The sequence below is a fragment of the Triticum aestivum genome, chromosome 2A, assembly GCF_018294505.1.
Source record: "Triticum aestivum cultivar Chinese Spring chromosome 2A, IWGSC CS RefSeq v2.1, whole genome shotgun sequence".
In the NCBI taxonomy this organism is placed as follows: Eukaryota; Viridiplantae; Streptophyta; class Magnoliopsida; order Poales; family Poaceae; genus Triticum; species Triticum aestivum.
In genome coordinates, this window is record NC_057797.1 from 438,610,301 (window position 1) to 438,682,221 (window position 71,921).

At 44.2% G+C, this 71,921-nt stretch overlaps 3 protein-coding genes across 4 annotated transcripts; 2 read left to right on the top strand and 1 right to left on the bottom strand.

Moving 5' to 3' along the window:
• Window positions 1–8,318: 8,318 nt before the first annotated feature.
• Window positions 8,319–28,245, top strand: LOC123188926 (uncharacterized). Of its 2 annotated transcripts, XM_044601205.1 has the most exons (27): window positions 8,319–8,586; window positions 8,668–8,783; window positions 8,911–9,046; window positions 10,870–10,968; window positions 11,055–11,123; window positions 11,206–11,340; window positions 11,440–11,508; window positions 12,728–12,783; window positions 12,932–13,091; window positions 14,204–14,368; window positions 15,797–15,881; window positions 15,955–16,158; window positions 16,322–16,413; window positions 16,496–16,538; window positions 17,706–17,863; window positions 21,157–21,267; window positions 21,603–21,671; window positions 21,775–21,918; window positions 22,017–22,091; window positions 22,174–22,350; window positions 22,442–22,527; window positions 23,599–23,653; window positions 26,027–26,152; window positions 26,237–26,350; window positions 27,555–27,674; window positions 27,808–27,907; window positions 27,986–28,245. In XM_044601205.1, exons 1-26 carry the CDS (start codon window positions 8,431–8,433, stop codon window positions 27,871–27,873), a joined length of 2,886 nt encoding a protein of 961 aa, XP_044457140.1. In that variant the 5' UTR covers window positions 8,319–8,430; the 3' UTR covers window positions 27,874–27,907; window positions 27,986–28,245. The 2 variants fall into 2 exon arrangements, with proteins under 2 accessions (XP_044457140.1, XP_044457141.1); XM_044601206.1 differs by lacking the exons at window positions 8,319–8,586; window positions 8,668–8,783 and adding an exon at window positions 9,137–9,260 and having other exon boundaries at window positions 8,914–9,046.
• A 310-nt stretch (window positions 28,246–28,555) lies between these two features.
• Window positions 28,556–29,908, top strand: LOC123188927 (fasciclin-like arabinogalactan protein 3). The gene has a single exon (XM_044601207.1). The coding sequence runs from the start codon at window positions 28,748–28,750 to the stop codon at window positions 29,621–29,623; it is 876 nt and encodes a 291-aa protein (XP_044457142.1). The 5' UTR covers window positions 28,556–28,747; the 3' UTR covers window positions 29,624–29,908.
• A 31,224-nt stretch (window positions 29,909–61,132) lies between these two features.
• On the bottom strand, window positions 61,133–63,196 carry LOC123185381 (triacylglycerol lipase 2-like). The gene is made up of 9 exons (XM_044597266.1): window positions 63,041–63,196; window positions 62,829–62,948; window positions 62,590–62,730; window positions 62,360–62,473; window positions 62,114–62,260; window positions 61,987–62,027; window positions 61,807–61,886; window positions 61,625–61,720; window positions 61,133–61,458 (listed from the first exon to the last, which is right to left on the bottom strand). The coding sequence occupies exons 1-9, from the start codon at window positions 63,194–63,196 to the stop codon at window positions 61,133–61,135; spliced, it is 1,221 nt and encodes a 406-aa protein (XP_044453201.1).
• Window positions 63,197–71,921: the final 8,725 nt, after the last annotated feature.

The following is a 71,921-nucleotide window of genomic DNA, read 5'->3' on the forward strand; positions in this document are numbered from 1 at the left end:
AAGATTGGAGACCGTTCCTTATTGGAACATTATTTACTTGTTGGGATATCATTATATTGCCATGTTATCGTAATGCATCTATATACTTGGTAAAGGGTGGAAGGCTCGGCCTCTCGCCTAGTGTTTTGTTCCACTCTTGCCGCCCTAGTTTCCGTCATATCGGTGTTATGTTCCCGGATTTTGCGTTCCTTACGCGGTTGGGTTATAATGGGAACCCCTTGATAGTTCGCCTTGATTAAAGCTTTTCCAGCAATGCCCAACCTTGGTTTTACCATTTGCCACCTAGCCTCTTTTTCCCTTGGGTTTCCGGAGCCCGAGGGTCATCTTATTTTAAACCCCCCCGGGCCAGTGCTCCTCTGAGTGTTGGTCCAACCTAGAGCCCCTTGCAGCGCCACCTCGCGGAAACTCGAGGGCTGGTTTTAGTTGTACGGATTGCTTATCCGATTGTGCCCTGAGAACGAGATTTGTGCAGCTCCTATCGGGATTTGTCAGCACCTTCGGGCGATGTTGCTGGATTTGTTTTAACTGGTCGAAGTGTCTTGAAGAACCGGGATGCCGAGTCTGATCGGAACGTCTCTGGAGGAGGTCTATTCCTTCGTTGACCGTGAGAGCTTGTCATGGGCTAAGTTGGGACTCCCCTGCAGGGATTTGAACTTTCGAAAGCCGTGCCCGCGGTTATGGGCAGATGGGAATTTGTTAATGTATGGTTGTAGATAACTTGAACCTTAACTTAATTAAAATGAATCAACAGTGTGAGTTACCGTGATGGTCTCTTCTCGACGGAGTCCGGGAAGTGAACACGGTGTTGGAGTAATGCTTGTCGCAGGATGTCCTCTAGTTACTCGCTCGCGCTTTGCCTCCTCTTCTCGCTCTCTTTTGCGAACATGATAGCCACCATATATGCTAGTCGCTTGCTGCAGCTCCACATATTTGCCTTGCCTTACCTATTAAGCTTAAATAGTCTTGATCGCGAGGGTGCGAGATTGCTGAGTCCCTGTGGCTCACAGATTACTTCCAAACCAGATGCAGGGCCTGATGATTCCGCTCCAGATGACGCGCTTGAGCTCAAGTGGGAGTTCGACGAGGACTCACACCGATACTACGTGTCTTTCCCTGATGATCAGTAGTGGTGCCCAGTTGGGGTGATCGGGACCGTGTCGCATGTTGGGTTGTTCTTTTATTTTGGTGCCGTAGTCGGGCCATGAGTGTTTGAATGTTGTAATGTTATTTATGTACTTTGAATGACGTGGCGAGTGTAAGCCAACTATGTATCTCCCCTTTTATTATCTATATTATATGGGATGTTGTGAAGATTGCCTAACTTGCGACATTGCTTTCAATGCGGTTATGTCTCTAAGTCGTGCCTCGACACGTGGGAGCTATAGCCGCATCGAGGGCGTTACACCATGAGGGTGGGGGCGCGCCTACCCCCCTGGGCACGCCCTCCTACCACGTGGCCGTCTCGTGGCGTTCCAGACTTCAACTCCATGTCTTCTGGTTTGCTTTCGGTCCAAGAAAGATCATCGCGAAGGTTTCATTCCGTTTGGATTCCGTTTGGTATTCCTTTTCTGCGAAACTCTAAAATAGGGAAAAATAGAAACTGGCACTGGGCCTCCGGTTAATAGGTTAGTCCCAAAAATAATATAAAAGAGCATATTAAAGCCCATTAAACATCCAAAACAGATAATATAATAGCATGGAACAATCAGAAATTATAGATACATTGGAGACATATCATAATTTATTTTATTTGGCATTCGATCTATCAATATTTATAACTCTCTCACGTCCGTTTGTCAATTTCTGGCACCGTTACCCGAAAGGGATTGACACCCCTTTTACACTTCGGGTTGCGAGTATTTGTTATTTGTGTATAGGTGTTGTTTAAGTTGTGTTGTTTGGTTCTCCTACTAGTTCGATAACCTTGGTTTCATATCTGAGGGAAATACCTACCGCTATTGTGTTGCATGATCCCTTTCTCTTTGGGGAAATACCGACGTAGCTTCAAGCGACATCAGATGGCAATGCGAATAAAGGTATATTTGATATACATGTTATTGATGTGTACCATGCTAGTATTCGTACTAGCCCCTGGGTATTTGATACCGGTTCAGTTGCTAAGATTAGTAACTCGGAATAGGAGTTGCAGAATAAATAAAGACTAGTTAAGGGCGAGGTGACGATGTGTGTTGGAAATGATTCCAAGGTTGATACGATCACCATCGCACACTCCTTCTATCTTCGGGATTACTGTTGAACCTAAATAAATGTTATTTGGTGTTTGCATTGAGCATGAATATGATTTGATCATGTTTATTGCAATACGGTTATTCATTTAAGTCAGAGAATAATTGTTGTTCTGTTTACATGAATAAAACCTTCTATGGTCATACACCCAATGTAAATGGTTTATTGAATCTCGGTCGTAGTGATACACATATTCATAATATTGATGCCAAAAGATGCAAAGTTGATAATGATAGTGCAATATATTTGTGGCACTGCCGTTTAGGTCATATTGGTGTAAAGCGCATGAAGAAACTCCATGCAGATGGACTTTCGGAATCACTTGATTATGAATCATTTGATATTCGCGAGCCATGCCTCATGGGCAAGATGACTAAAACTCTGTTCTTTGGAACAATGGAGCGACCTAATGACTTATTGGAAATAATACATACCGATGTATGCGGTCTGATGAGTGTTGAAGCACGCGGCGGGTATCGTTATCTTCTGCCCTTCATAGATGATTTGAGTAGGTATGGGTATATCTACTTAATGGAACACAAGTCTGAAACATTTGAAAAGTTCAAAGAATTCTAGAGTGAAGTGAAGAACCATCGTAACAAGAAAATAAAGTTTCTACGATCTGATCACGGAGGCGAATATTTGAGTTACGAGTTTGGCATTCATTTAGAACAATGTGGAATTATTTCACAACTCATGCCATCTGGAACAACACAACATAATGCGGTGTCCGAACGTCGGAACCGTACTTTATTGGACATGGTGTGTTCTATGATGTCTCTTATCAATTTACCACTATCGTTTTGGGGTTATGCATTAGAGACAGTTGCATTCACGTTAAATAGGGCACCATCTAAATCCGTTGAGACGACACCGTATGAACTATGGTTTGGCAAGAAACCTAAGCAGTCGTTTCTTAAATTTTGGGGTTGCGACACTTATGTGAAAAGGCTTCAGCCTGATAAGCTCGAAACCAAATCGGAGAAGTGCATCTTCATAGGATACCCTAAGGAAACAATTGGGTACACCTTCTACCACAGATCCTAAGGCAAGATCTTTGTTGCCAAGAATGGAACATTTCTAGAGAAGGAGTTTCTCTTGAAAGAAGTGAGTGGGAGGAAAGTAGAACTAGATGAGATAATTGTACCTTCTCTCAATTTGGAAAGTAGCACATCAGAGAAATCCGTTCCCGTGATACCTACACCAACTAGAGAGGAAGTTAATGATGATGATCATGAAACTTCGGATCAAGTTACTACTGGACCTCATAGGTCGAACAGAGCATGTTTCGCACCAGAGTGGTACGGTAATCCTGTCCTAGAAGTCATGTTATTAGACCATGACGAACCTACAAACTATGGAGAAGCTATGATGAGCCCAGATTCCGATAAATGGCTTGAGGCCATGAAATCTGAGATAGGATCCATGCATGAGACCAAAGTGTGGACTTTGGTGGACTTTCCCGATGATCGACGAGCCATTGAGAATAAATGGATCTTCAAGAAGAAGACAAACGCTAATGGTAATGTCACCATCTACAAAGCTAGACTTGTCGCGAAAGGTTTCTGACAAGTTCAAGGGGTTGACTATGATGAGACCTTCTCACCCGTAGCGATGCTTAAGTCAGTCCAAATCATGTTAGCAATTGCCGCATTTTATAATTATGAAATTTGGCAAATGGACGTCAAAACTACATTCCTTAATGTATTTCTTAAAGAAGAGTTGTATATGACGCAACTAGAAGGTTTTGTCGATGCTAAAGGTGCTAACAAAGTGTGCAAGCTCCAGCGATCCATCTATGGACTGGTGCAAGCATCTCAAATTGGAATATACGCTTTGATGAGGTGAATCAAAGCATATGGTTTTATACAGACTTACGGTGAAACCTGTATTTACAAGAAAGTGAGTGGGAGCTCTGTAGCATTTATGATATTATATGTGGATGACATATCGTTGATCGGAAATGATATAAAATTTCTGGATAGCATAAAAGGGTACTTGAATACGAATTTTTCAATGAAAGACCTCGGTAAAGCTGCTTATATATCGGGCATCAAGATCTATAGAGATAGATCAAGACACTTGATAGGACTTTCACAAAGCACATACCTTGATAAAGTTTTAAAGAAGTTCAAAATGGATCAGTCAAAGAAAGGGTTCTTGCCTATGTTACAAGGTGTGAAGTTGAGTAAGACTCAAAACCCAACCACGGCAGAATATATAGAGAGAATGAAAGTCATTCCCTATGCCTCAGTCATAGGTTCTATAAAGTATGCCATGCTGTGTACCAGACCTATTGTGTGCCTTGCCATGGTTTCGGCAAGGGGGTATAATAGTGATCTAGGATTAGGTCACTCGACGCCGGTCAAAATTATCCTCAGGTACCTAAAGATGACTAAGGAAATGTTTCTCGATTATGGAGGTGATAAAGAGTTCATCTTAAAGAGTTACGTCGATGCAAGCTTTGACACCGATTCGGATAACTCTGAGTCTCGATCTAGATACACATTGAAAGTGGGAGCAATTAGGTAGAGTAGCTCCATGCAGAGCATTGTAGACATGGAAATTTCCAAAATACATACGCATCTGAATGTGACAGACCTGTTGACTAAACCTCTCTCACAAGCAAAACATGATCACACCTTAGTACTCTTTGGGTGTTAATCACATGGCGATGTGAACTAGATTGTTGACTCTAGTAAAGTCTTTGGGTGTTGGTCACATGGCGATGTGAACTATGGGTGTTAAATCACATGGTGATGTGAACTAGATTATTGACTCTACTACAAGTGGAAGACTGAAGGAAATATGCTCTAGAGCAATAATAAAGTTGTTATTTTATATTTATTCATGATAAAGGTTTATTATTCATGCTAGAATTGTATTGATCGGAAACCTTAATACATGTGTGAATACATAAACAAACACCGTGTCCCTAATGAGCCTCTACTAGACTAGCTCATTGATCAAAGATGGTTAAGGTTCCCTAACCATGTACATGAGTTGTCATTTGATAACAGGATCACATCATTAGGAGAATGATGTGATGGACAAGACCCATCCGTTAGCTTAGCATATTGATCGTTCAGTTTTATTGCTATTGCTTTCTTCATGTCAAATATATATTCCTTCGACTATGAGATTATGCAACTCCCAGATAACGGAGGAATGCCTTGTGTGCTATCAAATGTCACAACATAACTGGGTGATTATAAAGATGCTCTACAGGTATCTCTGAAGGTGTTTGTTGAGTTGGCATAGATCGAGATTAGGATTTGTCACTCCGAGTTTCGAAGAGGTATCTCTGGGCCCTCTCGGTGATACACATCATAATCTTGAAAGCAAACGACTAAGGATTTGGTCATGAGGTGATTTATTATGGAACGAGTAAAGAGACTTGCCGATAATAAAATTGAACTAGGTATGAAGATATCGACGATCGAATCTCGAGCAAGTAACATACCAATGGACAAAGGGAATTATGTATGTCGTCATAACGGTTTGACCGATAAAGATCTTCATAGAATATGTAGGAGCCAATATGGGCATCCATGTTTTGCTATTGTTTATTGACTGGAGAGGTGTCTCGGTCACGTCTACATAATTCTTGAACCCTAAGGGTCTGCATGCTTAACGTTCGATGACGATATAGTATTATATGAGTTATGTGATTTGGTGACCTAATGTTGTTCGGAGTCTCCGATGGGATCACAGACATGATGAGGAGTCTCGAAATGGTCGATAGGTAAAGATTGATATATAGGACTATATTATTCAGACACCGGAAGTGTTTTGGGGGGTACCGGATACTTATCGGGTCATCAGAAGGGGTTCCGGGCACCCCCGACAAAAGATATGGGTCTTATGGGCCAAGAGGGGAAACACACCAGCCACAAGGGGCTGGTGCGCCCCATATGAGCTGCCCTAAGAGGAGTAGGAAAGAGGGGAAGGGAAAGGAAAGAGAGGAATAGGATTCCCCTTCCTTCCCTCCCCCTTCTTTCCTCCCCCCTCCGACAAACATGGCAGGAGGGCGCGGCCAAGGGCAGGAGCCCAAGTAGGATTTGGACCTACTTGGGGCTCCCCTTGGCCTCTTCCCTCTCCCTCCCACCTATATATATGAGGAGGGGGCGCCTAGCACACCCCGGATCAATTTTTAGCCGTGTGCGGTGCCCCCCTCCACCGTTTACACCCCTGGTCATATTTTCATAGTGCTTAGGCAAAGCCCTGCGAAGATCACTTCACCACCACCGTCATCATGCCGTCGTGCTGACGGAACTCATCTACTACCTCGACGTCTTGCTGGATCAAGAAGGCGAGAAACGTCACCGAGCTGAACGTGTGCAGAATGCGGAAGTGTCGTGCGTTCGGTGCTTGATCGATTGAAGCACGAAGAAGTTTGACTACATCAACCGCGTTGTGAAACGCTTCCACTTACGGTCTACGACGGTACATAGACACACTCTCCCCCCTCGTTGCTATGCATCTTCATGGATAGATCATTGCGTGTGCGTAGATTTTTTTGTTTTCCATGCAACGATTCCCAACACTTGGTGCTGAATCTAGGCAACTACAGAGTGTTTTGTAGCAACTTATAAGAACAAAAACAAATAATAAGTAACTCTTTCATCAAGAAACTTAAAGAAAAAAGAGTATGCTGTCAGAAAATCATAAAAAAACACATAGGCGGTTACATGGTGGCGTTGGCACAAAAACGTCTTCCAAAAAGTGCTACTGGATGTAGAAAAAAAAGCAATATTGCTTTATTTAATTACAACTCCCAGAGAAAAGAAGAGGTCTCATTACCCCCTTCATCTGGGTGATGCCGTCTACATGGGCAACTATTTGTTCTATTTCCTTGCAGATGCGTGAGAAAAATTTGAGCAACTACTGTCATATACCTATACAGCTACCCATGTAGATCCAAGCAACTCCACGACACCGAAACGAAACCTCACCTCTACCCTCCTCATGAACCCCAGCCCCTGCCATATCCCCACCCCCCGAATTGAGCAACTATTGTCACATACATACATAACTGCCCCTGGACATACAAGCAACTCCACGACACCCACACCGCCAGGGATTTCGTCAAGACAAATTGCCGTAAACCACACCTCTACCCATCTCCGAACCCCAACCCCCGCCGCACACCCAATCTCAACTGCCAACCTCAACCCCCCGACCCCAACCCCAGGCGACACGATTGCCATGGCAACGCCATGCCCCGCGGATGCCATGGACAAGCCCCATGCTCGCTCCTCCTTGCGCGTGATGGAGACAACCCTATCGCACCGGCACATCACCTAAACCCTATGCCAAAAAGGAACAGGGACGGACCAGCACGAGGAGATGCCAGGATTACCTCCGCCAGTACCCGCCGCCGCGCCGCACCCACGGACGGCCTCCAGCGCCGACGAATCCTCGCCGAACCAACGATCGCAGCCCTGCGCAGGTCGTCGTCGTGGAGAGGAGCAAAGAATGGGAGGACAGTTTCAAATCGAAAATGGAAGAGGAAGGAGTTCGAGTATGGAGGAGGCGAGTGGGGCGTGCGGGCAGTTTCACCTAGGAATTTAGGACGCGGGGCCCACCACTACACCGCGTATCCGACCTCTCTCCTACCGCCACTTGTGTCTGGACGCTGCAGATCGCTCCGTTGCAATCGCGTGTGATGGACGGCTGAGACGCGTGCGCTCGCGAACGCCGAATCGTGCAACTGCACGATTGTGAATTTGGGTTTTATTTTAGCCATCTATTGGAGCACTAATGCACTATTTTAGGGCATCTATTAGAGTTGGAAGTTTTTGATGTCATATAAAAAGTTTTGGGTGTTGTAAAATTTACTCCAACTACGGCGCTGTTCGGGAGTCCACCGGCTCCGTGGAAATTAAGAATCTCTGGAGTACCGTTTCGCTGGCTCCGCACTTTTTAACTAGAACTCCGTCGACTCTGGGAGCGGCCTCGCGGAGCGGAGGGGCTCCGAACAGGCCCTACTTTTGGTGCCTTTTACTGGGCAGATGACTGTTTTTCTTTTAAAAGAAGCTCCAACACCCTTTCTCCCTCTCTCTCTCTCAACAAAAATAAAAAAGAAAACAAAAAACTCGAGCTCCTCTGAAAAAAGAACTCAAGGAGGGAGAAGCATTTTTCTCCCCCTTCTTTCCTTCGTCCGCACTCCACCTCGTCGCCATGGATGCAGACCTCCTGCAGCGCTGCCTCGAGGCCGGCGGCCGCGACTTCCTGCTCCACCATCCGTCGTCCCCTCCCTCCCCCACATCCGCCTCTGCCGCCGCCGCCGCCTCCTCCTCCTCTTCTTCCATCCTCCAGTCCCTCCCCCTCCATGTGGTAAACCCTCTCCCCCTTCGCCCCCCTCTCTGTTCTCCTCCATTACTCCCCCCTTAATCCCACCCGCTGCGTTTGATGCAGTCATTCGACCGCGGCTACTACCTCCTCGTGAAGGCGATCCAGGAGCTGCGGGAGCGCAAGGATGGCCTTGTCGTCACCGTCGGCATCGGCGGGCCTACCGGCTCCGGCAAGACCAGGTAGATTATAACCATATTCTCCCCCATCCCTGCGACCGTGTCGCGATGGCTGTTCGATACTATCTATTTCGTTTGGTAAGGAGCTGATTGGTTGTTCATTTGGGGCTGGTGGTGCCGTGCTGCGCAGCTTGGCGGAGAAGGTGGCATCGGTGCTGGGGTGCGTCGTGATTGTGTCCATGGAGAACTACCGCACGGGGGCAGGGGCTGACGAGGGGAGCGACATCGACTCCATCGACTTCGACGCCCTCGCGTGCAACCTCCAGGTCCGTGTCCGCTTCTCTCGGAGCCGTTCAACATGCGGATGGGATTGGATGCGTGCAGCTTGTTTGCTTTAATGACGGGTCAGAGTGCAGCCAGAATGGTGGGCGTGGATTCCCTGCTCGATCGTATTCTGAAGGCGCGTGTACTGGTTGTTGCTGTTGGAAGGAGAATACCAGCACTAGTACAATTTATGCCTTCATGGGTGGCTGCATACGGGTAAAGCGGAGTTGTTTCCAGAAAGAGGAGTGCCCAGTTTCTAGTGTTAGTGATACTTTCTGTTATAGTCCTCTATGCAAGCAAATAATAGAACAGAGTCCAAAGATGCATATGCTCCGTGAAATTTGGCCGAACCACCAACTTCCGTATTGTGATTATTATTTGAAATAGTAACCGTCCCATGCTAATGATCTTTTAGCCACCTCAGGAGTAAGGTCCAAGCCTAACTGTATGACTTATGATTCACATGTCCGACCTAACTGTATGACTTAGGATGCACATGCCCGAGAAGTCGACGGAAGATATGATCATGCCTAGTGGTTTTATACTATGTATGTAGTTGAATTAGAGAAGTTGCCATATAAATTTGGCAAGCAGAATATATGGGGGTAGCTAACATGGGAAAAGGGTTTATGCTTTAATTTGTATCTTTGTTGCACTATTGCTTTCCACCGCAACCCTCATACATCTGGATGCTGCAGAATATTTATACTCATACCAGCAGGGGTTATTAGAATGTTTGATTGTTTATGTATTTATTGTCTTGGCTCTGGAAGTAAGCACATGTTAGAAAAGAACCAAAATCTGTCTTAGGACTGTTTTCCGGCAAATGGTTCGGAGTGCTTCTTTCTGACTCTTGATTGTCTCTCGGAAGGGATCAGAATCATGTCAGCAGTGACCAAAATGCTACCAGAATATTAATAGAGGCAGAAAAAATATATTTGATGGAACTGGATAATGCTTGCTTTTATCAGATAAATATGTTAATAATCTATCTCATGAGAGCAAGCATGATCACCTGCATCAATTATTATTTCAATGTTGTGCCCCCTAGGTATGCGATTTGACAGATATTGTGAAATGAACTAGTAAAAGATATTAGCTTATGGCACGAAGACATGTATACATGAGCTACCTACCATCCTTAAGTTCCGTGCATATGTTCCTACTTGATTATGTAACTTGATCAACATGGCCACTGGCACAAAGCATATCTCACCTGTTGAGCATGCTCTTGGTATTGACTGGGCTTGGTCTTGTTCTTATGCATTTGTGTATGGGCTGCGTGATCTTGTTTTTCTTCTATACTTTTCATTTTGTGGTGTTTTACATACAAAATGTAGTGCATGATCTTTGTGGAGCACTCATTTGCATGATCAGAATATAGCTCAAATAATCCGGGGACCCAACAATCCAAATTTGCATTGGTTCTGATCCGCTTATTTGCAAATATATAATAAACCAAATTTCATTTCATCGGGTGAAATTTCAAAACATGCCTTTGTGAATGAGTTTGCAATTCTGATCTTAAAAGACCAATCTCTCTGGTGTACCATTACTTTTTAATTGAGCATCTAGCAGCCGATTGATTTGGTCTTGTTGGGCCATGCTTAACCAGCTGGAATACACAAATTGGAATTTCTGCTTTGTCCATGTTTCCAAAAGTAATTTGCTCTTTTTATCTACACTTGATGTTCTTATCAAATCAATATTCCGTTTGTAACCACTGTTAGGTAATGTTTAATATTCTTGCTTGCTTGCTATATTGACAATTTTCTGCTTATTTAGGTGTATGACAAGTATCCTTACAATCATGTTTGCTGAGCAGGAACTAGTGAAGGGCAAAGATACGTTGATGCCACTGGTTGATTTTCAAGAGAAGAAACGTACAGGATGGAGACAACTGAAGATTTCATCATCTGGAGTGGTGTGATATCTCAGACTACATGCTAGACATTATTGACAACCTTAGGATCAGATAATCTTGCTATATGATACAAGTTATCCTTGTAGGTGATTGTTGATGGTGCTTATGCTCTGCATTCAACACTAAGGTCACTGCTCGATATTCGTGTTGCTGTGGTAAAACATTGGTTTGAAATCTTTTTGTTACATGACAATAGCAATGGCCCAAGTTAATGTTTAATCTTTTACACAATTTCAGGTTGGTGGTGTTCATTTTAGCCTGCTTTCTAAAGTTCAGCATGATATTGGAGATTCTTGTTCATTGGACTATCTGATTGATAGCATATTTCCGCTGTTCAGAAAGCACATTGAGCCAGACCTGCATCATGCTCAAGTATAAATATAATTTCTGTAATTCTCTGTTTTTCCTTTAGTTTGTAGCTACCATTTATACATTCAGTCTGGACATAACCTATTTGAGTTGCTGGTGCAGATTAGAATTGATAATAGCTTTGTCTGCTCATTCCGTGAGCCGTACTACAAACTGAAATGCAAAAATGAGGTCAGCAATGGTTTACAGTTGATTAATAACATTTTGTGTATGCAGTTTTTTGTAATATAATGCAGCAGCTTTTGTTTACGCTATAGTTATGTAAACTACCTTTGATTGGAAGGTCTTAGGCTGAAAACCCCAAGCTGTTGAGCAAAGCCTGTTCTTTGCTAGTGGGTGTCAGAGCACCGAAATTGAAACATGGTGTTGCGCTGTTTACCTTAACGGCCCACCAGCATAGCTTGTCATCTTTGTTTACATTGACAATATTCCGTTCCTCTTCAGTTTCAAATGACTACTATGTGACGGTGCAAATCTACTTCTCTGTGGAATAGTAGATTGAGGTGTATAACATCATTGCTAGGACTTTAGTTGCTTATCGCTAGGTTTTTATGCAGTCTAGACTGCATGCAGTCAAAGCACTTTAACTTTGGCCATTAATGTCTTTATGAATGTTCCGATCAGATGTATGAAATTGTGAGTATAAGCCTTAAAAAATGCATGTAATAGTAAATTTATTGGGTTCTATAGATATATTTTAGTGGAAATTGCTGGTTAAATTTGTACTTTGGAGACCGTATCAGTTTTCGAATTGTCATTTATTTGCATTTTGATGTAGGATAGTATTATTTAATTAAAATGCTCATTGCCTGATTGGTCAAACATTGATATATTGTCCGATGATGGATACAACCATATATTTTCATCCAGTCAGCATTAATTGCAACCATACTACTTCATCGTACTCTTACCTGATGTCCTAAACTGCATGGAATAAATAAACCTTTCAAAACTTTGACCACCAATATAACCATCTTGATTTGTCACATGAAAATGGTAATATTATATTTGTCATCAGAAGTAGTAGTTTCATATTATTAGAACTAGTAATAATCAAGGATGTGTGTGGAGACTGTCATTGGTCCAAAATTACAAGAAAAGGAAATGGAGGTGTACATATTGACACGGAACCTACAATCAGAATGTGCAGTTACTGTTGCTTAGGCCCCGCTTGGATTGTCGGTTGCTTCCCAAATACCTCCGTAATTGATACAGACCTCCGGCCGTCGTTTTTATTCCAGACAGAAAACGCACTGTGGCCTGTAATTTACACCTGTAAATTAAATCTGGGTGTATAAACTTACACCGAATCCAAGCGGGGCCTTAATTGTTGTTATGCCTACTGTTTTCTTGTATTTTGATTCTTTAACTTTGCCTATTGTCTTTGTAGTTACCAGATGGCCAGAAATTCTATTCTTTTGATAAAAGTAAATCAGAAACTGAGAAGTGCGTATCCTTTCTTCCTTCCTTTCTGAATTCATATTTACATTCATCCAGAGTTATTCTGTTGATATCAAGTTCTCTGGTAGATTTATCATGCTTATGCCTATTCAACATTTCAGTTTGTGACAATTGTTTGCTTAAACTATTTCAGCTTTATTGAGATGTACCTTAGGCCACCTTTTGCTTCTGAAGAAATTAAAATTGATGATTGGATTAAAGTTACGCAATGTGGTATAAGATACTACCTGTCTCTCGGGGACCAGAGGATTGTTGACAAGTTCTTTATTATCCGTCCAAAAGCTGAGTTTGAGGTAATGATCTTATCATCCTAAACTTCTGAAATTGTTAAATCGTATAATAACAACATGATATCTTCATTGAATATTCAAATTAGCCCCAACTACCAGGAAGAAAATTGGCGTTGACTTAGTGAGACCATCCACACTGTGTGTGAGAGATAGAGGGCGTATGAGGGAGAGGCGCACGAAGGATTGTGGACGTAGGATTTTCCCCCCCCTTCGATCCGATCTGAAACATTGTGCAAAACAGGCTGATTCAAAGTAGGTCCCATTTTGTATGTTGACCAATTCACCGGAGATGGCCTAAGATCAAATACTATGTGTTTGGCTGTTTACCAATGTTTGGAAGAGGCCAGACGCAACTAGAGGTGTTTTGGCTATTGCATTATTGCATATTCACTTGCAGTTTCTTCTGCATGGCTTCCATCACTGATGAAAGCGGAAGAAAAAGAGAAGGATATTTGTTCTTCATTGATTTTATCCATTATAAATAACAAATACAACAGAGAAATGATATGTGTTAAAGTGGGTATTATTTGTTGCTGGTTTATACCATAAATGTTTTTGTGAACTGTTATGCTGTTGTGCATAAACAAAATCAAAGTTGACATGGCTATTGATTTGTAAGAATGTCTGGCATAAATCAATTGAATTATGTGCCACTTTGGTTCCATTTGTTTCTGATGGATGTCTTACCTCAGAACTTCAGATTTTTCCAGTGTATATGAAATATGTAGGATTAAATAATTTGTTTTCAGTATTATCTTGCAAGATTTTCTAGTAACAGGCAAATGGAATAGAACAATTTTTTCTTTAGAACACATTACCAGATATATAACTGGAAGCTCTAGCTTCAAGCCTTCAACTTCATTTATTTGGACAAAATTAAAAATAACCCAATAGTTAGGAATACTCCGTCTGTTCCTGAATAGATGCCGTTCCAGCATTCAAAAATTGTTCTTAGATACATGTCAGTGTATCATTTCGAGATAACTTCACACCAATTTTTGCTTGGCATACCCCTCCTTTTGGCTATCTCTAATGCTTAGTATGTACTAGAGTTACAGGAATTACAACTGGATTTGACTCTCTTATGTGTTTGCCAATTTTTGAATGTGTCTCAGGTTGGACGGACAACTCTTGGAGGATTGTTGGCCTTGGGATATAGTGTTGTTGTTAGCTTTAAACGTACGTCCAGAACTGTCAAGAGAGATCAGTTATTAATCGCAGCAGAGACTATTGATAGCCTGAACGAGTCCTTTTTGGTATTAAAAGGGCCAAGTAGGAAGGTATGAGCTCCTGCATACAGTTTTTTTTTACATTATACTTGTATGGAGCAACAATTACTTGGAAACCGTGATCACCCTTAACAACTAGTCTCTGTCATCTCTGGTACTTGCATGCCTATATCCTCATCCTGGTACTCTAAATAATTTTGAAAGTTCTTGTGCTAAAACTGGAACCTTGACTCCTGCAGTACATGCTTGTGGACACCCTAGAAAAGCCTGATGTTTGTTTGCTTCTGGCTTGTAACAATTTTGGTCCTTTAAATGATCAATGGATCCAATCTCCTCTTATCTGGAACATACTATATATTTATATGACTGAGTTGTATACTACATCCTCCTGCATCATCAATGATGCGGTGGATTCGTTCAGGGGAAACTATTACGACACCGCCCGATTTTCCTCCAGTGCAAGCCGAATTGAGTTCAGCTAAGGTGCACCCATCCTGAGTCCAGCTATACGTCCGGAGTAATCCTAGACCAAGTTGAATATGTCACTTGTATGTTTAGCAGTCGTATTAGGGCAGGGTTCGTATTAAGAATCCCTTCCTACGAATTTGAATCGCCATGGTTGGCTGATCTAAGCAAAAGATGGCGGCAGCAGCAGTAGAGTCAAGGATGAGTGGTGATCCTAGCGACGGGTATGTGTCATGCATCAGCAAGAGCTAGGAATGCTAAGCGAGTCCTCCAGAAATGTGCAAGGCAGAGGAGGCGACGGTCTGTTGGTGGTAGTAGATGGGGTCACAGAAGAGATCGATCGTGAGAGCGGCTAAAAAAATGATCTAAGAGGCCGAGGCCTTAATTGGCTCTCGTTACCATGTTAGAAGGAATAGCAACTTGTACTACCATGAGGCCCTAGGTTACATGTACAAGGTATTTGTACATCAAACCTTTTACAACAGGGTCATACATGTAACGTCACGAAATTGTAATTGTCCATGGAGCTGAAGTTCTACGATTCCCCCCCTTCTAGTTGAGCTATAAGGCTGTTTTGAACTTGTAGATGGCTGTAATTTCTAATTATGTTCTCAATTGATAAGCTTAGTGCTTTAACAGTGCTTTATTATTGCTTTTCTAGTGAAGGAAGGGTGCTTTTGAATTCTTAATTATTTGAATTTCCTTCAAGTCCTACATGTTAGAACCTTTAGGTGTCTTTCTAATTATGTTCTCAATTGATAAGATTAGTGCTTTAACAGTGCTTTATTATTGCTTTTCAAATGAAGGAAGGGTGCTTTTTAATTCTAAATTATTCAAATTTCCTTCAAGTTGCTTTATTATTGCTTTTAAAGTGAAGGTGGGGTGCTTTTGAATTCTAAATTATTCGAATTTCCTTCCAAGTCCTACATGTTAGAACCTTTAGGTGTCTTTTGATGTTCGTTATTATTGAACTTCAGATGCATTTGGAAAATGTTACTTACTTGCATAATTTAGATTGTTGCAGCAGAAGCTTCCAATCTAGGCATAAAGGGTCCGTGGATAACAAAGTCCTACCTGGAAATGATCCTGGAGAGCAAAGGTAGAAGTCTTGTTTAACTATTTTGTGTTTCCAGTCAAAGCTGTCTGCTAATATGTATCTTGTTTGTTTTTAGGAGTTCCACGAGTTAATACACCCCCACCAGTCTCCAGCACACTACTGACTGACAGTCAAGAAAAGAAAATTGCTGTGCCTAAACCAATTCGTGTTCTTACCGATAGAGTTGCAAATCTTGATGACTTTGTGCAACCATGGACTAGGTCTCCACCCAAAAAGTTTGACCAGGAACCTTCTCTGGGAAAATGGCAGTTTATTCCAGGTTTTCAACTTTTCACTTCAGACCAGAAATCTGTGATGCATTTTTCCACACGTTATCTATATGGAAAAGGAGAAGCCCGTCTTTCCGTTTCTTCTCGTTGGAGTACCAACTCCAGGGTTTTCCTCTGTACAATATCTCATGATTATCTCTAACGCGTTCTCAGATTCTTCTTCAAGAGGTAACATCCAGCTAGCACCCCTGCCAGATTCTTATGACTTAGATAGGGGTCTTCTTCTATCAGTTCAAGCAATTCAGGTAAGGTACCACACATATTTTTTCGGGCAGTAGTTTATGCATACGCAGATCTAAGAATGTTCCATTAATCGTTGTTTTTCAGGCAGTGTTGGAGACCAAAGGATTTCCTGTCATTGTTGGGATTGGTAATGGATGTCCCTTTTGGCCTTACCTTATCTAGCGGACTGATGTAGTATTTTAAGTAAAATTTATAGGCCAAGTATCTCCTTTAGGATTGTTGACAAGTACTTTACCCATACCACTTTGCTGGCACAACTCAAAATGTTAAGCCCTTTGCCTCAGATATTCTTGGTAGCAATTTCACATTTCCGTGTTCACTTTATGGTGTCACCATCACTCAAGTGTTTTTGAAACCTAAGTTACCCCCAAGTTTCACCTAATTCTAATTGAATCGATATCTTTTACACGTACTGTACTGCATGACTACTGCAATACGGGAAATTCTACTTATAGTTTTTAAGAAAACAACATGTGATAGTTATGCCATTTGCTTACAAGTCATGTCAACTGTGCTGGATTCCCGGCGCATTACAGTCCATGCCTGTACAGTTTTTCTTTTAGGAATAACTGGTGTTCAAGTGTCTCTTCTTGCTTGTGTTTTAATACCAGTACTGGCTGCTTGTACCTTTCTGGTAATCGAATAAACATATATGTGTACTGGAAAAACTGTCTGCTAAACAGAGGCAGCCTTTCTATTTACTAAATCTAACTACTATACCTGTCAAAAGATGAGTTAAAAGGAATTAGATAACAGTTAGAAGGTCAGAATTCACATCACAATTTGTAAATCGTACCAGTCAAAATAAATTCAATATGTATTTATTTGGTAATAACCAAATCAATCAAGGTGGAAAACAAATGCAAATTAATACTCCCTCCGTCCGAAAATACTTGTCCTCGAAATGGATGTATCTAGACTTATTTTAGTTATAGATACATCCATTTCATCCATTTCTAGGACAAGTAAGTCTAGATACATCCATTTCGAGGACAAGTATTCTCGGACGGAGGGAGTAATAATCTTAGTTTAGTGTAATTGAAAATAATAGCCTTAAAGAAAGTTACTCTTTATTTTAGCCTGTGGGACTGCACCGGTTTATGACTAGTTTATTACTCCCTCCGTCCCATAATATAAGAGGGTTTTTGACAATACCCTAGTGTAAAAAACGCTCATATATTATGGGACGGAGGGAGTAGAACTTTATAGCAAAGATCTATGTTTCTCTCCCTCTCATTGAAAGTTTCTTCTCTAGGTGTTTAAGTTGTCAATATTTACCTGCCCTTATTTGTAGGTGGTCCTAGTGGATCGGGAAAAACAAGTTTAGCTCAGAAGATGGCCAATATAATTGGTTGTGAAGTTATAAGCTTGGAAAGCTATTACAAGCCTGAGCAAGTGAGGGACTATAAATATGACGAGTATAGCTCATTGGATATTGCCTTGCTGACTAAGGTGATGCCATTTTCATTAATTAAATCCACAGATTTTTTGGGTGCGAATTGACAAAATTGACCCTCTATTGAAAGTTCCAGCCAAAAATGACCCTAGTCTGAAACTTTAACCAAATCTGACTCTTTTGCTCAGCGCCAGCCACCCTGGCTCTCAACCTCGCTAGGTCAGCACCATGCTTCTCGGTGCTGAGAAAAACCTAGCAATTTTTGCGAGCCAAACGATGATACGCATGTCAACGTCACGGTTGCCGGAGCTAAGCTTTGAGTGCTCAGCGCCATTCTCTTTGGCGCTGAACAGGTAGTGAGAGCAAGCATGCAGAGCAAAGCAAGTGAGCAACACAAAAAGGCATTTCCTACTATTTATCACTAGGCTGTGACTATTGTTGACTTGTTCCTGTCCCCCTAGTACTAGTACTACCATGCAGGCAGCAGCTTTACATATTTTGATGTACCTGCTGAAACGTGGCTCCCGATTCTGCTACCCTGAGTTAGCATTACCTTCTTTATTCGCCATGCTTTGCCCCGCACGATTGTTTCTGCTCGGGAGCTGCACTCCTGCCTTGAGTCAGTATTCTTTTTTAATTCGCCATGCATTTCTGCTGCATGATTTGCTCACTACCTGCGCAGCTCCAGTGTGAATGGTGACAGTGCCTCTGGCCTACAAAACGACTTTTGGATCACAAAAAAGCCAAGTTTTTCTCAATGGCAAGATGTATAGTGCTGACCTAGCCAAGACCATCATCGGAATGGTTGGTGCTGAGCAAGAGGGTTGGATTTGGTTAAAAGTTTTGGACTACGGTCACTTTTTACCGATATTTCCACAAGAGTCAATTTTGTCAAAAACACCACTTTTTGTGTATTGTCAAGTGAATTTCGAGTTCCTGTGCCAGAAGATATACGATTGCTTAATCTGAAATTTCTTAACATGCTTCCAAATTTCCGGCCATGCAAACTTAGTTGAAGAGCTGGGATTCCGTTAATTTGTCGTAATCAGCAGATTTACCAGATTTGTTGCCTACAAAACTGAACAGAGCTCGTGCCCAGCCGCACCATGACTGCTGCCCCAAACACAGGTCTGACTGCCTCAACTGGTGGTTCAAGTGGTCGCTCCTTTGGAATCATCTCTAGCTCTATCCCAGCCTGTTGCCCCTAATATAGCCTATGCCGCCTTTACACAGGCTGCCGTAGTTGTGATATCAAATCTGGTCGCCGCTCCCTTGGAACTTGTTCGTGCTGCCACCATGGGGCATCCACCCAGGGGTGGGCATTCACCATTCGGTTTAAACTGAAATTTAGTCAGGTTAATTTGGTCTATTCTAATATATTTTCAGCAAATTCCAACAGAAATAGCTGCCAAAATCAGAGACTCCGAAAACAGAAAGGCCGATCCTTTTCTTGGTTTGTTGGTTCAGTTTACTGGTCAACCGAACAATATCAGATCAGCCGTCCTCGCCACTAAGGTTGCGAAAAATATCACGTCCAAGACCATGCCTCCGTGGAGTGACCGCCTTCATCCTTGTTGATGTTATCTGTGATGCTCCCGACGGCACTACCATGCTCATTTACCCACCGAGGTGCAGCACTGGGTGGCTTTGTGACTAGTGTGGCTGCATGGGGAACAAGGGGGGGATGCCACCGCCAGCTGGAGCGTGGCCAACTAGAGTGGAGCGGTGTTGCTAAGGTGTGGGACTTTGGGGTATGTCAGGACTCAGAAGCTTGGTGGCGGCACGATGAGTGTCTCAGACTGATGGGCATACAACTTTAGGAGGGCAATGGGCTTAGGCTAGCAAAATGCTGATTGATGGCTATTGGGCTGCCCAGTAGTAGCCTTTTAGTAGGTTCGGCAGTAAAGCTGTTGCAGCTATGTTGGTTGGATCAGCGAAGTTCGTTTCCAAGACCCAAAAACCAAATTAAGTGAAATAAATTTGCTTCATCATAAATGCAAAACCGAAAACCGAATCAACAGCAAACTTGGTTTCGGTTTAATGGTTATTTTTCCCATCCCTGTATATCTACCAAGATCAGATGTCTTCCTCTACATTGTGCTGGTAATACCAATTGGCCACCGGGTCCTCTCCAAGTCATGCCACTGCCACTGGGGCTACTCTAACGTCAGCTCTGTCTCGGCTCTTCTCCTGCCTTGGGCAGCACTTAGCAGATTGGTGATCGCCACCAGTTGGTCTGGTTTAGGTGATGCTGGCATTGTTGTTGTGGGTCCATTTGAGGGTTGCTATGGCTTCACCTGCTTGAGGAATGCCGCCATTGCCTCTCTACAGGGCATACTTGGCAACTGTTATCAACTACCACAATGGCTCTTGCTGTAACACTACCGACGGTATTAGGTAATGTGTATTGTCTCCCGCTCCAGTACTTGCTCCACCATCTTTGCTCACTTGTCCTCATCGAGTCATAAGACTTACTGTATTTTGGATCATGGTGCCTCCTCCTGGATGGCACGAGACACTTCTCTGGGTCATAATGATCTTCTAGCTATTTACTTGTCTTTTCAGACATGTGATCGTACAATCGATGCCTGCACCTACCAGAACTCTTTTGCCTCATTTCTATACCTGTGATGTTTCCCATATTCCTCAGCTTGCTATGCAGCTTATCTCTATTGACCATCTTTCTGATCTTGGTTTGGCAGCTCCTGCTTTCTTCTGTCAAACAGCAGCACTAGTTGGTAGTGGTTGGTGGTCGCTGCTGTTGAGATCCGTGATAACACTACATCATTGACTGACTTCACATTCTTTTGCTTCCGGTACATCGCATACCATTGCTTCTTCCTTGCACACTGTCACTGCTTTTGATACCACCACCATGTGAAGCTTTGCTCACTGGCACAAACGTTTTGGTCACCTGTGTGGATCACGTCTTGTGTCTGGCTACGACCTGCAAACTTGGTGAGCAGGCACAACTCCCCTGCCTTTCCAGGCACAATGTTTCTACTCCCCTCTTTGTATATTCTTCACTCAGATGTCTGGGGTCTGCCCCCTTTCATTTCAAATTGGGCCATTGCTATGTGATCTTCATCAGATTTTTGTGCCTATTGTCAGGCTCCTTCGTACAAATACAATGAACTTCATTGTTTTGGCGGTGTTCGTAGCAAAAGGGAGAAAACAATGTTCTTTTAGTCAACATAGGTATCAAGGATCACATCATTCTGTTTGCTGCCGTTCCGGCATTTTGTTTTTTGACTTATGCAGTTTAGATTCTTTGTACACATGGTTTGAGTAAGTATGTAGTATGTTCTCCCTTCCTGCCTGTTAAATGAATCCTTTCTTTGCACTGCAGAATATTAAGGAGATTAGAAATACTCATAAAGCAAAAGTCCCTTGCTTTGACTTTGAGAAGTTCAAAAGAAATGGATTCAAAGAGTTCCAAGTGTCCGAGGAATGTGGAGTGGTAAACTAACTCATCTAACACTTCTGTAGTTCATTTGAGTACCTTTTGTTATGGTTCATTTTGCTCAGCAGGGAGCGCCTTGCCACCTTGGTGAATAATGAGTTCAGCAGGGAGCAATTTTTCCAGTCCTTATTTCTTAATAACTGTCTCTGTAGCTTGGTACTTGTTAAGATCCCAATGCTTTTCCACAGATAAAAATCACATTAGATGATAAAAAATCACTGTAGTGCTATGTTTCAGACTTCCAGCCCAACATTATTTGTTCATGCCCTTAGATTTGTACACATTACAGCTTAGCCTAAATTGTTTCTTGCCTTGCATTTTTCGACTACCAGGTAATCTTTGAAGGTGTCTATACTTTGCATCCTGCCATAAGGAAATCACTGGATTTGTGGATTGCAGTTGTAAGACTCCGTGTTTTAAATATTGAAGAATTGTTGGCCTAGTCGCATTATCTGCTACTTCATTATATTTATATCTGGAGATTAACTATATTCCCTGTACTAGGTTGGGGGAGTTCATTCTCATCTTATTGCAAGAATACAGAGAGACAAGAATCGTGCTGGCTTTTCTATTTCCCAGAATGAAATTATGACCACCGTGTTTCCGCTGTTTCAGCAATACATAGAACCACATCTTGTCGATGCTCATGTTGGTACAAGAGACTTTGAGTGTTAACTTATTTGATTTATGCCATATGTGAAGGTGGTCTGGACTCATGAAATATTTCTTCTTTATGTACTTTGCAGCTTAAGATTCAAAATGATTTTGATCCTGTGCTTTCTCCTGAAAGCTCGCCTTTTGTATTAAAAAGCACAAAACAGGTAAGTTATGTAGCTCTATTTGTCACTCTTCATGTTTCCATTGGTTTGAGTTTTTTTTCCCTTTTATTTATTTTAAAAATAGGTATCCTACCAAGACATACTAAAAGTGCTTGATGCCAGTAAGGTCTGCAGCTCTGTCCAGAATTTTACTGATGTGTACTTAAGGCTTCCTGGCATACCATCAAATGGACAGCTGACAGAAGGTGAGTGTATTAGGGTCAGAATATGTGAAGGAAGATTTGCAGTGTTAATACGAGAGGTTTGTGTACCTTCCACATTTCCATTTTTCGTTCTGTTTTATTGACTCAGTTCAATGGCATGTTACCATCTCATCTCTTCTATTTATCCAGCCTATAAGGGAAGGGAATTTTATTATCCAGCCAAAGGTTGATTTTGATATTAGTGCCAGTACTGTGGCAGGACTGCTTAAGCTTGGGTACGTTGTGTGTTGTATGGCATTTTCCTTCACCTGTCATACTTTCATAAGAAATTCGTGTAGTCCATGTGATACTTGAGCAGATTGTCTTGGAAAGTTCCTATACTTGTCTAGTGGGCCAGTGGGACCATTTCTAGTATAACTAATGTTACAGATGGATTAGTAATAAGATGCTATATCATATAACGACAATATGACCTCTTCCCTCTAAAATTCCACATCGACTTGCCATCACTAGACCCTTCAACCACATCATTCAAACATATAGCTAAATGCATGCAAATAACAAAAGCAGAACATTGTTCAAAAGTGGCCTGAGTTGTGACTTTTGATGCATCAAGATCTATGTGTGACCCTTCAACCACATCATTCAAACATATAGCTAAATGCATGCAAATAACAAAAGCAGAACATTGTTCAAAAGTGGCCTGAGTTGTGACTTTTGATGCATCAAGATCTATGTGTAGTTTAGGGACCCACTGTACAATTTTATCCTCATTAATTTTGTAACCAAGTGCATTTTCCTATCTTCTTGAAATATGCTCCAGTATCCAACATGAGGATGATCCGTCCAGTGGTCCTTATGCCGCCGGCTTGGTAGTTTGTAGATCTGCAATAGTTAGTGTTGTTTTTTGAGGAGGGATGTTAATAGTATTATGTTTTTTTTCTTGACTAGTGTCAAAAATGCCTAGTGTCAAAAACGCTCTTATATTATGGGACAGAGGGAGTAGGTAGTAGTCATGAGTCATTGTAGCATTGACTACATCTTTGTTCCTTTGTGCTGTGCAATACAACAAACTCCGTTCATAACAGTTCAGTAGTTGATCAGTCGGGAACTGATCTGTTGCATGGTTGCTGGAAATTTTAGGAGATATTAGTTGGTAAAAGAATGTTGTGGCAACATATCTAGAAATCTAAAACTTCTGCTGTGTGATCACTCACGAAAATGTGATTCTAGGCAGTTAAATTCTCAGTTGATACACCAAAAGCTTACTATCTGCATGCTAAATTATTTCCAGCTCTTTGGGAAGTGAAGTAGTATGATTTATTATTTTGCTTCCCACTTTGTAGCTACCAAGCTGTTGCATACATTGAAGCTTCTGCCGTGATTTACCAAGATGGAAAGGTTATTATTTTCCTTCAGAGTTATACTCATTTTCCTTTCTTGGAAAGAAATTTACTGGAATATGCATGCTCCATGATCTCTGGTTGATGGTTCTTCTATAAGCTTATGACTATTGCTGAGTTGTGGTTAAGGACCAAAGGGGATAGCAATTGTACCACATTGAAGGCGTATTTGCCTAGAACGCCATTAGCAAGTTGGCAGAAAGATGTCCACATTGACATTCTGAACCCTGGGGCTTTCTACAACATATTTCTCACGCGATGTCACTGCAGAGCCAACAGCCTTTTGGAATGCATCTCTCATATTATAACATTGTATACCTAGGAGTTTTCTTATAACTCAAAAGGTGTGCATTTCTTATGAACGGCTAGTGCTGTTCGTCAACGGGCAACCTGTGGTGCAATAATCACCATGTTTGAGCCGTTGATGTATAGTTAAGTGGTCTATAGTTAAGGACAGACACATTGAACACATTTTTAGCATTGAGTTAACACTTACACATGATTTGAAATATGCTGAATAGGGTATTTTTTTAATGTGGTAGTTTAGTATTGTGACCTGAAAAAGATTTCTCACAGATGTAACTGCAGTGTTCTCAGTCGGAACATCCTACTTGCTAAAAATGTCCCCATAAAGCTATGTATCCTCATATTAAACTAAGAATTGGAGTATAATGGGCTGTTTGGTTTGTGACTAACTTTGCCAAAGATTGCCACACCTAAGGTTAGGCAAGTTTGACCAACTTAGGTGAGTGTTTGGTTCAAGCCACACCTTAGGCAAGCCACACTTGAGCCCCACATGGCATACACACAAAAAGTGTGGCAAGATTCCCTTAGGCTTGCCAACTTGTGGCTCTCATTTTGGGACGAGACTTGCCTGTTCCCCCAGCGTGCTCCCATCCGTGCTCCCGCATACGTGGCATGATTTAATTGGAACAAAATAAGGCCCGACCCCACCCCCTTAAAATCAGGGGGGGAGATGATTAGATTAGAAAAAAAAAGGAGAAAAGGACAGCCGTAGGATGGAGTGGGAGCACGGATGGGAGCATGGCGAGGGAGCAGGCAAGCCGGATCCCTCATTTTGATGAACTAACCTTAGGCAAGTTTGGCCAAAATGTGTGGCAAAGTATGGCAATGCTAGTCCTAAAACCAAACAGCCCCTAAATTTCTGGGCCTGGTTCCCATTAAACTAAAAATGTCCCCATAAAGCTGTGTATCCTCATATCCACATCTATGCCAAATTACTGCACCTGGTTCTCCGTCGACGAGCACCCTGGTGCTTGCCGAGAACAAGATGGCCAGCCAATCTAGGAACCTGGTGCCAAAGCCGTATCGGCGAAGGGCATCGAACAGGAATGGCCACCTGACCGAGTCAAAGGCGCGTGCCAGGTCCAGCTTCAGAAGTACGCGTGGGGCGCCAAGCTGATGTAGCAGACGGGCAGACTGGAACACGAGAATGAAATTGTTGTGTAGGCTGCATCCTGGGATGAAGGCGTTCTGGCTTGTGCGGACGAGGGAGTTGAGCTTGGGCGCAAGGCGCAGCGACAGTACTTTGGCGAAAATCTTGGCGACCAAGTGGATGTGGCTTATGGGCCTGAAGTCACCGAGGGCATGGGCGTCCGCGCGCTTGGGGAGCAGGGTGAGCAGCGCCTGGTTAAGGCAGCTGAAGCCGCGGCCTCGCAACGCGTAAAGCTGGCTGAAGACGTTGACGAAATCCTGCCGGACGATGGGCCAGCACGCGCGTAGGAATTCGGCCGTGAAGCCGTCGGGGCAAGGGGCTTTGCGCGCGGGGAGCCGTTTAACCGCCTGCCAGATCTCCTCAGCGTCGAAGGGGGCGTCCAGGTCCTCCAGGCTGGTGGGAGTGATGAGCTCCGAGAGGTCGAGGGCGCAGTCTCGGGGCGCCTCCGAGCCCAGGAGCGCGTTGAAGTGAGCATAGGCCGCGGCAGCCATCTCCGAGGGGTCGGTGATCACGTCCTCGCCGACAAGGATGCTGTGGATCCTGTTCTTTTGGCGCCGATACGTGCATTGTCGATGAAAGAACGATGCGACAGTGCTTTTCTGAACTGGTAGTTATACTGATTCATATTTAAGGTCATATACCATGCTGGCACTCCCTGTGACAGTGCTTTTCTGAACATGACGATTCCAATTGCATACAATTTGGAAAAAAAGTATGATTTAGCTCGTTCCTCACATTTATCTGATTTAGGACTGATTTGCGCATTGTGTTACCATTTACCTTTTTCTCCACACCAATTTTGATTTCTGCAATTTTTATCAACAATGCCTGTGACAATAGATTCATTCTTTCTGCCTTAATCATCATTGGCTCTGCAAGAGCTATCTACTAACACATTATCTTATTCAAATGAAGATTCTTATAGAAGTTGACCATTTACAAGGCGTGACAAACCCATATATTCAAATTAAAGGAACAAATAAGGAGATAGTTTCATCTGCTGCCTCTTCTCTCAGCCTAGATGGTTCATATACAACAAAGGTCTTAAAAATCTTTAGCTAGTTCATCTTAATCGTATATGTACATTCTGCGTATATTTTTCATGGTTTTATTGGTGCTTTGCAGAGCTATCTTCAAATTATTCTGGAGAGTTTACCAGTGGATGATAATGTTACTGCTGGTATTCATAACCAACAAGCTGCTAGGCTACAGGAACTAGTTGAGTTCATCCAGTCACAAGTATGTTAACTTGGAAGACAACACTTTGCATCTTATTTGTACATTATATTCCTGTTACATCTTTTTGAGGAACCTGTCTTGATAGCTATTTTTCAAGGTAAACCAAAGCATCAGTACCTACTTGTATCTTTAATCTCCAATATTACATTATTAGTGTTCCATGGATGATTTGTTAACTTCTGTTTTCAAGTTACATGAGAATGACTTGTAGACTAATGAATATAAATTCTGGTTAAACTTGATATGATTGTGAGCCGACCTTTACCTTATGGCTGACAGTTAGATTGCTTAGCACGTGCACTTCGTGGTTTAAATCTATGTAGCATCATATCTGCCAGTTACTTTTGTCTGAAAACGGACAAGAAGAAAAGAGAAATACCTAACTCCCAATTGTCCACCCCCATTGGTAGGCTTGAATGCCAACAGGGTGCAGGCCAGCAGTGGAGCAGATTGCATTGCAACAAATCTTGTTTGCTTGTTTCATACTCTATCGTAGAAAAGCTTGGTACTTGAATTGTCTTCTGTGGAAGCGTAGGTATTTTTTGTGGTAATTTGGATCATATAGAGAAAGGACATTGTTCCAGTATCTGGTAGCCTGCAGTTTCTGCTTGAATTTACCAGCATGGCAGCATCACGTTTGCCCTCTTGAACATCAAATTCCTCAGGATGTTTTTATTTTCTGCATATGTGTTGGACTTTGCTCGGGTCCCAAGAATTCCTTGCTCTGCCACTTCCTGAACGTCATCAAATTGACAGTTCACTGCATCACCCTGATAATGCTTTTATAATCGAGAATTATAATGGTTTTAATAGTGGTGTTCATCACTGTTCCCAGTGGGTTGGCTAAACCGTTGTTGAAGCATGAGTAGTAATTTTGTATTTTCAGATGCATGTGTGATTTAGTTCTATTTTGTCGGTTTGAACGGCTTGGGAAAATCGCGCTTGAACGCCCCTAATCATAGATCATGTAGCTCCTGGAATTCCCGCAAAGAAAGTGTTGGTTTGGCTGATCAGCTGGTATTATGAACAATTTCATCAGACTTGAAATAATTAATACTGTACATAGTAGATTAGTTGTAAATTGGATTTAAAATCAAATGACGATTTAATATCAAAGTAATCAGGTTTTGTGGCTGCTGTTTTTTTTTCTCAATTTATGCTCAACTCTTTCTATTCTTATATATTAAAATACCCCCTAATGCAGGGAGGGAGCTTCAATTCTGATTTATCTTCACCTATAAGAGAAAATTCTTCAACAGATGGTGTGCTTGATGATTTGCAATCCAGAATAAAGAGGCTTGAGAGATGGAATACAATAAATATGGTGATTGTTATGCATCTGTTAGCTTTTAGATCCATTAACTTTGTTGACATCAGTTTAATTCAATTTACATTATAAGCATATTTGAATAATTGAATAGATAATCTATATTTAACTAATATTTGTTCTTCTGCAGGTTTTATGGACTATACTACTGTCTGCTCTTGTTGGGTATTCACTATACCAGAAAAGACGTCATTAACAAGTCACAAAATTGACTCAAGCAAACCACGCCAGTATGTAGTGCTGCTTTGAGAATGCTCTCAGAAAAGTCACAACATTGACTCTGACATCATCTTTTATCCTTTTTGCAGGGATTTTTCTTTATTTCCAGATGTTTTGGCATGGTTGATGAACCGAATCATTTGACAGTTTATTGATAGGTTAGTGCATATAAAATCGTGGTGTTAGTTTCGGAGTTGACATGTAAAGTCATGCATACCACAGGTATACTGTAGCTTAGTTGCGAGCGCTAACTGAAAATAAAAAGGATGTATGTTATACAGGGTGCTGTCAGAGTTTATTCTTGACATGGCCTTTCTACAAATGGACAGATGAACTGTGATTGTTTTCATGAAGGAAAGGGGGGCACTATTTTGAAACGGAGCTCCATTTTTGAACTAGTAAAAATCAAAGGAACGAAAAAAGAGAGCAAGAAGAAAAAGATAAGCTGGACCCTTTGGACTCCTGTAAATAAAGATGATCATAGATGTGGCAAGTCAACCTTGTTAGGTGTATCTGCTCGCTCGCATAAGGCCAGCCTGGGTCGAGCTTCTCTGCCAGAGCACCATGGGCACCGTCGAGAACACATGAATTCTGAATCGAAAATCAACACACAGTGATCGGATCTGAGCACCCGTTACAATGGTTGAGCCTCGCAGACAGACTGTCACCACAAACCATGCAGATGCAGATGTCCAGGTTTAGCATCACCATGTCCAGCCATTGACGTCTAAGTTTAGGATCGCCGTGTCCAGCCATGGACGTCCAAGTTTAGCATCCTAACCACACCTGAATGACAATTGTCTTAACCAGCGACAAGTCGCTCAATCTCCGGCGAAGCAAATTGCACCACCATGGCTCCGATCGCCTCCTTTGCCGCAGCGGTGCTTCTACTCCTCGCACTGGCGTCACCGGCGGCAACCTTCAACATCACCAGAATCCTTGGCGAGTTTCCCGACTTCTCCACGTTCAACGGCCTCCTCAGTCAGACGAAGCTCGCGGACGAGATCAACCGCCGGCAGACTATTACGGTGCTGGCAGTCAACAATGGAGGGATGGGCGCCATCACCTCGCTCCCCTCGGACATCCAGCGGAAGGTGCTCGCCGTGCACGTGGTCCTGGACTACTACGACGCGGAGAAGCTGGGCAGCATGAAGAACCGCTCGGCCGTGCTCACGACGCTCTTCCAGTCTACCGGCCAGGCCACCAACCGGATGGGCTTTATCAACTACACCAGGCGCGCCGCCGACGGCGTCATGATGTTCGGCTCCGCCGAGCCCGGCGCCCCATTGACGTCCCAGATGGTGAAGCCCGTCATGTCCCGCCCCTACAACATCTCCGTGCTGGAGGTCAGCTCTGCCATCGTGCCTCCCAGCATCGGCTCCGTCGACAACAGCAGAGCTCGCGCTCCGGCGCCTGCCCTTACTAAGATTCCTGCGCCAGCACCGGCGCCGTCCAAGAGCAAGAAGCCAAAGACGGAGGGAGCCCCCACCCCTGCTCCTGCCCCGTCCGACGACGATTCTAGCACTAACGCACCTGCCGACGCGGATGGGCCCGACGCGGACGGCCCGGCGACGGATGGGCCCGATGCGGACGGCCCGGCGGCGGATGCGCCGGCAGATGATGATGATGACAAGAGCAGCGACGACACCGGGGACGCTGCGGGCAGGGTGGTTGCCCGTGCAAGTCTCGGTATCGTGGCGCTTCTGGTGATTCTTGTTTCGCTCTGACTTATGCCCCCTGCGTACAAGTAGGTTAGATATGGTTCAAAGCAGCACTACGATGGTGTGTAGGCAAAAAACGTGATCGGATTGGCTGTCAAATCGAAATTACTGTACCAAGAGAAGGCACACTGGCAGGATGTGCGAGATAGGAGGGACGCCGTAGGCGATTTACTTTTTTTTTGAACATCAGTACATACACAAGCGCTCATATACACGCGCATACACTCATCCCTATGAACGCACACACGCACACCCTACCCCTATGAGCACCTCCGAAAGACTGAGCCGGCATATCATCTTGAGATTTACGAAGTCACCGTAGGCGCCTCGTCGTCGACGGGAACGTCTCCTCCCACTGAATGCGCATCGCCGAAAATCCTGAAATAAATCCAGTAATAAATGCGAGCACCAGGATTTGAACCCTGGTGGGCTGGGGATACCACAGTCCCTCTAACCATCCAACCACAGGTTGGTTCGCGCCGTAGGCGATTTACTGCTCAGTATCGTTCGGTGCGTAGTCGAGTGTGTGTCACCTATTTAGTTCTGTAGGACTAGCACAAATGCCCGTGCGTTGCAATGGGGAAAAATAGTTTATTTTCAAGTTCATTTAAAATAATATGTGCAAAAATACATTCGTTGTTCATGCAAATTTTAGTCAATTTTTTTAAGATCCAAAATTATTGAAATAGGACATGCTAATCTTATAGAATATTTCTTTATCTACATCAACATATTTTCTTCTATGATTTTTTTAGGAACTCATCCTTAAAAGAAATTAGAAACTTGATAAAGTTTAGCCAATACCACTAACAAAATTCGGAGAGAGATAGCATACCTTCGCAACAACTATTATATTTTTGGGCTTCTTCGTGTGGATGAACATTCACATTCAACGGAAGTGATCTATTTGGATATTTTTTTTATGTTAAAAATATTGTACTAAAATAGTGTTTTGGCTCCCCACGTTCCTTGTTTAAAACAAAGTCTATTTATCTTTTCATTAACATTCTTAGCTTCACCGACAACTCAACATGGACATAGCAAAATCCCCTGCACAGCAGAAAGTAGGCCTTGCATTAGAATTTCAACAACAATGGTTTTGTCGAGCGCCGAAAGCAGTATGTATTTCAATGTACCTCAGCATTTCAGGACACGACCTGCGGCCAATTGGACATGCTAAGGAGCAGAGCCTGATCGATCAGCGGCTTCCTCGAGAGCTGCACTTCATTCTTAGGATCAATAAGCCACTTCATTTCTTAAAAAAAGCATTAGGAAACTTGTCTGATACAATTTCAAGAATACAATCCGATGGGTCCTGAACACCTTATCGTGCTATGTTAGCCACATTATTTTCTGGATTTTCTAACCCTGCCAACCTTTGAGCATCATCGCCACAGCCTTGCTATCCACCTCTAAGTGAACATTGTATTATTAGTAAGTATACAATATAATAGATATAGATAAAGTCAAGTATTTTGGCAAAAACAAGATATAGATTTTTTTAAGGGGTAAAAGTATATAGATAAAGTAGCATGGAGTAATAAACAGGCTCTTTTTCTACCTTATTGGGGCCAGTCGGCCTAGCCGCCCCTGCCAGCTCACGGTGCTGTAAGTGCATCTAGTGTCATCCCTAGTTGGTTTTGGAGTATTGACGATAAACCTAATTGAGGGACTAATGTGTTTGTGAGAATTGCAGGATAACACAGGTAGAAGTCCCTCATTGATTCGGTTTTCCTACCAGAGATGACCCCTAAAAATGTATGAAGACATTGATGTCAAAGGTGGTATGTGAAGATATTCACATTGAAGACTATGACAAGAGAAAACATCGCATGAAGCCTATGGAGCTCGAAGACTCTGATCTTTCGTAGTTCTTTTTCTTCTTTATTGAGTCATAGGAACCACCGTACTATTAAGTGGGGTCCAAGAGAAACAGTCAGAATGACTGAAGTGATGCTTAACCAAAACCTATGTCTTCGAGTGAAGACTATGAGAGCAAATCTTGTCCAGAGTCGGACAAGTCAGCTTTGCTTGTAGCCCAAGTAAAGTTGTCGTGTGTGTTTGAAATTTGACCGTTGGAACACGTGTCAGTTCCTTAGTGACCCAGGGTCATTTCGGACAAATCAGGTCGGGTTGCCTAGTGGCTATAAATAGCCCACCCCTACAACCATAAACGGTTGGCTTCTCAGAGTTAGAGTACGACTTTTGTCGTTTGAGAGCAACCCACCTCGAAGCCTTTGAAAGAGAATTCCTTGCGAGGATAAAGCCCTAACCGCCCAGAGCCAAAGAGTGTTAGGCATCACTTAAGTCTTCCTGTGTGTGTGATCTGAAGACTTATTACACTTGAGGACTGTGAATCCTCCAGCCGGTTAGGCGTCGCGTTCTGAGCATCCAAGAGTCATTGTGGATCGCCGGTGAACGAAGTCTGTGAAGGTTTGGGAGTCTACCTTGAAGACTTACCAGAGTGATTGGGCGAGGACTGTGTGACCTTAGCTCAAGGGGAATACGGTGAGGACTGCGTGTCCGGGACTGTGTGTCCTCAGGTTTAAATACCTAGCCGCCCTAATCAGACGTACAGTTGTCACAGCAACTGGAACTGGTCCAACAAATCATTGTCTTCAACGAGTCACTGGTTTCATCCTTCCCTCCCCTTTACTTACTGTTGGTCCTTGTGAAGTCATTATATGATTGCACTATCTTTTGTCTTCATTGAGTGTCTGCTTGTTCTGATTGGCTTCATAATATCTTCCTACCTGATCCTTACTACCTAGCTGCTATTAGTCACTGTGCTTTCACTTCATTGAATACTTGACTATGGTTTGCCTAGTGTAGTCTACCTTCTGCTGCATGGTAATAGGTTTATTTCTATCGTTTGTCTTTGAAACTTCCATGTTTTGAAGACTTTCATAAAAATCGCCTATTCACCCCCCCTCTAGTCGATATAACGCACTTTCAATTGGTATCAGAGCAAGGTACTCCCTTGTTCTGTGTGATTCGGTTTAACCACCTGGAGTTTTAGCTATGTTGACTGCAGGGATAATTAAAGTCTCCGCTGCGTGCCCCGTCTTTGATGGAACTGAATATCCCTACTGGAAGAATAAGATGCGCATGCATCTTGAAGCCATTGACGTCGACCTATGGTATGTCGTCAAGAACGGTGTTCCCAAGGCTGGAGAAGGTGTCACTGCTGCTGACGTCAAGAAGTTCGTTCAACTGGACTCTATTGCCAAGAATATCATCTGTGGTCATCTGACCAAAGGACAGTATGACCGCGTGAGTGCTTTGGAAACATCTAAGCTAGTCTAGGACTGGCTCTCCAAGGTCAATGAAGGCGTCTCAACCCAGAGAGATCAGAGAATCAGTGTCCTTCGCAACCTCTTCAACTGCTTCAAGAGAAATGACAATGAGAATGTCCAGCTCACGTTTGATCGACTCACTGACATCACAAATGAGCTTCAAGCCCTCGGCGCTACTGAGATCACCAAGCATGAAGTCGTCAAGACACTCCTGAGATCACTTGACAGTTTGTTTGACACCCTAGCCCTGATGATTGAAGAACGCCCTGATTTCAAGACACTCGATCCATCTGACATACTTGAGAGGCTCAACACACATGAGTTTCAGCTTTCTAAGAAAAGAGATATCTACGGTCCCAACTATGGGCGAACTCGTGCCTTGAAGGCAAAAGTTGTCTCCTCATCTGAAGAAGAATCTGACAGCAGTTCTGATGATCCTGAAGACATTGGAAAGGAGCTTGCTATGCTTGTGAAGAAGTTCCAAAAATTCACCAAGAAGAAAGGCTTCAGAAAGTCTTCACGATCAAGCTCAAGGAATGATGAAGTTTCTGCTCATGACTACAAGAAGAAAACATGCCACAAGTGCAAGAAACCTGGCCACTACATCTCTGAGTGTCCGCAGTGGGATATTGAGAACAAGAAGAAAAAGAAGAGCAAGGAGTATGATTCTGATGACAAAAAAAAGAAGAAATACTCAAAGTCTTCTTCCAAGTCCTCCTCAAAGTCTTCATCACACAAGAAGAGCTCATCTGGCAAGGCACGTGCGTTTGTTGGCAAGGAAATGGATTCAGAGGAGGAGTCCGCTTCTGAGGAGGCGGAGGTGGAGTCCGAGGAGGAGTCCGACTCTGGCGTTGCGAGTCTGGCTACAACATACGTTGCCAAGTCCATCTTCAACACTGAAGACAATGACTCCATCACCGACACCGATGCAAATGACAAGGACTACTCCGCTCCTACCTACTGCTTCATGGCACGCGGTGCCAAGGTAAACACACACACACTACTCACTATCAAACATCTAGTGACGATGACTCTGATTGTGGTTCCAAACCTAGCTACAAAACACTCGCTAAAATTGCAACTGAACAACAGAAAACCATGGAACACATTCAAAAACTGTTAGACAAAAGCGATAATCTGTTAGATGCTGAAATGACTCAATCTTAGTCCTTAATTGAAGACATAAAAAATCTTCACGTTAAGTATGAGGAACTTGAAAGTCGTCATGAAACGCTCTCAACAGCTCATGAAAGGCTTTCCTATGATTATCTTCAAAGGAAGCAAGATCTTGAGAAATTGAGAGCGGCTCATGAAGATCTTCAAAAAGAAAATGAGTCGCTTCGCGCCGAACAGATCAGTTCAGCTCAGGAAGGATTTGAACCACCATGTCTTAAATGCATTGAGTGTGATAATGCTACTTCTGTTGCTGAATGTTCTAATGCTGCTACTGTTGCAATATCTTCAACTGTTGATGTGGGAACTAACCCCTCTGCTGAGGATACCACTGCTATTGCTGATGAGAATGCTAGGTTGAAGACATTGCTTGAAACAGGGATGTACAAAAGTCTCAAAGGGCATCAAACACTATGTGATGTTCTCAAAAGGCAGATCCTGAACCGAAACCCTAGGAAAGAGGGTGTTGGGTTCGTAAGGAAAATGAATGCTGATGGCTCTTACTGGAAACCTGAGCAGTACCCCAAAACCACATGGGTTGCTGCAAAGGAACCTTCAGCAGATCCATCCACTCTATCTGGCTTCACTTGTGCGAACCCCATTGTCATTGATGAATCCTTTGATGCAAACTATAAACTATTTAAGAATCAGAATGGTAAAGTGTTTGCCAAGTATATTGGTACTGACTGCAGGAATGGACCGTCTATGAAGAAGATCTAGGTGCCCAAAAAGTGTTTGGAGAATCTTCCTGTGAATGTCATCATGACACCACAGGTGAAGAAGACAAACCCCAGACCACAGGCTTCATACGGTCCAAAGGCTTCATACAGACAGAGGACTCACGGGAGTCAAACTAACACAAATGTTTTGCAGGGAAGCCATACTCAGGCCTATGAATATGAGTGTGGTTCATCAAACCGCCATGTTCATAAGACCAAGAACTATTCTGCTTATTCTTATGAATACTATTGTCCTCCTGCAAGACTTTTCGCTAGGGCTGCAAAGCCAAAGTTCTCAGATGCTGCACTTAGAATCATTGCTTCGAAGCCACCCTTGAAGATGTGGGTGGCTAAGAAAGCTTAACTCTCTTTTGCAGGGAAGGGTCCCCATCAGAAAACCAAAATCGTCTGACGCTATTGCTGGGGACCTTAAACATCTTGTAGGGCGCAAGATCAAATGCCCAAATGGTCTTATTATGTACTTCGTTCCTGAATCGCTTGCTACTCACCCTATCAGTCCAAATCTCGATCTAAGCTTTCATAACTCACTGGTTCGTCAAATGTTTTTGCTTCACAATTCTCTTCGTGAAGCCTATCCCCCTAACTGCACTGTAGGATACGACACTAGCAGCTTCAGAATGGATTATTGATAGTGGGTGTACCAATCACATGACTGGCAAGAGAAGCCTTCTTATGGACTCAACCTTACGTCCATCCGACAAGAGTCACATCACATTTGCTCACACTGGTAAAAGTAAGGTATTGGGTCTAGGTAGAGTTGCAATCTCAAAGGATCAACACATGGATAAAGTCATGCTTGTTGAATCCCTTGGTTTCAATTTAATGTCTGTCTCAATGCTTTGCGATTTAAACATGATCGTGATGTTTGGAAAATATCATTGCCTTGTTCTAATGGAATCTGACAAGTCTCTAGTGTTTGAAGGGTATAGGAAAGATGATTTGTACGTGGTAGATTTCTCAGCAGGACCACAACTTGTCGTATATCTTCTGGCAAAAGCTTCAGAATGCTGGCTCTGGCATTGGAGGCTAGGGCATGCTGGCATGAGGAACCTCCACACCCTTGCAAAGAAGAAGCATGTCATAGGCATCGAGGGCGTCAAGTTCAAGAAAGATCACTTATGCGGTGCCTGTGAAGCAGGAAAGATGACGAGGGCAAAGCATCCCTCGAAGACAATCATGACAACAACTCGACCCTTCAAATTGATCCACATGGATCTTTTCGGTCCCACTCATTACTCAACTCTTACTACTACTGCTTGTCTCTATGGCTTTGTCATTGTTGATGATTATTCTAGATATACTTGGGTGCACATAATCCTCTACAAGACTGAAGTGCAGGATGTCTTCAGACGCTTCGCCAATCGAGCAATGAACAACTATGGCGCCAAGATAAAGCACATCAGAAGTGACAATGGCACTGAATTCAAGAACACTGGCCTTGATACATATCTTGATACTGTGGGCATCACACATGAATTCTCAGCTCCATACACGCCACAGCAGAATGGCGTCGTCGAACGCAAGAACAGAACACTCATTGAGATGGCCCGAATGATGCTTGATGAATACAAGACTCCAAGAAAATTCTGGCCTGAAGCCATTGATACTGCATGCCATACAATCAATCATGTTTATCTTCACAAGCTTCTGAAGAAGACATCTTATGAGCTCCTTACTGGCAAGAAGCCAAATGTCAGTTACTTCAGAGTATTTGGCGCCAGGTGCTGGATCAAGGATCCACATCACACTTCAAAATTTGCGCCAAAAGCACATGAGGGTTTTATGCTTGGATATGGAAAGGATTCACACTCCTACAGAGTCTTCAATCTCTTTCATTATAAAGTGGTTGAAACAGTGAATGTGTGGTTCGATGAGACTAACGGTTCACAAAGAGAGCAACTACCAAATGTGCTAGATGAAGTTCCATCCAGTGAATCAATCAAACTTATGGGAACTGGAGAAATCATACCCTTTGAAGCTCAACCTGAAGAGGAACTTATCATCTCCGCACCTGATCAACCTGAAGACAATGCTCAGCCTGAAGACAATCCCTCTAACAATGACAATGATCAGCAAGAACAAAATCTTCGCCCTGTACATCCTCGTGTTGCAAATGAAGTGCAGATTGAGAGAATAATTGATAGCATCAATGCACCCGGTCCGCTCACTCGTTCAAGGGCAACACAGCTAGCAAATTTCTGTGGGCACTTCGCATTCGTCTCAATAACAAAACCCAAGAAAGTTGAAGAAGCCTTCATGGAACCTGAATGGATTCAAGCTATGCAAGAAGAGCTTCAACAGTTTGAGCTGAATAATGTATGGGAACTAGTTAAGCGTCCTGATCCTCGGAAGCACAATATAATAGGCACCAAATGGATATACCGCAACAAGCAAGATGAGCATGGTCAAGTTGTCAGAAACAAAGCTCGTCTCGTTGCTCAAGGATATACTCAAGTGGAAGGGATTGACTTCGATGAAACATTTGCTCCCGTGGCTCGACTTGAAGCCATACGCATACTGCTGGCCTATGCAAATCATCATAACATACTTCTATATCAAATGGATGTGAAGAGCGCATTTCTCAATGGAAAGATTGAAGAAGAAGTGTATGTTGCACAACTGCCTGGCTTTGAAGATCCAAAACATCCTGACATGGTATACAAGCTCAACAAGGCACTGTATGGCCTCAAACAAGCCCCTCGGGCTTGGTATGACACACTCAAATACTTCCTGAAGAGCAAAGGCTTCACACCTGGTTCCCTCAACCCCACTCTCTTCACGAAGACATATGATGGTGAACTATTTGTGTGCCAAATATATGTGGATGACATTATCTTCGGCTGCACCAATCAGAAATACAGTGAAGAATTTGGATATATGATGCAAGAGCAATACCAGATGTTCATGATGGGAGAGCTGAAGTTCTTCCTTGGTCTTCAAATACGACAGCAACGCAACGACATCTTTATATCTCAAGAGAAGTATCTCAAAGATTGCCTGAAGAAGTTCGGTATGCAAGACTGCAAAGGCTTCACGACGCCAATGCCAGCCAAACATCATCTGGGTCCCGACGACAATGGTAAAGAGTTCGATCAAAAGGTATACCGCTCCATGATTGGTTCTTTAGTTTATCTATGTGCATCTAGGCCAGATATTATGCTTAGTGTTTGCATGTGTGCTCGATTCCAAGCGGCACCAAAGGAATCGCATCACTTAGCTGTGAAGCGAATTCTTTGATATTTGGCTTACACCCCAACTATAGGATTATGGTATCCAAAGGGCTCAGAGTTTGATCTAGTTGGATTCTCAGATGCTGATTATGCTGGTGACAAGGTGGATCGCAAGTCCACATCAGGCACGTGTCATTTTCTGGGACGATCACTTGTATGTTGGTCTTCAAAGAAGTAGAACTGTGTATCTCTCTCCACTGCTGAATCTAAATACATTGCTGCTGGATCTTGCCGCGCTCAGCTTCTGTGGATGAAGCAAACACTCAAAGACTATGGCATTCATCTGAAGCAAGTGCCACTCTACTGCGACAACGAAAGCGCCATCAAGATTGCCAACAACCCAGTTCAGCACTCGAAGACAAAGCACATTGAGATTCGTCATCACTTTCTCAGAGATCATGTTGTGAAGGAAGATATTGATATCATACACGTCAACACTGAAGAGCAATTGTGTAACACCCCGGATATGATTTACCTAATATGTAATCCAACTATTGCCGTTTCCGGCGTTAAGTTATTTTATTTTCTCGGGTTCGGGTTTTTGTCTCCGTGTGTTGTTGTCGTTGTCATGCATCTCATATCATGTCATCATGTGCATTGCATTTGCATACGTGTTCATCTCATGCATCCGAGCATTTTCCCCGTTGTCCGTTTTGCATTCCGGCGCTTCGTTCTCCTCCGGTGGTCTTTTCTACCTTTCTTTCGCATGTGGGATTTAAACATTTCCGGATTGGACCGAGACTTGCCAAGCAGCCTTGGTTTACTACCGATAGACCGCCTGTCAAGTTTCGTGCCATTTGGACTTCGTTTGATGCTCCAACGGTTAACCGAGGGCCCGAGAAGGCCTCGTGTGTGTTGCAGCCCAACACCCCTCCAATTTGGCCCAAAACCCACCAAAACCCTCTCCATCATCTAGAGTGTTCGATCACGATCGCGTGGCCAAAAACCGCACCTCATTTGGACTCTCCTAGCTCCCTCTATGCCTATTTAAAGACCCCCTCCGAAATTCTCCTTCTCCTCTCCCCGAAACCCTAGATCCGCCACCTCGCGCCGTGCCGGACACGTCCGGTCCGGCCGGAAACGTCCGCCGCCGCCGCCCGACGAATCGCAGGCCGCCACGTGGGCAGCCGCGCTCACCTCGCTGCCGGCCCGCCCGAGCCCGCGGGAGGCCCCCGCGGCCCATCCCCGCGCGCCGCCCCGCGCCTTTCTCCTTCCCCGCGCCCGGTGCCCGGCGCCGCCGCGCGCCATCGCCGGCCTCGCCGCTCCGGCGAGGCACCGTCGCCCGACGCCCCCATCGCCGGCGCCCTCTCCGCCGCCTCCGTCGCATCGCCCCAAGTCCCACTCCGGCCGCCCCACGAGCTCCTTCCACTCCGGCGGTCTACTTCGTCTCCAGCGAGATCGAGGCAAACCTCGGGAAGCGTGTAGATCTCAGATCCAAAACATCTCGGTTGACTTTGTGCCCTGAAACCCTAACTATTTTGCTATGTTCGTCGCGCCGTAACTCCGCATCCGTAGCTCCATTTTGGACATATAGCATATCAAAATGTTCGTCTCAGAGAGCAAATCATTTCATCTCATTGCATCATTTTCATTTGAGTTCATCTTGATGCCTGAAATACTGTTAGGAGAATACTATTTGAGATAATTGTCAGATCTTCCGCTCCAATTAGCTATTTGTCATTTTTGCCATGATTAATGTGTGCATGATATGCCCCTGAGCTCTACATGTGTTTTGTTATATGCTTTGCCATCTTTCCAAAGGTGCAACCCTTATATTTTTGTGATGTGTGTGGTGACTAGCACAAGCTTGCAAAGTGGTGCATTTGTTAATGCTGATTTCAGGGACTTAGCAATTCCACTAAGTCCTTGATCTGTTTATCTCAATATGCCATATGTTCATGTTGTTTCCTAGTGATCCGTGCCTCTTTTGAGGATGATTAGTAAGGATGTTTTGTTAATCTTGTAATGTTCTATCCATCCATGTCTTTGTTTGCAATTATGGAGCACCCTAGCTTGAGTCAATCGAGCTCTACTTTTGCTATTTCGTGAATCTGGGCAGATTGTCTACTTGTTAGCGATTTTGCTGAGGATGTTATAGTTGATACATGCATGCTATGTTATTGTTCTTGCCATGTCTAGCTTGTATTTTGTGTATTCTTGATGGGTGTATGCTTAGATTGTCATGACTTGCTATGTAGTGAGTGCATCGAGCTCGTAAACATGCCTACTTGATATCTATTTTGCATGCTCCAGTTTTTCACTAAGTCTGTGATCTGATTATGTTTTTGCCATGTTCACATGCTTGCAAATGTATTTACTGATCCCTTTTGGCTCAAGGTCACTAAGGGACTTTTGTTAAGCTCTTTGAGTAGCTCCATGCCATGCTTTACTTTGCCATGTTCAGGCCCTGTAGCATATAGTTTTCATGCTCCAAAGTGTGCTACCTGATCTGAAATTCCAGACAAGTGTTAATTTCACCGAGTCTGAAATCTGTTTAGCAAATGCATTTTTGCGATGCTTGTTTGAACCTGTTAATGGATGAATTGGCCATAGCTCATTGTTCATCTTTTGTTAAGCATCATGAATGGACCCCTTCCATGTATTTTGTTGTCATGTTTGAGTGCTGTAGCATGTTCATCTTGTTGCATTTAGATGGCTACTTGCTGTATATCGCAGACCGGTGCCATATTTGAATTGCTTGCCATTTCCAAACTGTGACTCCGATTCCGGCGTTTTTATATCATTTTCAAGCGATTTCACCTCACCTTTCCATTGGCACACTTGGATTTCCAAGTTGATGCCAGGTTCATTCTTTCCTTGTCAAATCTTGCATATGCAACACATATCGCATCCCGCATAGCATACCATGTTTGCATCATGTTATTTGAGTTTGCACATGGTTGATTGTATCCTTGTTGCTTGTTTGTCTTGTTTTGGGTAGATCCGGGAGAAGAGTTCGCTAACGAGGAGCCCATTGAGTTTGCTTTCAAGGATCCAGTCAACTCTGACAACTTTGCAGGCAAGATGATCATACCCTCGAAATCACTACTATCTTTGCTTTGCTAGATGCTCGCTCTTTTGCTATGCCTATGCTATGATGTCTACCACTTGCTTATCATGCCTCCCAAATTGCCATGTCAAACCTCTAACCCACCATGTCCTAGCAAACCGTTGATTGGCTATGTTACCGCTTTGCTCAGCCCCTCTTATAGCGTTACTAGTTGCAGGTGAAGATTGGAGACCGTTACTTGTTGGAACATTATTTACTTGTTGGGATATCATTATATTATCTTGTTATCTTGATGCATCTATATACTTGGTAAAGGGTGGAAGGCTCGGCCTCTCGCCTAGTGTTTTGTTCCACTCTTGTCACCCTAGTTTCTGAAGGAAATATGCCCTAGAGGCAATAATAATGTTATCATTTTATTTCCTTATATCATGATAAATGTTTATTATTCATGCTAGAATTGTATTATCCGGAAACATAATACTTGTGTGAATACATAGACAAATTAAACGTCACTAGTATGCCTCTACTTGACTAGCTCGTTAATCAAAGATGGTTATGTTTCCTAACAATAGACATGTGTTGTCATTTGATTAACGGGATCACATTATAAGGAGAATGATGTGATTGACATGACCCATTCCATTAGCTTAGCACCCGATCGTTTAGTGTGTTGCTATTGCTTTCTTCATGACTTATACATGTTTCTGTGACTATGAGATTATGCAACTCCCGTTTGCCGGAGGAACACTTTGTGTGCTACCAAACGTCACAACGTAACTGGGTGATCATAAAGGAGCTCTATAGGTGTCTCCAAAGGTACATGTTGGGTTGGCGTATTTCAAGATTAGGATTTGTCACTCCGATTGTCGGAGAGGTATCTCTGGGCCCTCTCGGTAATGCACATCACATAAGCCTTGCAAGCATTGCAACTAAAGGGTTAGTTGTGAGATAATGTATTACGAAACGAGTAAAGAGACTTTTTGAGATACCGACGATCGAATCTCGGGCAAGTAACATACTGATGACAAAGGGAACAACGTATATTGTTATGCAGTCCGACCGATAAAGATCTTCGTAGAATATGTAGGAGCCAATATGAGCATCCAGGTTCCGCTATTGGTTATTGACCGAAGACGTGTCTCGGTCATGTCTACATTGTTCTCGAACCCGTAGGGTCCGCACGCTTAAGGTTTCGATGACAGTTATATTATGAGTTTATGAGTTTTGATGTACCAAAGTTAGTTCGGAGTCCCGGATGTGATCACGGACATAACGAGTCGAGACATAAAGATTGATATATTGGACGGCTATATTCGGACACCGGAAGTGTTCCGGGTGATTTCGGAGAAAACCGGAGAGCCGGAGGGTTACCGGAACCCTACCGGGAGAAGTAATGGGCCATATGGGCCTTAGTGGAGAGAGAGAGGAGCAGCCAGGGTGGGCCACGCGCCTCCTCCCCCCTTGGTCCGAATTGGACTAGGAGAGGGGGGGCGGTGCCCCCCTTTCCTTCTCCCTCCCCACTTCCTTCCCCCTCCTAGTAGGAGTCCTACTCCTACTAGGAGGAGGACTCCTCCTTGGCGCGCCTAGAGGGCCGCCCGGCCTCCTCCCTTTGCTCCTTTATATACGGGGGCAGGGGGCACCCCTAGAGACACAAGTTGATCCACGTGATCATATTCTTAGCCGTGTGCGGTGCCCCCTTCCACCATAATCCTCGATAATACTGTAGTGGTGCTTAGGCGAAGCCCTGCTACAGTAGTACATCAAGATCGTCACCACGCCGTTGTGCTGACGGAACTCTTCGCCGACACTTTGCTGGATCGGAGTCCGGGGATCGTCATCAAGCTGAACGTGTGCTAAAACTCGGAGGTGCCGTAGTTTTGGTGCTTGATCGGTTGGGCCGTGAAGACGTACGACTACATCAACCGCATTGTGCTAACGCTTCCGCTGTCGGTCTACAAGGGTACGTAGATCACACTCTCCCCTCTTGTTGCTATGCATCACCATGATCTTGTGTGTGCGTAGGAATTTTTTTGAAATTACTACGTTCCCCAACAGTGGCATCCGAGCCTAGGTTTTATGCGTTGATGTTATTTGCCCGAGTAGAACACAAGTGAGTTGTGGGCGATATAAGTCATACTGCTTACCAGCATGTCATACTTTGGTTCGACGGTATTGTTGGACGAAGCGGCCTGGACCGACATTACACGTACGCTTACGCGAGACCGGTTCTCCCGACGTGCTTTGCACAAAGGTGGCTAGCGGGTGACAGTTTCTCCAACTTTAGTTGAAGCGAGTGTGGCTACGTACGGTCCTTGTGAAGGTTAAAAGAACACCAACTTGACAAACTATCGTTGTGGTTTTGATGCGTAGGTAAGATTGGTTCTTGCTTAAGCCCGTAGAAGCCACGTAAAACTTGCAACAACAAAGTAGAGGACGTCTAACTTGTTTTTGCAGGGCATGTTCTGATGTGATATGGTCAAGACATGATGCTAAATTTTATTGTATGAGATGATCATGTTTTGTAACCAAGTTATCGGCAACTGGCAGGAGCCATATGGTTGTCGCTTTATTGTATGCAATGCAATTGCGCTGTAATGCTTGACTTTATCACTAAGCGGTAGCGATAGTCGTGGAAACATAAGATTGGCGAGACGACAACGATGCTACGATGGTGATCAAGGTGTCGCGCCGGTGACGATGGTGATCACGACGGTGCTTCGAAGATGGAGATCACAAGCACAAGATGATGATGGCCATATCATATCACTTATATTGATTGCATGTGATGTTTATCTTTTATGCATCTTATCTTGCTTTGATTGATGGTAGCATTTTAAGATGATCTCTCACTAATTATCAAGAAGTGTTCTCCCTGAGTATGCACCGTTGCGAAAGTTCTTCGTGCTGAGACACCACGTGATGATCGGGTGTGATAGGCTCTACATTCAAATACAACGGGTGCAAAACAGTTGCACACGCGGAATACTCAGGTTATACTTGATGAGCCAAGCATATACAGATATGGCCTCGGAACACGGAGACCGAAAGGTCGAGCGTGAATCATATAGTAGATATGATCAACATAGTGATGTTCACCAATGAAACTACTCCATCTCACGTGATGATCGGACATGGTCTAGTTGATTTGGATCACGTAATCACTTAGATTATTAGAGGGATGTCTATCTAAGTGGGAGTTCTTTAGTAATATGATTAATTGAACCTAAATTTATCATGAACTTAGTACCTGATAGTATCTTGCTTGTTTATGTTTGATTGTAGATAGATGGCCCGTGCTGTTGTTCCGTTGAATTTTAGTGCGTTCCTTGAGAAAGCAAAGTTGAAAGATGATGGTAGCAACTACACGGACTGGGTCCGTAACTTGAGGATTATCCTCATTGCTGCATAGAAGAATTACGTCCTGGAAGCACCGCTGGGTGCCACGCCTGCTGCTGGAGCAACACCAGATGTTATGAACGTCTGGCAGAGCAAAGCTGATGACTACTCGATTGTTCAGTGTGCCATGCTTTACGGCTTAGAATCGGGACTTCAACGACGTTTTGAACGTCATGGAGCATATGAGATGTTCCAGGAGTTGAAATTAATATTTCAAGCAAATGCCCGGATTGAGAGATATGAAGTCTCCAATAAGTTCTATAGCTGCAAGATGGAGGAGAACAGTTCTGTCAGTGAGCATATACTCAAAATGTCTGAGTATAATAATCACTTGATTCAATTGGGAGTTAATCTTTCAGATGATTGCGTCATTGACAGAATTCTCCAATCACTGCCACCAAGCTACAAGAGCTTCGTGATGAACTATAATATGCAAGGGATGAATAAGACTATTCCCGAGCTCTTCGCATTGCTGAAAGCTGCAGAGGTAGAAATCAAGAAGGAGCATCAAGTGTTGATGGTCAACAAGACCACTAGTTTCAAGAAAAAGGGTAAAGGGAAGAAGAAGGGGAACTTCAAAAAGAACAACAAGCAAGTTGCTACTCAAGAGAAGAAACCCAAACTTGGACCTAAGCCTGAAACTGAGTGCTTCTACTGCAAGCAGACTGGTCACTGGAAGCGGAACTGCCCCAAGTATTTGGCGGATAAGAAGGATGGCAAGGTGAACAAAGGTATATGTGATATACATGTTATTGATGTGTACCTTACTAATGCTCGCAGTAGCACCTGGGTATTTGGTACTGGTTCTGTTGCTAACATTTGCAATTCGAAACAGGGACTACGGTTTAAGCGAAGATTGGCTAAGGACGAGGTGACGATGCGCGTGGGAAATGGTTCCAAAGTCAATGTGATCGCGGGCGGCACGCTACCTCTACATCTACCTTCGGGATTAGTATTAGACCTAAATAATTGTTATTTGGTGCCAGCGTTAAGCATGAACATTATATCTGGATCTTGTTTGATGCAAGACGGTTATTCATTTAAATCAGAGAATAATGGTTGTTCTATTTATATGAGTAATATCTTTTATGGTCATGCACCCTTAAAGAGTGGTCTATTCTTATTAAATCTCGATAGTAGTGACACATGTATTCATAATGTTGAAGCCAAAAGATGCAGAGTTGATAATGATAGTGCAACTTATTTGTGGCACTGCCATTTGGGTCATATCGGTGTAAAGCGCATGAAGAAACTCCGTACTGATGGACTTTTGGAACCACTTGATTATGAATCGCTTGGTACTTGCGAACCGTGCCTTATGGGTAAGATGACGAAAACACCGTTCTCCGGTACTATGGAGAGAGCAACAGATTTGTTGGAAATCATACATACAGATGTATGTGGCCCGATGAATGTTGAGGCTCGTGGCGGATATCGTTATTTTCTCACCTTCACAGATGACTTAAGCAGATATGGGTATATCTACTTAATGAAACATAAGTCTGAAACGTTTGAAAAGTTCAAAGAATTTCAGAGTGAAGTTGAAAATCATCGTAACAAGAAAATAAAATTCCTACGATCTGATCATGGAGGAGAATATTTGAGTTACGAGTTTGGTGTACATTTGAAACAATGCGGAATAGTTTCGCAACTCATGCCACCCAGAACACCATAACGTAATGGTGTGTCCGAATGTCGTAATCGTACTTTACTTGATATGGTGCGATCTATGATGTCTCTTACTGATTTACCGCTATCGTTTTGGGGTTATACTCTAGAGACGGCCGCATTCACGTTAAATAGGGCACCATCAAAATCCGTTGAGACGACGCCTTATGAACTGTGGTTTGGCAAGAAACCAAAGTTGTCGTTTCTGAAAGTTTGGGGTTGCGATGCTTATGTGAAAAAGCTTCAACCTGATTAGCTCGAACCCAAATCAGAGAAATGTGTCTTCATAGGATATCCAAAGAAAACTATTGGATACACCTTCTATCACAGATCCGAAGGCAAAACCTTTGTTGCCAAATTCGGAAACTTTCTAGAGAAGGAGTTTCTCTCGAAAGAAGTGAGTGGGAGGAAAGTAGAACTTGATGAGGTAACTGTACCTGCTCCCTTATTGGAAAGTAGTACATCACAAAAACCAGTTTCTGTGACACCTACACCAATTAGTGAGGAAGCTAATGATGATGATCATGAAACTTTAGAACAAGATACTACTGAACCTCGTAGATCAACCAGAGTAAGATCCGCACCAGAGTGGTACTGTAATCCTATTATGGAAGTCATGCTACTAGATCATGATGAACCTACGAACTATGGAGAAGCGATGGTGAGCCCAGATTCTGCAAAATGGCTTGAAGCCATGAAATCTGAGATGGGATCCATGTATGAGAACAAAGTATGGACTTTGGTTGACTTGCCCAATGATCGGCAAGCAATTGAGAATAAATGGATCTTTAAGAAGAAGATTGACGCTGACGGTAATGTTACTGTCTACAAAGCTTGACTTGTCGCAAAAGGTTTTCGACAAGTTCAAGGGATTGACTACGATGAGACCTTCTCACCCATAGCGATGCTTAAGTCTGTCCGAATCATGTTAGCAATTGCCGCATTTTATGATTATGAAATTTGGCAGATGGATGTCAAAACTGCATTCCTGAATGGATTTCTGCAAGAAGAGTTGTATATGATGCAGCCGGAAGGTTTTGACGATCCAAAGGGAGCTAACAAAGTGTGCAAGCCTCTCGGAGTTGGAATAAACGCTTTGATAGTGTGATCAAAGCATTTGGTTTTGTACAGACTTTTGGAGAAGCCTGTATTTACAAGAAAGTGAGTGAGAGCTCTGTAGCATTTCTGATATTATATGTAGATGACATATTACTAATCGGAAATGATATAGAATTTCTGGATAGCATAAAGGGATACTTGAATAAGAGTTTTCAATGAAAGACCTTGGTGAAGCTGCTTACATATTGGGCATTAAGATCTATAGAGACAGATCAAGACACTTAATTGGACTTTCACAAAGCACATACCTTGACAAAGTTTTGAAAAAGTTCAAAATGGATCAAGCAAAGAAAGGATTCTTGCCTGTGTTACAAGGTGTGAAATTGAGTAAGACTCAATGCCTGACCAATGCAGAAGATAGAGAGAAAATGAAAGATGTTCCCTATGCTTCAGCCATAGGCTCTATCATGTATGCAATGTTGTGTACCAGACCTGATGTGTGTCTTGCTATAAGTCTAGCAGGGAGGTACCAAAGTAATCCAGGAGTGGATCACTGGACAGCGGTCAAGAACATCCTGAAATACCTAAAAAGGACTAAGGTTATGTTTCTCATATATGGAGGTGACAAAGAGCTCATCGTAAATGGTTACGTTGATGCAAGCTTTGACACTGATCCGGACGATTCTAAATCGCAAACCGGATACGTGTTTACATTAAACGGTGGAGCTGTCAGTTGGTGCAGTTCTAAACAAAGCGTTGTAGCGGGATCTACATGTGAAGCAGAGTACATAGCTGCTTCGGAAGCAGCAAACGAAGGAGTCTGGATGAAGGAGTTCATATCTGATCTAGGTGTCATACCTAGTGCATCGGGTCCAATAAAAATCTTTTGTGACAATACTGGTGCAATTGCCTTGGCAAAGGAATCCAGATTTCACAAGAGAACCAAGCACATCAAGAGACGCTTCAATTCCATCCGGGATCTAGTCCAGGTGAGAGACATAGAGATTTGCAAGATACATACGGATCTGAATGTTGCAGACCCATTGACTAAGCCTCTTCCACGAGCAAAACATGATCAGCACCAAAGCTCCATGGGTGTTAGAATCATTACTGTGTAATCTAGATTATTGACTCTAGTGCAAGTGGGAGACTGAAGGAAATATGCCCTAGAGGCAATAATAAAGTTATTATTTATTTCCTTATATCATGATAAATGTTTATTATTCATGCTAGAATTGTATTAACCGGAAACATAATACATGTGTGAATACATAGACAAACAGAGTGTCACTAGTATGCCTCTACTTGACTAGCTCGTTAATCAAAGATGGTTATGTTTCCTAACCATGAACAAGGAGTTGTTGTTTGATTAACGGGATCACATCATTAGGTGAATGATCTGATTGACATGACCCATTCCATTAGCTTAGCACCCGATCGTTTAGTATGTTGCTATTGCTTTCTTCATGACTTATACATGTTCCTATGACTATGAGATTATGCAACTCCCGTTTGCCGGAGGAACACTTTGTGTGCTACCAAACGGTCACAACGTAAATGGGTGATTATAAAGGTGCTCTACAGGTGTCTCCAAAGGTACATGTTGGGTTGGCGTATTTTGAGATTAGGATTTGTCACTCCGATTGTCAGAGATATCTCTGGGCCCTCTCGGTAATGCACATCACATAAGCCTTGCAAGCATTGCAACTAAAGGGTTAGTTGCGAGATAATGTATTACGAAATGAGTAAAGAGACTTGCCGGTAACGAGATTGAACTAGGTATTGAGATACCGACGATCGAATCTCGGGCAAGTAACATACCGATGACAAAGGGAACAACGTATATTGTTATGCGGTCTGACCGATAAAGATCTTCGTAGAATATGTAGGAGCCAATATGAGCATCCAGGTTCCGCTATTGGTTATTGACCGGAGACGTGTCTCGATCATGTCTACATTGTTCTCGAACCCGTAGGGTCCGCACGCTTAAGGTTTCGATGACAGTTATATTATGAGTTTATGAGTTTTGATGTACCGAAGTTAGTTCGGAGTCCTGGATGTGATCACAGACATAATGAGTCGAGACATAAAGATTGATATATTGGACGGCTATATTCGGACACCGGAAGTGTTCTGGGTGATTTCGGAGAAAATCGGAGAGCCGGAGGGTTACCGGAACCCTACCGGGAGAAGTAATGGGCCATATGGGCCTTAGTGGAGAGAGGGGAGTAGCCAGGGTGGGCCGCGCGCCTCCTCCCCCCTTGGTCCGAATTGGACTAGGAGAGGGGGGCGGCGGCCCCCTTTCCTTCTCCCTCCCCACTTCCTTCCCCCTCCTAGTAGGAGTCCTACTCCTACTAGGAGGAGGACTCCTCCTTGGCGCGCCTACAGGGCCGCCCGGCCTCCTCCCTTTGCTCCTTTATATACGGGGGCAGGGGGCACACCTAGAGACACAAGTTGATCCACGTGATCATATTCTTAGCCGTGTGCGGTGCCCCCTTCCACCATAATCCTCGATAATACTGTAGTGGTGCTTAGGCGAAGCCCTGCGACGGTAGTACATCAAGATCGTCACCACGCCGTCGTGCTGACGGAACTCTTCCCCGACACTTTGCTGGATCGGAGTCCGGGGATCGTCATCGAGCTGAACGTGTGCTAAAACTCGGAGGTGTCGTAGTTTCGGTGCTTGATCGGTTGGGCCGTGAAGACGTACGACTACATCAACCGCGTTGTGCTAACGCTTCCGCTGTCGGTCTACAAGGGTACGTAGATCACACTCTCCCCTCTCGTTGCTATGCATCACCATGATCTTGCATGTGCGTAGGAATTTTTTTGAAATTACTACGTTCCCCAACAGTTTCCGTCATATCGGTGTTATGTTCCCGGATTTTGCGTTCCTTACGCGGTTGGGTGATAATGGGAACCCCTTGATAGTTTGCCTTGATTAAAGCTTCTCCAGCAATGCCCAACCTTGGTTTTACCATTTGCCACCTAGCCTCTTTTCCCTTGGGTTTCCGGAGCCCGAGGGTCATCTTATTCAAACCCCCCCGGGCCAGTGCTCCTCTGAGTGTTGGTCCGACCGAGTAGACTGCGGGGCCACCTCGGGGCAACTTGAGGTTTGGTTTTACTCGTAGGATGTCTCATCTGAGTGTGCCCTAAGAACGAGATACGTGCAGCTCCTATCGGGATTTGTCGGCACATTCGGGCGGTGTTGCTGGATTTGTTTTAACTTGTCGAAGTGTCTTGTAGAACCGGGATACCGAGTCTGATCGGAATGTCTCGAGAGGAGGTCTATTCCTTCGTTGACCGTGAGAGCTTGTCATGAGCTAAGTTGGGACTCCCCTGCAGGGATTTGAACTTCCGAAAGCCGTGCCCGCGGTTATGGGCAGATGGGAATTTGTTAATGTCCGGTTTTACATAACTTGAACCTTAACTTAATTAAAATGAATCAACTGTGCGAGTTACCATGATGGTCTCTTCTCGGCGGAGTCCGGGAAGTGAACACGGTGTTGGAGTAATGCTTGCCGCAGATTGTTCTCTAGTTATTCGTTCATGCTTGGCTTTCTCTTCTCGCTCTCCTTTGCGAATAGATTAGCCACCATATATGCTAGTCGTTTGCTGCAGCTCCACATATTTTACCTTGCCTTACCTTTAAGCTTAAATAGTCTTGATCGCGAGGGTGCGAGATTGCTGAGTCCCTGTGGCTCACAGATTACTTCCAAACCAGATGCAGGGCCTGATGACTCTGTTCCAGATGACGCGCTTGAGCTCAAGTGGGAGTTCGACGAGGACTCACGCCGTTACTATGTGTCTTTCCCTGATGATCAGTAGTGGTGCCCAGTTGGGGCGATCGGGACCGTGTCGCATGTTGGGTTGATCTTTTATTTTGGCGCCGTAGTCGGGCCATGAGTGTTTGAATGTTGTAATGCTATTTATGTACTTTGATTGACGTGGTGAGTGTAAGCCAACTATCTATCTCCCCTTTTATTATCTATATTACATGAGATGTTGTGAAGATTGCCTAACTTGCGACATTGCTTTCAATGTGGTTATGCCTCTAAGTCGTGCCTCGACACGTAGGAGATATAGCCGCATCGAGGGCATTACAAATTGGCAGATATCTTCACCAAGCCCTTGGATGAGAAGAGATTTTGCAAGTTACGGTATGAGCTAAATATTTTGGAATCCTCAAATGTCCTGTGATCAGGCACACATCCTAACACTTATGCATATTGATGACTTAGATGTGCAACACACGAAGTAAAGTATATCTTAATCAATGAAGACATGCATTCTAAGTGTGAATACATTAATGAGGAATTTGACTTCGGAACGCCACGATAATTGTGCACCGTGTCTGGGTCTAATACTTCCTATACGGTGGGTAACGCCACCACCAAATGTTTTGTTTGAAGTGTTTCACTCATGGCGTTACATTTTCTATGTCTTCACATTTGGTCTGGCTTCAATCTCAACATGTCTTCATGATTATCTTCACTATGTTGATTATATATATATATATACTAGTGTTCTGTCCTCTACAACATTCACTTATAGCTATGTCTTCTTGTTAAATCTTTTGAACTAAGTAAATGTGATCGGACCCTAACCTCTCTATGCTTTCTATCTCAAACTCTATCTCTCCAAATCATATGCATTCTCTTGAAACTGTCAAATGTCTTTTCTACGTCCTTGTCAGCAGAAGATACAGAGACAAACATTAAGTCTGCTTTCAATGCTAATTCCTTCACCTGAAACCCGGAGAAGTGGGAATGACCACCCGACAATCCAGGCATGCGTGGGACGTGGAACAACCTCCGATATGCTGCATGATGGCCATGTGTTCCTCAGATGTGAATCGCCAGGGGCACCTGTCTAATAACACTGAGCCGCCCCTGTCCCTATAAATACACGCCACACCACAGTCATTATCTCTTCTTCCACTCTCGCACGAACCCTAGCGCCACTGCTAGCCCTCGACGACGCCGGCGACGAAGGCTTAGCTGCCGCAACCTATCCGACGCCGTCTTCACGTTGACCGCGGACATCGTCTTCTCCGCCGTCGCCATAGGTGTCCTCCGTCGCCAAGTTAGGGCACGTACGATCGAACTGCTCGGCCTCCTCTTCCACTCCGTCTAGCATTTCCTTGTGTGGTAAATAAAAACCTCCTTTTTATGGCCCCTTTGATCCTACAGATTCGTCACTTTCTACCACAAGTGGTTTTTGTTCACACATGTTGGATCCACTTCATACTGCATCTCATAATATGCCTAGTATATTCACTTATGCTTCACAAAGTAGTTAGATTCCTCACTTGTACTGATCCGTGGATTCGTACAAATCTGGAACCAACTCCTTATCTATGAGTGAATGTCTTCGCATGATGAGGTCAATGTCTTCTAAACTGATTTATCTTCAAAATCTTCTCAGAATGCATATGACCTCTTCGCCTTCCCTCGCACCTTAATGCTGTCACAGGTACATGTCCGTGGGAGAATCCCTTGGTTCTCATAGTCTGCATTCATTTGCAGAATTCTTACAGTATCATATAAATTCTCCCGAAGCCAGTTCTTGTTTGTCCAGCAAGCGAAAGCCTTTGAAGCCTTTGAACGTGTTGAAGCCATTCAGTTTGAAGTTCATGGCTGCAGAGAAATCAGTAAGGAGGGTGGCAGACAACGTCGTGGGGGAACGTCAAGAGATTTGCCTGATGACCTCTCAGAGCTTTACAAGACAGATCCTGAAAAGGATTACAATCGGCGCAAGACCCGAATCCAATGGATTCAAAGATATTGGGCAAAACAATGGTTCAAATACCGGTTTGTGATCCAGGAATATGCTGAGAAAAATGCCATCAAGCGACCGTGGGGAGACATCCTATACAAGAATCTTCAACCCAGGTCCAAATAAGAAGCCATTGAACAAGGCTTCTATCCCTGCATGGTCCGTGGGCCACAGCCTGCAGATGCACACCCATCGTCACTACTATGGTGTCGTGACAACAATCTGTTCAAGCGCAACTTCCAGTTTGCCAAGAACTCAGCGAAGCAGAACAAGAAGTCTTTGGGATTAGACTTCAACCCTGGTCCCTCTGCTCCCCGTGCCGATGGAACTCGCGAAGCTGAACCCAATCTTCTTGGGCCCTTCTACAACTTGGAAGGTCTCATCACTCATATCGTGGTTCAAGGGACAATCGTGAATAAGCCTGCAGATGACGCTGAATCAGATGAAGCGCCTGCAGCGCCGAAGCCAAAGAAGTTGAAGCGGCCTAAAGCTTCAAAGCCTGCCTCTGCACCAAAAATCTCACGGGCGAAGCCACTGGCTACTGCACCTCCTGAAGACAGTGTGCAGTCTGAAGATTTGTCACGCATCTCCAAGCCCCAGAAAGTCAAGATGCCTCTGCCACACACCGGCCAAGAACTGAATGCCGCTGCTATTCTGCGCAACGATGCCATTGATCTGTCCAGTGATGAAGATCTTGCAGATGACGCTCTTGAGCAACTGATCAAGAGCAAAGAAGAAGCAGAAATCTTCAATGATCTGCCTCTCTTTGACATGGCAATCATCCACAACTTCATTGATGAGTGGTTTGACACGCCCAACCTCAGCTTCGAAGATCCGCAACTTCCAATTGGCCTCAGTGTCGCCTTCCATGGTGCCATTGTTTCAGAGCTAACTCTCGCTCAGCGCATCGTCGAACTGAAGCAAAAGATTGACTTTGAGAAAGCTCAGTTCAAGAAGCATATGGCCAAGCTCAGCGTGCAAGAGGTGAAAAACTTCAAGATTATGTTGCACGAGCTCAAAGAAGCCTTTCTCAAGAAACGTGCAGAAGCTCAGGGTTCTCGTGAGCGCATGAAGAGCCTGGCTGACAAGTGTGTGCAAGGCTACAACGAGGCTGAGAAGCGCAAGGCCCTTGGGCGTCCGGGCATTGATCCCAGGATGGCTGCTAAGCAGAAGAAGAAGCCCACTGTGGCCGAACCCAACGCACCAAGGCAGGAAGCAGATCCCATTGTCTTCCCAATTAGCACGACTGGCTCGAAGCCAAAGGCCAGGTCAACCGCTTCATAACTGAAGAAGACGAGGACTGCTGAGGCTGAAGCCAGAAAGAGAAAACATTCTGAAGCCTCTGATGCTGCTCCCTCCAAGAAGAAGTGGAAGACCAAGAAGGAATGGGCTGCTCCCACAGAGCCCTTAATTGTTGAACCCATCTCCATGGTTCGCCCTGCCACTGAACTTCAAGAGCGCCAACTAACTGTCCATGAGCCTGCTTTCACAGAGGCTCACGCAACTGAAGACTTTCCAGCAGCTGATCCTACCGCTGCTGAAGACATTGGTCACCATGACAATGTTGAAGATAATGTAGTCCTTTCTCAGACCGAGCACCAACAGGTATCATCGCCTCTGCTTACGCATAGTGAACTCATCAGCATTGGTCGTCCCTTGACGCCAATTGCTCGGGATACAACATGGGCTGATCACCCACAAGCACAAGAAGAAGATGACTTTGAGGCCCAGCCAACTCCATCTACAAAGGCGTCGCCAGCGTTACGCAGGCTTCGCAAAGGACCAAGGCCTCCAGTCTCCGAGTCTGAAGCTAAAGCTGCTGAAGACATTCCAGCTGCATCAGCCGATGACACCCAAGAAGAAGAACATGTCCCCACTCCCCCAACTACTGACGAAGTTGTTCTCGCGGAGAACGTGTCTGTGCCCGACCCTCCAGCTCATCAAGTGGAGGTAGAAAATCTTGAGGCTGCCACCACCAACACCAATGAAGCCACTGACGCAGTCATGGCTGAAGCAAATGTGGAGCCTACACCAACCCAAGAACCAGAAGTCAGCGAAGCCAATGATGCTACTGCTTCTGTTCCTGCGCCTGCTACTGGTCCTCAGTTTGACTATCATGTTGAGCATAGGCCTCTGGTACAGAAGCCAATTCCAAGGTTGCCCAGGTTTCCAGGTCCTGCATCAGCACCTGGATCCTTCAATGTCAACGGCTTCAAAGCAGACAACACTTTGTTCAATAGCTCCAAGAACCCCTACTCAAGGGAAAGAATATCTTCTGATCGGTTCTGGAGCTATCCGCAGCGAAGCTATTACTCCTGCATTCTGTACAATCAAGGTTGCATCTTCCCACATAAGCGTCTTGACACCGAAGCAATAGCTGGTCTGCCTGTCTGGAAGAAGCTCTGGATTGCTTCAAAGAGGTTGGATTGTTGCCGTTCGTCACCGACCAAGAGTACTGGAATGAAGAGTTGCTGCTCCAATTCTATGCCACACTTCACATCCGTGGGTACAACAGAGATCCGAAGACTTGAATCCTGGAGTGGATGACAGGAAATGCATCACGAAGCCAAAGCCTTTGATATCATTGAGCTCACTGGTCTGCCCACTCCTGGCGATCTCTACGAACCTGGCTATCAGCTTCACAGTGAAGCTATGGAGAGCATCTTTCAGAAGCCTGAACCAAACATGAGTCAGATGCTCAGTATGATGAAGCCCTTGCCACAAGATGTTGCATATCCTAAGGAGTTCTTTGTTGAAGACCTTGAGTATCTGCCAAGGACTATCTATCACATCATAAGGCGAACTCTCTGGCCCATCAAAGGACATTCTCCACATGCCAAGCTGGAAGGTGCAATGAAGACTTTGGTCTTCTATATTCTTCATGCCAAATGCTTCAATGCACAAGACTTCTTCATCCGCCAACTTGCTGCATCAGGCTCTGATCTTTTGGCTTGAAGTTCTACGCTCCATGGATAATGCGGCTGATTAAACTCCACTCCGCTATCTCATATCAGCCATCTGCTCGTAATCATCGGATCTTTCTGCCTGATGTGGATATGTCCGTTGAAGCCATTTATCCTGAGCCTGCGAAGGAGCCTCTTAGTCTTCAAAATGCGGAGCATCAAAGTTTCTCTCAGAACATTGAAGGAGTTGAAGCAGTCACTCGTGTTTATCCTCTGGCTGGAACTACACGTGCACCTCATCGTGCCCTCACTGAAGCCACCGAAAGCACTATTGCCCAATGACCCAAGAAGCGATCTCGTGTTCTCAATGAACGAGAGCTTCTGGTGGCTCTTCATCAGAAACAGGATAGACATCATGACTGGCTGAAGCGCCAAATGCAAAGCCTCTTGGTGGATGTTAACCGCATTCGCAATCTTGCCACCAAGAATGCCTTTGTTACCCATGAAACCTCTCGATGCACATGGAAAGGGCTGACGCTTATGTGCTCTGAAGATGATCTTTAAGAGGATGTCTTCTCTGAACGCTTCAAGTTTGACTCCACACCTCCTCGAAGGGCAGTGCTGCGACGAACTCCATCTCTTGAAGACTCTGAGTTCTCTTCCTCTGTGGCAACTGTGAATGCCAGAGTGATCGAGGACGAAGACGATGCTACTTCACCGCCCCCTCCTTCAGCACGCTTCGACAGTGCTTCCAGTTCTTCTGCACCGCCGAACACCACCGACGACCCCGCTGCTTCACCTACTCTTCATGGGAACGAGTAGATGCTCTATGTCTTTAACCTTTTTGGTCCTTACTGACAAAAGGGGGAGAAGCATATGAGTTTGATAGTCTTCAAGCGGGTCCACATGGGCGGTTGCTTTATATTTTGCCTAGTGTTTACAACTCTCGTTTTGATACATTTGGTTCTTTGAGTTGTAACACCTAAACTCGATGGTCGTCTGCTACTTATTTGCTACTTTGTGATGCGATGATAAATTCCGCATGTGCGACGATAAATTCCGCACTTAGATCATTTTGTAGACGTCCATTTTCCATTATGCATGTCATTATCTTCACATACCTTCACATGCATAATGAATTGTCATCATAAGTTGAAGAGGATCTCCACGAGTACAACCTGCCATGTGCATTTGCATTCCAAAAGCAAATTACTTATATGCACATCTTCAGGGGGAGCCCTTGCAACTTATGAAGACAATTCCTTATCCTTTACAATTTCACATATTATATTCCCCGTTGAAAACTTCAACTAGTTTGTCATCAATCACCAAAAAGGGGGAGATTGTAAGTGCATCTAGTGCCACCCCTAGTTGGTTTTGGAGTATTGACGACAAACCTAGTTGAGGGACTAATGTGTTTGTGAGAATTGCAGGATAACACAGGTAGAAGTCCCTCATTGATTCGGTTTTCCTACCAGAGATGACCCCTAAAAATGTATGAAGACATTGATGTCAAAGGTGGTATGTGAAGATATTCACATTGAAGACTATGACAAGAGAAGACATCGCATGAAGCCTATGGAGCTCGAAGACTCAGATCTTTCGTAGTTCTTTTTCTTCTTTATTGAGTCATAGGAACCACCGTACTGTTAAGTGGGGTCCAAGAGAAACAGTCAGAATGACTGAAGTGATGCTTAACCAAAACCTATGTCTTCGAGTGAAGACTATGAGAGCAAATCTTGTCCAGAGTCGGACAAGTCAGCTTTGCTTGTAGCCCAAGTAAAGTTGCCGTGTGTGTTTGAAATCTGACCGTTGGAACACGTGTCAGTTCCTTAGTGACCCAGGGTCATTTCGGACAAATCAGGTCGGGTTGCCTAGTGGCTATAAATAGCCCACCCCCTACAACCATAAACGGTTGGCTGCTCAGAGTTAGAGTACGGCTTTTGTCGTTTGAGAGCAACCCACCTCGAAGCCTTTGAGAGAGAATTCCTTGCGAGGATAAAGCCCTAACCACCCAGAGCCAAAGAGTGTTAGGCATCACTTAAGTCTTCCTGTCTGTGTGATCTGAAGACTTATTACACTTGAGGACTGTGAATCCTCCAGCCGGTTAGGCGTCGCGTTCTGAGCATCCAAGAGTCATTGTGGATCGCCGGTGAACGAAGTCTGTGAAGGTTTGGGAGTCTACCTTGAAGACTTACCAGAGTGATTGGGCGAGGTCTGTGTGACCTTAGCTCAAGGGGAATACGGTGAGGACTGGGTGTCCTGAGCTGCGTGTTCAGGACTGGGTGTCCGGGACTGTGTGTCCTCAGGTTTAAATACCTAGCCGCCCTAACCAGACGTACAGTTGTCACAGCAACTGGAACTGGTCCAACAAATCATTGTCTTCAACGAGTCACTGGTTTCATCCTTCCCTTCCCTTTACTTACTGTTGGTCCTTGTGAAGTCATTGTATGATTGCACTATCTTTTGTCTTCACTGAGTGACTGCTTGTTCTGATTGGCTTCATAATATCTTCCTACCTGATCCTTACTACCTAGCTGCTATTAGTCATTGTGCTTTCACTTCATTGAATACTTGACTATGGTTTGCCTAGTGTAGTCTACCTTCCGCTGCATGGTAATAGGTTTATTTCTATCGTTTGTCTTCGAAACTTCCACGTTTTGAAGACTTTCATAAAAATCGCCTATTCACCCCCTCTAGTCGATATAACGCACTTTCAGGTGCCACGCGCTTGGCAGCCCCCTGTGTCTCTGTGTTTTCTCCTCCATCTGTCCCGTTTTCTCCTCCCTCCCGAACTCTCTCACTGAAGCTGTCCTCGATCCCCTTCTCCACCTCATGACTGCCGGTCGATTCCAGCCGCCGACGGTGAGAACCGTCGCTTTCCAGCACCCCTCATGCACATCTCAGCCCACACTACCTCCTCTACCAAGTGGATTCGACACTCCCACCGTCCCACGCCTCAGCATGGTCTCCCCGGCATCGTCTATGCACTGCCCCGAGCGGCGAGCGCCACATCCTGGCTTTGGTCCCATGTTGCCCTGGCTGTAGTCGTCGACCTTGGCGGCGCACGGTCGCCATGGCCGTGACCTCTTGCGGTATGTGCGCAAGAAGAAGAACCGCATCACGTAGATGGATGAGGCGGCCGCCTCGGCCAGAGGCTTAACCAGGAGCAGAAGGAGGTTATGCGCTCCAAGCCCAGCTTCACCGCCATCATCGGCGAGCTCAAGCGCCTCCATGCGCGCCGCTCTTCCTGCTTCCGCAGTGAGCGTGTCCTACCGCGAGTCCGCGACGCGCTCCAGGCCTGTGGCCAGCATGCCCGCTTATGGCTCGCCCGCGCCGATGAGCCGATCTACCCTGGCCCCTCTTTTACTTGTGAATGTTACTGATATAGTAGATATGTTATCTTGTTTGATTGGAAATGATTATTGACTGACACATGTGGCTTTTGGCTGTAGATGGTGCGATGAGGGCTAAACTGGACAGGATAATGGCATCAGACTACTACACAACAACTGCAATTGGTGGGAGCTATGGAGCTGAAGGTGTGCAGGCACAGGAGAGTATTACTATCTTACCAGAGGCACATTCAGTAGAGGAGAACCTGGCTGCTGAAGGCCACAAGGTGCACAAGGTGAAGTGGCAAATTACACTCATGTTGACAAGGTGCACAATGCTGCTTTGGTTTTACAACTTTCATTGCTTCTAACTTCCAAATCAAACTGTTGTTACACACATGTTTCCTGTATAGATGCACCCTAAAAATTCCTACATTTACTTTCTTGCAGAATTGCATTTTTCTGGTTGTAAAAATAGGGTGAGCAGCAGCTTTCTTGTCAACATGATGGCCTCCTGAAAACAATTGAGATCCGTCCATCACTTATTTGTGAACTACTTTTCAGTGTCTTCTATCGATGATAAGTGAGCTACTTTTTCCTTAGAGATCGCCTTCCCATTGGCACTAACTTGTATGGCACAGATTCCCTTCCTAATACACTCGTAATGCATAAATAGTCCTCCTAATCATTTTGAGTTCGTTTTTGTCAAGATTCAGATCAAATTTCCCACATCAGAGACTCGTATTTTGTTAATCAGGTGCTGAAGGTAAGATCGGGAGTAAGCATGCAGAGTTGATTTTTTACTTCCAATTTGAACAATTGCAGAAAAAATCAATCCTCTCCACTTGAAGGTAGATTGATGCACACAGATTTGTTCATACCTTGCAAGTACCGTTGTATGAAAACAATATGCATGATCATGGACCAATGCAGTGAGTGCTCAACCCATCTGTACATATGCTGCACTATGCCCCCGTGTCGCTGCCATCCTTATCTTGCCTCTCCTAGATCTGACTCCCCACAGTGTCGTCTTGCTGTCCCTTCCCGGGTTACCTCGATCTTGCAGGAGAGGAGGATGGGAGGGCGGTGGCTAGAGTCACCAGTGGCTGGAGATAACGCTGGAGAAGGGGATGCAATGGAACTGTGGAGGGCGGGTCGACGACGAATCCCGCACTGCGCGACGCACGGGGCGAGTAGCGAAGGAGGTTTGGGGTGTCGCCCGAGAAGATTGGAGGCTGATGGGGAGGTGGCGGATGGTCGGAGAAAAAGATCGGCCGCGCTGCCGTGCATGGCGGCGGCGGCGGCGGCGCAGCAGTACTCGTACGCGAGGACGAGAGCCCGTGCTTGTGCCTGCGTGTTTTTCTTTGTTTAGCACTCAAAGTAGCACCACGTGTAAAATAATAATGAATGCAGGGACCTTTTTGTAAGAACGAAACGTTTTTTCAATTGACCAGTTAAAATAGGACGGCGGGTTGATTTATCGGAAACATAGGGGCTTTTATGCAAAATCGCGCGACGACGGACGACCAAAAGCAATAGTTGGTTTATTAGTAGGTAAAGATAAAGATTTAGCCTGCCACGTAGAGTTCGATAGAAGCTTATGCTGATTGCGATCTTCTCTTGATGAAAAGCAAAGTATGCCTCACTTAGAGAACAATTTCAAAGGCCACCACATTTTGTATCCAGATGTAACTCTTCTCAAGTTGCAGAGTCCAGTATTCAGTTTACGCTTCACGTATCATTTTCTAAGGGAGCCGGCTATGGTGATGGTGCCACTGCGACATCATGGAAAATAATTTCTGTCGTTTCTATATACATAAAAATAAGTATTTAGGTATTTGCTAGTATCAAATGATTTACAAGTATGACCACTCCTATCCTAAATGAATGAATCACACATAAAGTGCAATCACGTCGTGGGTCCACGTCATTTGTCCTGGAGCCTGAAGAAGGCCATGAGAGGCCCGTAGACTCTTTCCTTGGCGTTCCCAGCCAGGACGAAGTCGGCGTGCGCGTAGTCCGCGAGGTACTGAACAGTGAGCGTGTCGCTGTCGTGCGACTTGAGCGCCTGCTCGAGGCGGCGCACGTCCTGCACGTCCGAGAGGCTGTCCTTGCCGCCGCTGCTGAGGAAGAGAGGGAAGTCGTCGGGGATGGCCGACACGTTGTACACGGGCGGCGTCGCCTGCCCGTAGTACTTGATGTTGTCGCTCGCGTCGCCATAGTCGTACTTGGCGATTATACCTCTTCTGATCAGTGTTGGGTCAAATTATATGGGCCACGTTAACACCAGAAATCTTGTTTCATCTCTTTCTTTCTTTCTTTCCTTCTTTTTCGACGGAAAAAAAAGGTGTATCGACTGTGGCTGGGCGCACTCACTTTTTTATTTTTTTGAAACTGAAAAGAGATAGAGCTTACTCACTTTGAGCCAAATGGACCATGTTCTTGGTTGAAGAAGCCTGTGGCTCATGAGCGAGGAAGGTCTGGACAGAGGAGTTGTCGAGGCAGCAATTATCGCCTGTTGGTCGACCAATAGTTGCTTTCAGTACGCCGACCAGTTACTCAGTTAGTGATAATAACAAACGGAGAGATAGAAGCAGATACCTGTAAACGATGACATGAGATCGTAGCAGTTCACCCCTGGTAGCTTGCATATGTCAGTGAGCAGACCGTGAACAGCAGTCCTGTATAGAGATCTCTCATTAGTTCCCAGCCATCGTCAGTTGAGTTACAAAACAGACGAAATTTCAGAAGAAGAGAATGAATGGGGAATGCTTAAATTACCCTGTTGGATCGAACTCATCGATTCCCAGCCAGTAAAGAGCCTGCCATCACAAACATGAGTGTTATTTTTGATTCATGTCGTGTGAGTGTGATGTGATACTCTCGGAATCAGATCAAACATAATTACCTCGGCGAGGAAGACGTCGGCCGCCGCCAGCGCCAAGGGCGACGACACCTTGTTGAGGAAGGCGATGGGGCTGAGCAGGCCAGCCGAGCGCAGCATCGACACGTGCTGTTGCTGGTCGCTCAGGGCAGCCAGCGCGATCAACGTCCCCTGCATTCACACACGATGCCACAGGTTTCTTAATCTACTCGGGATGCCCTGAGAGAGATCCTGGTGAGTACTCCTATTTTGTTTTGTTTTGTGACTTACCAGCGAGTGGCCCACATAATGCACCTTCTGCTGGCTTGAATGGTCGTACGCGTACTGCAGCATCGCCGAGAGATCGTTGCTGGCTAGCTCGTCCCATGACCAGTTCCAGTAGGCCTGTGGGGGTTCTCATCCAGCATTAGTATTACATATTACAGTACTATAGTACAACAAAGAAGAGAGTGCACATCACATCATCTTCTAATGAGAGGATGTACGTGCACGGAACGCACCGGATCACTGGAAGAAAGCGATGTGTGGCCGAGGCTGTAGACAGTGCCGCGCGTGTTGGCGATCCAGACGTCGTATCCGTTGTCCGCTAGGATGTAACCCAGGGACTCGTTGGGCGAGTTCATCAGCCATGTCATCCCGTCCTGCCATTTCAACAAAACAAATGTCATCACTTGCACTTGCTATCGCAAGCATAATTAACATCCAACAGTTGCTTTTTCGTAGTACTCTATATGTATACCATCATGAGGCCGTGCTGCAGCAGGACCGGCACTTTCCCACCGCCGCCCGTCGCCGACTCGCCGCTGCGGTCGCTCGTGATTCGCTGCAGGCTTAGGATGTATCCGTCTTGGGTCGTCACCTACATGTACGCAATCGCCAAATTAATCTTCCGTCAGTTAATCAAACATGATGAGATGAACACACGCGCCTGGTTACTGGAGTAATTAGTACCGTGTGTTCCTCGCATCCGTAGCCGAAGGGCTCCACCCTGGACCGGCACGTGCCGTTCGCCGCCGCCAGCGATTCCTCCGGAGCCGATCGTGCTGCCGAGGCCCCAACGCACATCACGACCAACAGGCTAAGGATGCAGCTGCTGCCTCTCCACATTGTTAATCTGGCCATACGTACGCACAAGTTTTTTCTTCTACCGATCGGCCTAGTCGACGTGAAATCTACATTCTTCTCTCCCCGATCCATCTTCTTTTATACCAGTTGGAACGGTCGGGTCATTTTCGACGCAGATTAATTAACCAGAGGGCTGCAAGCAGTATTGTATTGAGCTATCAAGTAGACATCACCTTGCTAATTCACGGCGTTGTGGCGCACTTAAACATAGTTTACACATCAACCCTTGTTGCACGCAGGCTCCTTAAGCACGCCGAATATTTCTTCTTGTAATAAAAGGCAAGCGTGCATTTTACATCACTTCCCGCCGATTCTCGATCAAACTTTTTTCTCTACTACCTAAAAGAAACGCAAGGTTCCATCTCCCCTCTTACGTCGCCCGCCCTTCGTCCATCCTCCTCGTGCGACCCCTTCATACGCTTTCATTTTTGGTAATCAAATCAATCTTTGGTAATCAGATCACTCTTTTCTTAGGCAATGCAATAAATTCCCGGGTGGCGATCGATTTGTTCTTTGGTAAGCATGGTAATACAATAAATTCATGAGGAGGCATAAATCACGGGAAATCACGGTAGGTAATCAAGCAAGGACCCCGCACGCTGCCTTCCTCTTGTGGTCTATCCATGCCTCCCATTCGTGGAGCCCTTCCCACCTTCTATTCCTCCTCTCCCGTGGAGCGTCTCCACCCCGTTTCCTGTCTCCCCGGACCGGCACCGCACCCCATCCAATCCCCTCTCCTATCTCTCCTAGAAATCATGATGGGGTGGTTGTCAGGGGCCCGATCTGAAGAACCGCAGGGCTACGCCGTCCTACGACGATGGTCAGAGATTCCGGCGGAGGCGCGCAAGGGCATGCTAGCCGTCACCAGAAAGGGGAAGCGGAAGTTGACCGGAAACTTCAACGGTAGTGCAACTTTTATCACCCAATGGCCTCATCTACGTGGTCACTAACTCTTCCGCTCCGACCATAGACGCCGGCAGGGGCAGAGATATGTCAACGCCATTGTGTGCTTCACTCTGCTCCCTCACCACGGCAAGCAGACGGAGCGGGTGGAGGCACCGCCTCCGCACATCGTCGACTTTCGAGGAAGTTCCCCATGGACGGCGAATGGAGCTTCAAGTTCATCAGAAAGGAAGAGCTCGAGAAGTTCACTGTTCATCAGAAGTTGAAGGACATCGACGTCATCAGCACGTGGGCACGGAGAGACCAACCACAGGAGACGTGATGGAGACTGGAGGCGATGGGTTGGGTGTAGACTGAAGATCACGTGTCAGCTGTTGCGAGGACGAGGACGAGTGCCTGTGTGAGCGCCACGGCGCGTTGTGCTGGGTGGCGTTGGAGGATGGCAGTGCTACACCCGAGCTGTCATCCTTTATTCCACGGTAGGTTGTAACATGTCCGCTGATCTCATGGCAGCTTAGCCTCTATTTCCGTAGTCTTGCAGCTTTTGTTATATAGATTAAACTATATGACACTATACTAAATTTGATATATGGTTTGTGCCTATATTTTTCTGAAATTGTAGCTGCAATTATGCTAGGTGGTTGGTTACTGCCGGCTAGAGGGCTCATATGAAACGATGTAGATCACAGGTCGCAGTTTACTTGATCATGTTGTGTATACATGCATAAATCAAATGTTTGCTTCACTTTTGAGCTAGCTGCATCTGTTTTCTGTAGTTTCTTCTTTGTAATTTGTAAGAAAAAAGGTGTCCTAATAAATGAATGTTTTCGTACATTTGCAGTGGTGTCGCTCTTCTTCCCCTAAGCCGACTTATTGTGCAAAGAATTTTCTTGCCCTTGTGTTGTGTTCTATATATTATTAAACCTCTTTAACCTTCTTGGTTTTTTAAGTATTTGCCTGCTAACAAGGATGAGCAAGGAAATTTATTCCTATGGTTACATTTGCACTTTTATTAGAGGGAGAGAGACTTAAGACCAGCACAATGTGAAATATAAAAACTGTACAGTGGGGTGAAAGGGAGATTGCGAGCTGGCTATACCATTAACAAAGGCCGTACACCTAGATCTTTACGACAGAGATAGTGGATGAAGGAGGAAGAAGAAGAACACTGATTTTAGCAATAGAAAGAACAACAATATCATCTGATGGTAGCAGTAAAAATGCAACAATGTCATCTGATGTGCATGAAGATCCTACATGTATATGTTATCCACAATTAGTGTTGAGCCAACATAATATGTGTGTACCCGTGCAACGCACGGGCACTTACCTAATTTAAACCAAAAATAATACGCCCCTTCCTCACAAACCGTATAAGGGTAATATGGTCATTTAACCATAATATATACCCACCAGGGCACAACCCCTTCGTCTTGGGCCGGCCCATTTTTCTTTCCCTTTTTAACTTCCAAAAAATAGGTGCATGAGGTAGGATTCAAACTCTCAAGCTCTCAATTTACTTTCACACGCTGTAACTTTTTTTTTGAGGGGTCCACACGCTGTAACTAACTAGGACAACTAACTTGCTGCGCCCAGTAACTTCTTTTATTCTTTTTGTTGTGCATCTTCTTAGTTTGGTTTTTGTTTTGTTTTCTTTGGCCCTTTTATTCTTCGATTTTGTTCTATTTTTGTTTTTCTTCATAAAACACGTTCTCGTCCCCGTGATAACAAAATGAGTCGCACACGTGGTGTTAAACACATATAGTTAACGCAAAAAAATATATTAAATACAACATGTGAGCGTGTTTCAGTAAATAAATGAAGGAAACGTCCGTATGCACAAGATGGATGGACAATTCATTCCACGTACTCTGTACGCATGACGTACAGGTTCTCGTCGCATGAGTCGCCATGTCAGTCCTCATTTAAAAAATAAATAAACGCAAAACAAAAAATGAGTCGTGTTTCAAGGAACGAAGGAAACGCATGCCGTCCGGTCCACGTGTGGTTTGAGTGACTAGCTACCTACACTCTTTTCTTTTAATAATAATCCATAGAAAAAACCACGTACAGTCTTTTCTTTTTCATTTGCTTAAATTTGTGAACATTTTCTTAAATTCATGAACGTTTTTCAAATCCGTGAACTTATTGTTTGAATCCACGAACGTTTTTCAAATGAATGAATGTTTTTATTTGTAAAACTTTTATCAATTTCATGAACTTTTTTGTCAAATTCGTGAAGTTTTTTCAAATTGATGAACTTTTTCTGATTTCACAAACTTTTTTCAAATTGGTAATTTTTTTGTCAGATTCATGAACTTTTTCAATTTCGTGAACTTTTTTGTCACATTCGTTTACTTTTTTTTTTCAAATTGACAAACATTTTTTAAACTTGTGAACTTTTCTTTAATCTATGAACATTTTTTTAAATTTAAAACTGGCAACTTAGGCTGACATTTTATAAAATTTTAAAAACCGGCAACTCAAGCTGGCAATCGGGTCGGGTTTGGTCGGGTCAACCTCTCCCAGACTCATGCCCGAATCCCTTGTCGGGTCCATCGCCCGCCGAGGACCCTACACATGGGTGACCCATGCCTGAACCCATCGAGTAACCCGACCAACTCGGGCACCCATTGGTTCTAGCATTTTATTACGTTTTTATTTTACTCGCTCAATGCATGTCATGGTTGATGCATTTCCTCTTAACCAGCACCCTCATAATCTTCTTTATATGGTAGAGATCCACCGACTAGACGCTAGAGCAAACGAGGTGGTACTAAACAACCTGCTCTCGTAATCAATTCACTGACATGCATGCAATATACTTTTTTTAGGGTAGCATGCATTTTTCTAGACAATGTGTGTTGCACCTTCAACCTTTGAAGGTCCAATAAGCTGAAATATTGCATCATTGCGATGTTATTTAGGGTGAAGATGTTGACCCATACCCAGCCCGTTCGGGTTGGGTGTCCATGAGCTCGGCCACCCATGGGTCGGATTATTTGGTTGACTGACAACTGTGTAACCAGACTGCCCTATTATATAGCCTAGATTCATGCCTCCTGCCGTGTAACCAGATGAAATGGAACTAAAACCATGAACGGAACATTATGCTGCCTATAGGTAAGCCAGAAAAACACCATGTTCAATGAAGAGTGTTCGCGTAGACCAGAAGGCTCCATCTGAGAGCACAATATTTCCTGATATCGTTGAAATGGCCTCGATATTTTTCCATGGCCTTGTACGATCAATTCAAGGCACCATACCAAGTTGTTTGAGTTTTCAACAACTCTTGCATTTTCTGTAGTTTTTTCGGTGAAAAATGGTCGATAAATGGCCAAACGTGACGCAACTTGCAGTGTTGGAAGTCGTTCAAACCTGGTATTGATGCCTCATATGTTTGTGCCAGACTACTGCAAAAAGTTGGGGTCATTTATATATAGTCCAAAAACCATTAGTTGAAAGGGGTGTGCTAGACTAGGCAACATGGGTGTATCTGTGAGCATGTAGTCTTTCCTAATTTAAATGCTCCAGTTATTTGCAATTTCTATCATTAACAATCAAAATAAACATTTTCTTATATCCTAACCATTTCTTGAAATTTGTCAGCGATTTTAGAATTTTAAATTGTGTATGAAAATTATATAAACTTGAACACTTTTTGCAAAATTGTTATCAAATTCGCAACAATTGATGTTGAACACAAATGATTATCAATCTACATGCTCGCAAAATTTGGTGTCATTTCGTGTATTGCAACAAATACACCATGTTCAACCGGGACCATTCGGGTCTGCCGATAGGGCAAGTTTTGAAGCACTTTTTGTCACATTCACCAAATGTACGTAGCCAAACAATTTCCACACAACGACAACACCTTGGCAAGCATGCATGCCAAGTTCCATTGGTTTCCGACATTTCATCCATTGTCTAGGGTTTTCCTGGTGAAAAAAACATAAAATACAGGCCAAACGTGACACAACATGCATTCCGTGTCCGAATTCGCTCAAATTTTGTGTGGGGGCTTACCATGGGCATGCCCACCCGCTGGCAAAATTTGATGTCATTTCATGCATGCCACCAAACAAACCATGTACAACATGGACCTTTCGGGTATGCCAGTAGGGCAAGTCTTGAAGCACTTTTTTCTCACCTCCACCAAACGGACCCAATTTGTTCCACACAATGGGAACATCATGGCAAGCATGCATGCCAAGTTTCATTGGTTTTTGACATTTCATGCATTTTCTAGGGTTTTTCTGGTGAACAAACCCTAAAACACAGGCCGGACATGGCGAAATGTGCGTTCGGTGTTCGAATTCGTTCAATTTTTATGTGAGGGACTGTCATGAGTATGCCCACATGCAAGCAAAATTTGGTGTCATTTCGTGCATGGCAACAAATACATCATGTTCAACTAGGTTGTTCGGGTTTGTCGGTAGGGAAATTCTCGAAGCACTTTTTTCACCTCCACCAAACGTACCCAATTTCCACCCCACAATGGCATCACCATGGCCAGGATGCATGTCAAGTTTTGTTCTTTTCTGGCATTCTATGCATTTTCTATGGTTTACTGATACGTCTCCAACGTATCTATAATTTATAAAGTATTAATGCCATGTTTATAACAATTTTATATGGTTTTGGTATGATTTGATTAGAACTAACTCGGACTGACGCTGTTTTCAACGTACTGTCTTTGGGTTGATTGATGATCTAGATTGGTTTGAGTTGTATGTTTTATTTTGGTGTTGTCCTATGGTGCCTTCCGTGCCGCGCACACGAGAAGGATTCCCGCTGTATGGTGTTGCAATACGTTCATGATTCGCTTATAGTGGGTTGCTAGAGTGAAAGAAGCTTAAACCCGAGTAAGGGGGTTGTTGCTTATGGGATAAAGGGGACTTGATACTTTAATGCTATGGTTGGGTTTTACCTTAATGATCTTTAGTAGTTGCGGATGCTTGCTAGAGTTCCAATCATAAGTGCATATGATCCAAGAAGAGAAAGTATGTTTATAAAATTGCAATGACGACTACCGATCTTGTTAACAATTGCCTAGGACAATTCCGCACACCGATCCATCATTATTCCACACTCACTATTTATAATATATAATAATATATTCTAACTTTATGTTAACTACACCTACTTTTATATTCTAGTTCTCCGATATCATGCAAAGCTATCCTCTTCATACCCACAACGTAGTTTTATTTCTCATTTTTAGATGGAAGCAAACGTTCGGTGTACGTAGAGTCGTATCGGTGGTAGATATGACTTGAGAGAATATCAATCTTACCTTTAGCTCCTTGTGGGTTCGACACTCCATACTTATCACTTCCACCTTTAGAAATTCCTACTATGATTCCTTGCACTTGGGGATTATCATTTACCCGTGAAAAAACCATAAAACACAGGCCGGACGTGGCACAACATGCATTCGGTGTCCGAATTTGTTTAGTTTTTGCATGGGAACTGCCATGGACATGCCCACATGCTGAAAAAAATTAGAATCATTTCGTGCATGGCAACGAATACACCATGTTCAACCAGAACCATTCGGGTCTGCCGGTAGGACAAGTCTCAAAGCACTTTTTTTTCACCTCCACCAAACATACCCAATTTTTCCACACAATGGCATCACTATGGCCAACCTGCATGCCAAGTTTCGTTCATTTTTGGCTATGCATTTTCTACGGTTTTACCATGAAAAACCCCTAAAACACAGGGCGGACGTGACACAATGTGTGTTCGGTGTCCGAATTCGTTCAATTTTTGCATGGGGGACTGCCATTGGCATGCTCACATGTTGGCAAAATTTGGTGCCATTTCGTGCATGGCAAAAAATACACCATGTTCAACCGGGATCGTTCGGGTCTGCCGGTAGGGCAACTCTCTATGCACTTTTTTTCACCTCCACCAAACATACCCAATTGTTTTCACATAATGACATCACCATGGCCAAATGCATGCCAAGTTTCGTTCATTTCTGGTATTCTATGCATTTTCTACGGGTTTCTCAGTGAAAAGCCCTAAAACACGGGCCGAACGTGACACAACGTGTTCGGTGTCCGAATTTGGTCATTTTTGCGTGGGAGCTTCAACTGCTCCAGTGTTGCATCGGGCCCCAACGTCGCGCATCCGTCGGTGACGACGTGCCAATCCTTCGACAGCCGTGTGAAAATCGTAACGAGCAGCGCGAAGCAACTTAACTCTACCGGCGGCCACGAGAGAGTCGACGACCAAGATCGTCCATCGCTGCTTTCGGATTCGGAGCTCGCCATCGAGTAGAGTAGGGGCGACAGGGGAGAAATGGGCCAATGGGGGTCTGAGGAGGAGGAAGAGGGGCGACGTGTGCTGGTTGGCCGGCCCTGGCTTTTATAGCTGGGGGCTGCGGGCGCGGGGGGGGGGGGGGTGGAAGACCCTACATCAGTGTGAATGCGAAGGCGGGCGATACGACGCAGTGACTTAATGGTGGGGCGGAGCGAGGCGCATGCAGCGCTAATAACCCACAAGTATAGGGGATTGCAACAGTTTTCGAGGGTAGAGTATTCAATCCAAATTTATTGATTCGACACAAGGGGAGCCAAACAATATTCGCGAGTATTAGCAGTCGAGTTGTCAATTCAACCACACCTGAAAGACTTAATATCTGCAGCAAAGTTTTTAGTAGAAAAGTAGTATGGAAGTAACGGTAACAGTGATAATAGTAACCGTAGCAGTTTTGTAGTGATTGTAACAGCAACACGACGAAAGTAACTTAGCAAAAATCAATATGTGAAAAGCTCATAGGCATTGGATCAACGATGGATAATTGTGTTGTATAATATTCATCATGTAGCAGTCATAACCTAGGGCAACACAAAACTAGCTCCAATTCATTAATGTAATGTAGGTATGTATTCCATATATAATCATACATGATTACGGAAACAACTTGCATAACATCTCTTGTCCTACCCTCCCGTGGCAGCGGGGTCCATAAGAAAACTAAGGGATATTAAGTCCTCCTTTTATTAGAGAACCGGAACAAAGCATTAGCACTTAGTGAATACATGAACTCCTCAAACTACGGTAATCACCAGAAAGAATCCCAATTATTGTCACCTTGGGGTATGTGGATCATAACTCGTAATAGGTGTCTACAACTTGCAATATAGGATCAAGAACACACATATATTCATGAAAACATAATAGGTTCATATCTAAAATCATGGCACTCGGGCCATAGTTACAAGCATTAAGGATAGCTGAAAGTGCAATCATGCCCTTAATATTATTTTGATGTTGATGACAATATACTCGTAGGGGACTAACAAAGTTTGTCAAGTATATCTCAGGTTTTAGTCCCCTCGGAATCAATTATGTGTGTGGATTATGATTTCGGAAATATTTTACTTCATCAACAATGAAGGAACAAGACTATATTTGAATTTATTCTTGAGTATAGGGATCCCGCACTATTAAGAGAGGAACATGGGGTCTTGTGAGAGTCTTGCTCAAAAACTACTTCAAACTCATTATCTGCTCTTCATCTCTGTCGGACGTCCGGTCCCTCCTATAAAGAGCCAAAACATCGAACGTCCGGTATTCATCGGACGTCCAACAATCTTTCATCAGAGCCAAAACATCGGATGTCCGGAACCCTCTGGTCATCTGGTACATTCTATACAGTGGCAAAACATCGGACATCCGGTCCCTGTCGGATGTCCGTTGACTGCCGAGCCCTTGATCGTCTGATTTATTCGGTCGTCCGGTACTTTCTCCACCGAGCCTAAACATCAGACATCTGGGATCCTCCGGT

What these genes read in the sequence shown, in the direction of transcription:
- LOC123188926 (XM_044601205.1), top strand. Translation starts at nt 8,431, where the DNA reads ATGGATGCAGACCTCCTGCAGCGCTGCCTCGAGGCCGGCGGCCGCGAC. An exon ending in CAGACCTGCATCATGCTCAA is followed by an intron (nt 11,341 to 11,439) that starts GTATAAATATAA and finishes TTGCTGGTGCAG; the next exon opens with ATTAGAATTGATAATAGCTT. An exon ending in AGTAAATCAGAAACTGAGAA is followed by an intron (nt 12,784 to 12,931) that starts GTGCGTATCCTT and finishes AAACTATTTCAG; the next exon opens with CTTTATTGAGATGTACCTTA.
- LOC123188927 (XM_044601207.1), top strand. Translation starts at nt 28,748, where the DNA reads ATGGCTCCGATCGCCTCCTTTGCCGCAGCGGTGCTTCTACTCCTCGCA.
- LOC123185381 (XM_044597266.1), bottom strand. Translation starts at nt 63,196, where the DNA reads ATGTGGAGAGGCAGCAGCTGCATCCTTAGCCTGTTGGTCGTGATGTGC. An exon ending in TGCAGCACGGCCTCATGATG is followed by an intron (nt 62,731 to 62,828) that starts GTATACATATAG and finishes TTGAAATGGCAG; the next exon opens with GACGGGATGACATGGCTGAT. An exon ending in CATGGTCCATTTGGCTCAAA is followed by an intron (nt 61,459 to 61,624) that starts GTGAGTAAGCTC and finishes TTGACCCAACAC; the next exon opens with TGATCAGAAGAGGTATAATC.